Raw genomic sequence first — 72,089 nt, forward strand, 5'->3', positions numbered from 1 at the left:
CTCACCAGATGAAAACTGACTGGGAGGTGACTTACCAATTTATGCGTAGATTCAATAGTTACAACAGAGACAGAACAAGCCCACTCGGGATGCCGATTGACAAAGTGATGGTATCGCACCACGTCTGGGGAGATGAGATCTCAGACCTATTTAGGTTATACATGAATTGCAGGACTGAAATGGGGTGGAAAGCTCTAGATCAAAGCTGAAGGGCCTAGGTAGAGCTGTGTGGGAAGCCCAGGACTGAGGGGCATTGGTACAGCTGGGTGGAGAGCCCCATGAGTGGGATAGTTTGGGGGTGCTATTGGTCAGGATTGAAATGCACAGACAGAGCTGTGTGTCAGGAGCTCAAGGACTGGAATTGCTGTAGGGCAGTGGGAAGATAAATTAACATTTGCTGGCCCTCATCCAGTAAGCCCTAGAGAATTCCCATTGGCGAGCCTGTTTGGGATACTTATGTCCTGTAACGTAAACCACAACTAGCTCTCAAACCTCTGGCTTCCATATGATTTCTGTGACTAGGGGTGCTTCCCTCCTTCATCGATTTGAGGGATTTTTTCCACACACATGCTTTTAAATAGTCTCTTTGGCCTTTGTTAGATTGAAAGCGATGGAGTAGGGAGGAAGAGGAGGAGGAAGAAGCAAGAAATAACTCAGAGAGGAAAAAACCCCAAGTGGATATTCTCATACTTCCATGAATCCACCTGAACTCTAGCTGGCCACAGAGCCTGTTACATGGCACTGAGCTTGCACAAGGATGGGCTGCAGGAAGCCACATAGTCACCTCTGCAGTCTGCATGGTCTCCTCACCCCCTTTTCATGGTGTTCTTTCCATACATGTCACATAGTGGAGGAAGCATCTCGTTCAATGAGCCAACTGATGGGCAGTGAGCAAACAGATAAAGAGAAGGACTAGGATCTTTTAGAAGGGAAATTATTAAAACAACATCTCAGGACATATATGCATGAGAAATGCAAACAAGCTATTTGGCAGCATGAGCAGAAGGATGAAGATAGACCTGAACTAGGTGATACTGGACTCTAAAGCATTTATTAGATCCCACTTGGGAACCCATGTGCTAAGCCTTATCCCACATAGAAGTGATCATTGCCCTAGAGATGACAAATATAGGAATCTAAGCTCCAGAGAAATGTAAAAGTAGTTAAACTCATTCTCATTAGAAAAAAAAGAGGGAGACAGAGTCAGGGTGTTCACATAGATAAAGGGGATGTGGAAAGGTGTTGGAAATGCATTTTTCACAAAGGGGGGTGTCGGCAGGAGAAGAGGGGATAGAAACTAGGCCCCCTCATCTCAAAATGAGGAAAACGGGGAATTCAGGCAGAACTACTAACTACACAGGAGGGTGAGGTCAGGGAATGAGTTACTGGAGAAGGAGAGTGAAGCAAAGAGTAGAAGTGAGTGCAAGAGATCCCTGGGTTAGTTTCAGGGGAGGAACTGATCTGGTGAAGGGCAGGATCATGCAGAAACAGGACCTGTATGATGAACTAGATGGGATTTGTGCTTTCAAGTTTGGACCTACTAGACCTTGATGTCTCTACAACGTCTCATGTTCTTGTATCATTGTGGTTGGAGCTGCCTTAAACAGAGGTGGTCAGCTGAGCTGAGCACTGAATTATGCTCTCTGGAGCATTATAACCAACAAAATTAATTTTACAAAAATCTCTTCTACAGTCTGTGATGTCTTGTGTTTGGCTGAGATGTCAGTCTCCAGCCACCCTTCCCCACATCCAGGTGGCTGGGTATATATACTTAGAAAAACACTAGATTAGAATTCTCTCCAGCCAAACTGGGACTGAGGGGTCACGGATGGAGAAATTACAAGTGTACACTTGGAATGAGACAGAGAGAAAGCAAATGGGGCAGGAAATCCAGCCACGGGGAAATGACTGAAACACACATTCACCCTGACTTAGAGGGGAGCAAGTTGCATCGATGGTCTAATGGGATAGGAACACTGACTTGCTTGGCCAACTCAGAAGGTGACCTACTGTGATGTTCCCCGATGTTATCTGGACTGGTGGTCTGCTAGGGCACTCCAATCCTCAACTCTGGGAACCAGCCTTGCCCTCCTCGGCTGTGAGAACCCCCACTCCTGGGCTGTTCACACACAGCCTCTGGCATGTAAGTTGCTCCCAGCTACATGAGTGGGCACTTTTGGCCAGCCGCTGCTTGGATTGTGTAACTGAATGACACTAGCCAATATCTCCAGTCCCAGACACAACCATAGGAACCTCCATCTTGCAGTGTCCAGTTATGCCCGCTGGAGGCTGCAAGCCTATACGAGTTCATCAGTTTAACAAATAAATTGATATGTACCACGCTTGTTATCCCAAGGGGAGTCTCTGACATGCTTCAAACCAAACGCATTGCTTCAGGCAGAATAAACAAACAGATTTATCAACTACATCGATAGATTTTAAGTGATTATAAGTCGAAGCACAACAAGTCAGATTTGATCAAATGAAATAAAAGCAAAACACATTCTAAGCTGATCTTTACACTTTCAGTGCCCTTACAAACTTAGATGCTTCTCACCACAGGCTGGCTGGTTGCCCTTCAGCCGGGCACTCCCCTTTGATCAGCGCTTCAGTCTCTTAGTGGTGATGTCTGTAGATGGAGATGGAAGAGACAGGAAGAGCATGGCAAACGTCTCTCTTTTATCATGTTCTTTCTTCCCTCTTGGTTTTGCTCCACACCCCTTCAGGGTCAGGTGAGCATTACCTCATCTCAGTCCCTGACTGACCAAGGGAAGGGGGATGTCTCACTCGAGAGTCCAACAGGTCCTTTATTCCTGTGAGGCTGGGCTGGGTTTGTCCCATACATGACCCGATGAGGTGTGAACTGTCCCTCTGTACCTGGAGAATTTTGCCTGGGCTTGTTTTAAGCCATAAGGACACATTTTCAGCCTTGTAACTATATACATGAAATTACAACCTATAACATTACTATAACAACAATCCTCAGTGCATCATGATCCTTCCAAAGACACCCAACATGACAAACTTTGCATTGGATACCACACAATCATATTATAAGGATGAAAATGGGGGTGCAGGGTGTTCCTCTGAGGTACAGAACATCACACCTACTATTCAGCTTTTTTTCTGTTCAACAACCCTGTAAATTAGGCATAGGTGCTGGAACTGGGGGTACTGCCACAGCCCCTGGCCTGAAGTGGTTTCCATCATATACAGCAGTGGTGGGCAACCTGCATGTCTGGGGTAATCCGCTGGCAGGCTGCAAGACAATTTGTTTACATTGACTGTCTGCAGGCCCGGCGGCCTGCAGCGCCCACTGGCCGTGTTTCACCGTGCCCGAACAATGGGAGCTGCGGGAAGTGGTGACCAGCATGTCTGGGTAGCAACAGTGCCCACTACAGTGAACGCCTTTGTACGGCAGGGTAATAACCCTGCAAAGGCAAGAGAGTTGGTCTCATAGTGAAAACCTGATTAGTCATATTTTGACAAATACAAGTTCAGAGTTGTTTCCTACTCCTCATGGGCTGTTAATGAGTATTTGTGAGGATTTGTACAACCACAGAGTACTTGTGGGAAAGTCTGTGAATCTCAGAAGCTTCAAGCATGATCCAAAAATTCCTATAAGAGAACGTACATTTTGGGAGGCAGGGCGGGGAAAGATTGTTTGTTATGCTGGCCACATTAAATGTCTGCTTCTAAGGTTTCATTCATCAAGTGAAGGAGTGATAGACAATGCCATGTAAATGAGGTGATCCACCACATGATGCAAATAGCAAATAGTCCAAGTGAACAGTTCCCAAACAATCCATAACCTAATAATTATGTAGTTAAACTATTTGGTGAACATTAGCAATAATGATGATCTAGAAGAAAATCAAAGTCGGTTTGTGTTACAGCATCATGCTAGTCCAGCTGCACCCCAGTCACAGTGACATCGGCTGCAAGGCCTGGCATGGCCTCTCTGCTTTTCACCAGACTCCATGCAAACACAATTAATTTGGTCTGTCTTCATTCTTACAAACGCTATTCCAAAAGGCTATACGGAGCTGAATAATGCAAGTGACAACATTAGTAATAAATGAGAGCCAAAGACGGGTGAAGCCAAGAGGAAGAAGCAAAGGAGATTTGAAATGAAATAGAGCTGCTGAGCCTGAGAGGTGCAGACGAGCTGTTCCAGAAGTTGCAGAGGAGAAGGCTCTCTCACCAAGAGTGACCAGATGGAGAGGAGTGCTCGATAGTTGGGGGGAGATGAGGGCAGGGAGGGAAAGCGGAGGTAGGCATACAAGTTCCATGAGATCAGCTACAGCAAGTCCGTGCAAATTGTAAAACCCAAGGCATCAGTGAAAGTTTTAATTCCCTGTTATTTCCCATAGGACAAATGCAGTCAGATAGGTGAAGCAAGAGCTTCACTATCCTGGGCAAAGAATGATCACAACACTGCTATGTCTGGACTCCACACTTTATAAGGTCTAGAGGGAGTTCTCCTCCCACCACCGCAGTTTCCTATGCAAAGAGATACCAGCCTGACAAGTCTATTATGGGCTGAGCTGAGACCATCAAACTCATTTCACGTAAGACTTCAAGCTGGGCTTGAGCCCTGACTTGCAGGTCTCCAGTCAGAATAGAATTTGATTAATACAGTGCTCTTCATGCTTGAGGTATCTTCATAGCCACAAGCCAGATCCTGGCAGGGCAGTGTCTAACCATGGGGGCAAAGAGTCAGTGGCAGCCATTCAGTGCTCAACCATAACTCACACAGGGACTTGGACATCAGACACTGTTTGACTGAGATCCCTGGAGGACAACAGGATTATCTCTCACGCTGTACAAAAAGTGCCCTATAGATCTTTAACTGGTCCCTGGGCAGCCCTACCGAGGTGCTTCAAAAGGCTCTCAGCTAAGCATCTCCGCGAAGTGCTACCCTATATTGTCAGCATTGGAAAGCAACCCTGGCCCCAGGCAGGGACTTGAATTCATGGCTTTTTGTCCCAGAGGCCAGGATGCTGCCTGTTGACCCAGACACGTTGCTTTATGGGGAATCAAATGCTGCGGATGACTGAGGAATGCAGCTGCCAGATTGCAACACTCTTAACAGTCCTGTGGGCTCTGTTTTCTGTGCACTGACCTGCCCCTTCAATGTCTGTGCTGAGAAGAGATCATTTGAGCATGCAGTGGATCTTTGCTCCCAAGACACTCTGTGCTTCTGGCTCCAAGCCAGCCTGGTCACTGACCTGGAGAGAAAGGTGAAGGCGCAGCTTCCCTGGAGCAGACACACTAAACATTTGATTATTGAAAGAAAACCAAAACCAAACCCCTTCATTACCAGTTGCCTCCAGCTTCCAATTAGGCATTTGCAAATGCTGAGGGCCAGCGTGGCTTAATTATCATTTCTCTTATTCCTTTTGTCACAGGCTTCAAAACAACACATTGTGTATCTACAGGCTTTTCTCTGTTTCTTTTTTTCTTGAACAGACTCACTATCCAGGTATTTTGTTAGCATTTTTAAAGCATTTTTGCTTCACCTGCTGGAGTGTATAATAGACCTTTGGAAACTTGAACCCAAAATGTCTTGTCTCACAGGAATGTTTTTTCTCTATTAGGTATGTACATGTTGGTTTGTTATTGTGGGGTCACTCTTGAGGCATTGGACTATAGTTATTGGTTTGTTATTGTAGGGCTGATTGGCTTGTTATTGTAGGGTTATTCATATGCCCCGGGCTGTGTTCATTGGTTTGTTGTTGCTGGGTCGCTCATAAGTACTGGGCTTCACACTCTGGCGTGTTATTGTGAGGCTGTTGATAAGTTTTGAGGTAGACATGCTGGTCTGTTATTCTAGAGCTGGGCCTAGTGCTCATGCCTGGTGATCAGACCTTCCCCATCTAAGTGGTTTGTTTAAATCTATCCACACACAGGCGTCGACTTTCCCATGTGCCAGGGGCTGCTGGACCTCCAGCTCTGCCTCAGGTCCTGCCCCCATTCTACTCCTTCCCCCAAGTCTCCACCCCCATCCCACCTTTTCCCTGCCCCATTCTGCCATCTCCCCCGAGCACGTCGCATCCTCACTCCTCCCCCTTCCCCCCAGAGACTCCTGAACACCGCAAAACAGCTGACTGTAGTGGGCAGGAGGCACAGGGAGAGAGGGGGAGGCACTGATCGGCGGGGCCCACCAGCAGCGGGAGGTGCTGGGGGAAGAAGTGGGGGGCTGATAGGGGAGCTGCCGGTGGGTGCTCCAGCCCCAGAGCACCTATAGAATCGACACCTATGCATCCACATCTTATACTGACTGGAGTTGATGACTGTTCAGTGGCCCCTATACAAGATAAATTGGCAGTGTCAGTCAGTTCCTAGCAGGATGCCTGTCCACATCACAAAAGCCACCACCACATCCTAAATAAATAAATGGAAATATCCTATCTCCTAGAACTGGAAGGGACCTTGAAAGGTCATCGAGTCCAGCCCCCTGCCTTCACTAGCAGGACCAAGTACTGATTTTGCTCTAGATCCCTATGTGGCCCCCCTCAAGGATTGAACTCACAACCCTAGGTTTACCAGGCCAATGCTCAAACCACTCAGCTATTCCTCCCCTCCTATGCTAATTGTCCCTCTCACTGGGCACCTCAACTAGGAGGCCAGGGACTAAATGCTCTGTGGAGAATAGACTGCTCTCCCAGACCTCGGAGTTCTCCCCTCAGGGCAGGTAAGAAGGCACAATGGTGGGAGAAGCTTACACTGCATTTCCTGTACTGTAGCTATCCAGAGACCTTTGACCTGACCCTCATTTGCCCTAATGCCCCCTTAGGCCTCAAAGTGGGTAAAAACAGCCCCCTGTGAATATTCCCAGAGCAAGGAGGCTCTGTGGCAGGTGTAGAAGGAGCATGAGGGCTTAACATGGCCCTCCTCCCAGCCCCCAAGTAGGGATATCTTAGAGACATGGCTGGAGCATTATGGGCATTCTCTGCTTCCAGAGGCCCCGGGAAGCAGACTGTAAGTTAGCGCAGTCCTGAGGCAGGTAGCATTTGGAGACTACTACCCCTCTCTGTTCCTACCCAAATGCAGAAAGGAAACAAGTGACAGGGCTTTCAATCTTCAGGGCTGCCAATATGGCACCTTTCACCAGCACTAAATATACATTAAACAAACCCATGCATATATTCATGTATAGATTTACCTAGGTGCAGAATATCTTTTATCAGACCAATAACAAAATCTATGGGAAAGAGCAACATTTAATCTCCCAGGCGCAGAGGGCCAGAGCAGTGGGGAAAGCAAAACTTCACCCAACACTGGCAATTACTCCAGGTTTTATCATTCCAAAAGAAAAACAGAGGCTATACATAAAGGAGATTTTAGTCTTAATAGCTTCATTTCAGCTTAGTTTTAATTATCATTTTATGAATGGGTGCATTAGAGTATATTTAAATACAACCCTAACCATGCTGTTAATGAGGTAGGATTGTTATAGGCCACGTCTGGCTATATATTACATTAGTATATACATATGCTCAGACACCACATTTAAAAATTAGCTTTTTCAAGCGTAAAATTATAATTGGTTTGTCTAATAAAAGGATAAATAAATATCTATTTAACTTCATTACTGTCCAAGGCAGGAGGCTTTTCTCCATTCCCCCTTTGGGGTTTTATGGTGGAAAAGCTAATTAGTTTTAATTGGGTGGCTCCAAGGTGAATGAGGCAGCCTCAGAAATGGTGATGGCTGGGAATAGGGTATCTGTGCCTTTCCCTGGCTGTACACCCTCCCTAGGTCTTTACAAAGGAGTTAGCGGGGTAGGCGAGAAAGCTGGGCCCAGCCAGTTGCTTTCCCTTCCTGGGAGGGTGTCTGGGGGAAAGAGAAAGTTTGCCACGTCTGCAAAACCAACTTTTGCCATATCCTCCCCTCACTCACTCACACACACAAAAACTCATCTTTATTTTCCAAACCGGCAGTAATGGGGATTTTATGCCAGGAAGATTTGCTTATAGCACTCGTCGCAATGCGACCGTGTGGCCTGGGGGAAGCCACTTCCTACTCTCTGCACCTCGGTTTTTCTATCAGTAGAAATGGGGACAGTGATCCTGACCCACCCCTGTTCTTTGTTATTTTAGAGTTATATTGTATTTACTCAAGAATCTCAGGAACTGGGACACAACAGTGTCTGTTCTGGCTACACAAGGGAATTCAAGGTCTTTTCTATTTCCTGAGCGAGCTCGTGTGCACGAAATGTCATCGTTTTTTCCACTCTTCTGCAAAGTAAAAAAGACATTTTTTGTTCACACTTCCTGCTTGCAACGTACTCACATCTGCTACTAAACTGTGCAGGCCAAAGGCCAAAGTTGAAGGGACAATACCCCTATTTCCACCTTCTCTAAAATTCAGAGACCTCACTTCATGGCAGCAGACTTTCCCTCTGTATGAAGGAGCAGGTTGCAGACTGCTAGAGAGGACATTAACATTGGTCCTAGAGCTGGCCAAATGGGGATGCTAGAGATTCCCTTTTTGCCTCCTGCAGCATTTCTGGCCCAGGGCAGGGATTGTTCACACACATAATAAATAGTCCAACCGAGCCAGTTTTACTCTCTGTGCAGAACTGTGTAGCACAGCCGTATGGCTGACACTGGGACCCTTCTGTTTCCTTTGCTCCTTTCTCCTTCTGCAGACCTTACTCTCTGCAAAACTCCCTCCTGGTACTGGGGAGATGAAGAAAGACCTATCAAAGAGGCAGAGACGCAGTGTGAGTGTCTATATATATATAATTTCCTTAATATGTGCTGTTTTTCAGGAGCATGAGCTGCCAACAAAATCTCCTTTTTATAAGAAAGGAAGAAAGATGGAATTTTAATAATTGCACAGCAGCCCCTAATAATGAAATCCTGGCTGGTGCGGGCGTGCCTGTGTGATGGGGGAGGCAAAGGGGAAAGAATCATTAGCATGGAAGACGTCGTTTGGGTTTTGCTTATCAGTTCTGCTTGTTGAGCGCATTCCAGGGATGGAAGAAACTCCAACAGACAGCGTGGAAAATTAATTTTTAATGGCTTTTATTAGTGCTTAAGCCATTCTCAGAGGACAAAATAATCCCCGTTTAGATGGCGTGGCAAGGGTCTTGGAGGACTTTCAGAAGGCTGCAAGCCCAGGCCCATTCCTCTTTGCAGTCACTCAGGGATTCATCTTCCCCAATTGCTAACTGCTCCGCAAGCCAAAGCTACTGTAATACACACTCCTCCTTCCTTTATGCAGTGCTGCAAACCTACAGGGCTTGATTCACCACTGCCTTGCATCACATCCTGTTGTTCAGCCATTCAAAGTCAGTGTACACTGCTACCACCAGTGTAAATGAATGGAGTATCCCAATGTGATTGCATTTTACACCCACTGTGCATAGAGGTAAATGAAATATGTTCATGGAGAAGCAGAATCACAGTATTAAATGCACCCACCGTATAAGGAGGTGCAATGCCCTTGGGCTCTGTTTTCTACCCAGAATGAATCTAGCCCCTGGTCTCAAAAATGAGTGCTGGGTCATTTATAACTTTTCATCATAGAATATCAGGGTTAGAAGGGATCTCAGGAAGTCATCTAGTCCAACCCCCTACCCAAAGCAGGACTAATCCCCAAATGGCTCCTTTAAGGCTTGAACTCACAACCCTGGGTTTAGCAGGCCAATACTCAAACCACTGAGCTATCCCTCCTCCTAGAGTGGGATTTTAAGAAAGGCTTAAATGAATTTTAAGTCAATTGAATCCAAAACAGTAGCACCAACGGTACCCCGGCAGCGGCAGATCCAGCTAGTGCAGCCACGTTCCTGGAGGGAAGCCCAGCACCAGAACATTTTGTACGGGTGGTGTGGGGAGCTGGCCATTAGTGAAGTAGCTTTGGAGCAACCAGTGACACCAGTGGGCAGAGGGCTTCTGGGGAACCGGAGCGATTCAGGTGGATATGATGGAATCCTCTCAGCTCAACTCCCAACTGCTAGAGCATAACGTTCTTCTGTGCCCCTAGTAGCTTACCTTTGAATGAAGCACTTGTGACAGCGAGGGACTAACAGCACTGCCATGGAGGGATGGTGGGGGATAATGGGTGCTTTCTCTAAAAGAGGCATACGCTGGGGATGTGGCTCACCTCAGTCACTACCCTGCCATAACTTGCGGGTGACAGTCCTGATATGCCCACACCCTCTCACCCGAGCTTACCAGAAGAGCAAGAGTCCTCCAGCGTTGCAAGGCAGTGTCACAGTTATGAGGAGGTACAATGACTAACCAGCCTGAACCTTCAGCTCAGTTCAAGGTCACAACCTGGCCCTCTGAGTGAGGAAATAGGTGGCTAATAGGGGTTGTTTTTCATTCCCTCTGCAGCTGCATCTATCCTGGGTTACAGCTGAAGTGCTGCTCCCCTCTGGGAAAGGCTGACCATATGATATTTCCAGCCTGGTCACAAATGGACCAGTGTAAAGGAATGAATCTCATGTCCAGGGCCGGCTCCAGGGTTTTGGCCGCCTCAAGCAGCAAAAAAAAAAAAAAAAAAAGCCGCGATCGCGATCTGCGGCAGCAATTTGGCGGGAGGTCCTTTGCTCCCAGTGGGAGTGAGGGACCGTCTGCCGAATTGCCGCCGAATACCTCGACGTGCCGCCCCTCTCCGGAGCGGCCGCCCCAAGCACCTGCTTGCCAGGCTGGTGCCTGGAGCCGGCCCTGCTCATGTCTACCCAGAGCTGATTCCAGCCTCCCAAGGGAAACTGCCTGATACCCTGGAATGATCCTCTTTAGGTTGCTGAGTCTCTGGGAAGTGACGTCCCCTGGCCTCCTGTCAGACAAGGATGTCTCTGGGGGAAGATTTGGAACCCAAGATAGTTGGGTTTGAGGGTTGTTAGCTGGGCGCACATGCTTGCTGCAGCCATAGGGCCCTCCATGGATGTGACATGTACCCAAATGAGGAGAACTCACTAAAAGTAATTTACAGATGCCCCTGGACTGGTCAGCTGCAGGGATGAAACTTGGGGCATCACAAGCCAAAGATCAGCTCTATTAGCTCAGAGGCAGTGACAGACCAAGAAACTTCTGTGTATGGTCTTGCCACATGAGCGGGACAAAGAGGGGTCATAGTAGTAAGGGTTTTAGGTGGGGAATGCTGCCTTTTTAACCCTTAAGACTTCTGTTTCCTGGTGGGAGATGCACCTGGAACTGCTCCAGTGAGAAGGAAGTGGACATGCATCCCTGGCTGGTAGTTTGTATGCCTCTCAGGCTATGGGACTAGAGGGAAACCAGATCTCCTGACTAATACTGTGGGCAAGGGTGGGAACAAGGGCCCAACCAGCAGTCTCATGACAGATGTGAAATCAAAGATGCCAAGCACACTCCTGTGTAGACACCAAATTCACAGGTGGTTTGTACAGTGGTGCAAAGGAGAATAAGGAAACTAGTGTAATGTACACCTTCTTCCAGACTCTCCGAGGAAAAATCTGTCTTTTCTTACACTGGTGAAACCCCAGTGATGTAGTCCTGTACCGTGTGAGAGCTTCTATGCTAGCTTAAACTCTGTAGATCCACTTAGCAATGTGTAACTTACAGCCCTTTTCATTTCACCTCAGAACTTAGCTCTTCCTGCTTAACATGTTTTGCTGTTAAAGATCTTTCCAGTGACACAGTACTGACAGACTGACTGACAGACAGACTGTGCCATGAAATTACTGCCATATGTACTTGCCCTCAGCAGCCCCTATCCCTAGGGCAGGCATGGTGGGGAGTAAATGGGGAGGGTAGCCTTTTCCCTCTGTCAAACAATTCCAGCCAACTAATTATTTCAAACAGGGGCTGTTCTGCATCAGACTTGGTGGTTGAGAAACAAATCCCACCAGTGTTTCTCCATTAATCAGACTGTTAATAGTCTTTTAATAAGGAAAGAAAACAAATATGTCAAGACAGAAAAATGGGAAGGATTCAAAGGAAAGCAGGATAAGCCGTGAATGAATGGTCTGTGGCCCTGTTAAAAATACGTAGGTTTGCCTTAGGCACGGCCCTCATTTGAGCTAATCTTACTAATGCCATCTGGTTTCATGCTTATAATGGCATCCTTGTCAATGTCTGTCACTGGCAGACTAGACTGTGTAGGACTCTGCATGTGTGTTTGTCTCTCTCTTTCCCCTCTCCAAGATGTGTTCAGTATTGCAACCTGTTACATAAGTATATAGGATCTCACATCTTAAATGATCCCAGTACACTTCCCAGACTACTCTGTGTGTGTATATGTGGATTAGAGGTGGCACAGATAGAAATGTCTATAGTTGTGGTTGCCAGATAGTTTCCATTATAAAACTCTGTTTTCAGTTGCTTATACTTTTGCCCAACTTTAGCTGTAAGGTGGAAATTTGACATACTGGGCATCTGCTTCAGGCTGAATTTATTTATTTATTTTAAATTAGGGCTATCAAGAGATTAAAAAAAAATCATGATTCAAAATATGAATCGCGATTAATCACATTGTTAAACAAAAATAGAATTCCACTTATTTAAATATTTTGGATGTTTTCTACATTCTCAGATATAGTGATTTCAATTACAACACGGTATACAAAGTGTGCAGTGCTCACTTTATATTTATTTTTGATTACAAGTACTTGCACTGTAAAAAAACAAAATAAATTGTATTTTTCAATTCATCTAATACAAGTACTGTAATGCAATCTCTTTATCGTGAAAGTTGAATTTACAAATGTAGAATTATGTACAAAAACTGCATTAAAAATAAAACAATGTAAAATTTTAGAGCCTGCAACTCCATTCAGTCCTACTTCTTGTTCAGCCAATCACTCAGACAAACAAGTTTGGTTACATTTGCAGGAGATAATGCTGCCCGCTTCTTGTTCACAATGTCACCTGAAAGTGAGAACAGGCATTCGCACGGCACTGTTGTAGTCAGCATCGCAAGATATTTACGTGCCAGATGCGCTAAAGATTCATATGTCCCTTCATGCTTCAACCACCCATTCCAGAGGACATGCATCCGTGCTGAGGATGTGTTCTGCTCGTTAACAATCCAAAGCAGTGTGGATCAACACATGTTCATTTTTATTATGAGTCAGATGCCACCAGCAGAAGGTTGATTTTCTTTTTTGGTGATTAAGGTTCTGTAGTTTCTGCATCGGAGTGTTGCTCTTTTAAGACTTCTAAAAGCATGCTCCACACCTCATCCCACTCAGATTTTGGAAGGAACTTCAGATTCTTAAAACTTGGGTCAAGTGCTGTAGCTATCTTTAGAAATCTCACATTGGTACCTTCTTTATGTTTTATGAAATCTGCAGTGAAAGTGTTCTTAAAATGAACAACATGTGCTGGGTCATCATCCAAGACTGCTATAACATGAAATATATGGCAGAATGCAGGTAAAGCAGAGCAGGGGACATACAATTCTCCCCCAAGGAGTTTAGTCACAAATTTAATTAACACATTATTTTTTTAACGAGCTTCATCAGCATGGAAGCATGTTCTATGGAATGGTGGCCGAAGCATGAAGGGGTATATGAATGCTTAGCCTATCTGCCACGTAAATACCTTGCAATGCCGGCTACAAAAGTGCCATGCGAATGCCTGTTCTCACTTTCTGGTGACATTGGGCTAGTCTACACTCGCAATACTAAAGTGCTGCCGTGGCAGCACTTTAATGTGGCTTGTGTGGTTGCGGCTCTAAAAAAACCACCTCCATGAGGGGCGTAGCTACCAGCGCTGAGAGTGCAGCTCCCAGCGCTGGGGCACTGTTTACATTGGCGCTTTTCAGCACTGAAACTTGCTGTGTTCAATGGGATGTTTTTTCGACACTCCTGAGCGAGAAAGTTGCAGTGTGGTAAATTGCCGGTGTAGACAAGCCCATTGTAAATAAGAAGAGGGCAGCATTATCTCTTGTAAATGTAAACAAACTTGTTTGTCTTAGCAATTGGCTGAACAAGAAGTAGGACTGAGTGGACTTGTAGGCTCTGAAGTTTTACATTGATTTGTTTTTGAATGTAGTTGTGTAACAAAAAAATCTACATTTGTAAGTTGCACTTTCACGACAAAGAGATGGCACTACGGTACTTGTATGAGGTGAATTGAAAAATACTATTTATTTTATCATTTTTACAGTGCAAATATTTGTAATCAAAAATAATATACGCTTTGATTTCAATTACAACACAGAATACAATATATATGAAAATGTAGAAAAACATCAAAAATATTTAATAAATTTCAATTGATACTCTATTATTTAACAGTGTGATTAAAACTGCGATTAATCGCAGTTAATTTTTTTGAACTAATTGTGTGAGTTAACTGCGATTAATCGACAGCCCTATTTTAAATTTCAGCAAAAATAGTTCAGCTGTTTCTCAGAATGAGATTAGGGGAAAATATATTGTTTTGCTATGTTGACAAAATACCTCCATTCATTTTGCTGAGAGGTTGAGGAGCAGGGATGCTCGCCTTAGTATCAGAGATGTGGTCCTGTAGAAATAATAGTATGTTGTCATCTAAGTAAAGACTGTATGATAATGCATATGTTAAGGGGCTGAATTAAAGTTGCAGAGGAGACCTTAATTCAGGCATTTCCTAACTTTGGAATGCTGGACTTTGCAACCTTGCCATTCTTTAATATATTTTTGTATGCAATATACAAACACAACAGTACACACATGCTGTATGGCTCACTTCCCCTATTGATGAAATGCAGCCACTTCTGGAGTGGAAAGTAACAACTATTTAGCACAATGCAACAGCACTATACAACAGTTGAATACAGGAAGAAGAGAAGAATACTATATCCTGCTGAACATGCAGTGGGGATTTGGGAGGTAGAGTGTACCCAGGCAGGAAATTGACAATATCGCTGTGGCCACACTCCTTTAACCTGTAAAAAGTGCAATGAGATCTGTATTGATCACAGGTGAGCAGGAGCTTGGATTCTTCTCCTCTCCTTGGGGCACAGCAAGGCCTTTTAGCACCATGCTGGGATGCATGTCCACTTCCTTCTCACCGGAACAGTTCCCTGCAGGACTGGGATGGTCCATGAAGGTCTTCCATCTTAGCTGACTCTGCTCCTCTTTTGAGATGCGAAATGACCACACAACCAACTAGTATGAAGCTTGGCAGGACTCCTGAAGGTATGAGACAAACCGCAAGGGGTCACTCACTCCCCTGGGGCACAAGGTTAGTGTTCTGGCTTACAGTAAATGGGACTGCATATGCAGAATTGCTCACAGATGATGTTATCCCTGCACACTCAGCCTGTAATGTCCTTGTGGACCATTTTCTCATGGTCACTAAGACAGGGTTCTTTTGTGCCGGCTGGGCCACACAGCTCCTCCCCACCCCCTCAGAGTTCCACTCATTTCAGCTGGTGCCTGTCATTCTCAGTGCATCTGTGATGGGGTCACAACTCAGTTCGGAACGGTTCCAAGCATTGCCTCCTGTGTGCATCATTTGCTGAACTCTCGACCTTTCCTAACCTGTGCCGAGCATGCATGTTAATCCTGAGAGGATGGAAGCTCTAGAGAGACTCTTCACATGATGCATTTTAAGGTTTCTTGCCACATTCAACCAGAGCAAAATCCCTTCAAAGCCGCAGCCCAATGCAGCAGAACTAATTTGAAATGTCACTGAGGTCAGGCCCGGCTTCCCCAGCCATTACCCTGCTTCTCAGCCTACACCGAGTTTATTTATTTACATAGTCGCACATTTATTTAAGGCCCAGATCTCAGCTAGATGATGGGGTGCAGTGGTCTGCACAGTGAAGGAAGCCCAATGTTTGCAGGGCTCACAGCCCGGTGCAGGGATGCAAAAGGAAGGGGGGGGATAATTCAGAGGGGCTTCTTGTTCAAGGCATTTTATGGGGTAGAAATCTTAGGAAACCTGGCTGTTCCTCTGAAGGATTTTCCTTTTTTGCCCCTAGCTCAGCTTTGTTGTAAATATACTGAAAACAGCCTTTCCTCTCTGTTGGCCAGATCCTCAGCTGGTGTAGAGCCATTCACGTTAATTATGCTGATTTACACCAGCTGAGGAGCTGAGTATTTCTCAGCGTTTGCTTCTGCACCCCATGGAACTCAGAAAGCTCAAAGGTGCAGGGGATTTTTTGTTTTCAGATCATTTGGTCATTCACCTGTTCCGTGCTGATCAACAACTCCTTGAAACCCTGACAACATAGGCAACCAAGTTCATATTGGTAGGGAATCTGAACTCAGTTAGCTAGTGTCAGTTCATTGGAGTTACTCTGGTTTTATTCTGGTGTGACTGAAATCAGAATCTGCTCCGGAATGCCCAAAAGATGCTTGAAAGTATTTCCCACTGGAATCCTTAGATGAAATCCTCCACTCTTAAACCAGTACCCTCTAAAAACATTCCTGAGCAAACAGATGCATCTTGCATTATGTCCAAAAAGTCAAAAGACTGGTTGGGACTATGAGGAAAAAGCTAGTTCCAAAGCTGAGGGCCATCTGCAGAGAACACACAATTCCTACCCCTCAACCTATCAATCAAGGAGTTGTAAATCCCAGTTGACCTCAGATGGTGGTCTACCCCAACCCAAGAAAGACTGCACTTCCTATGTGCAAGTCTTTACAGGTCTCTTGGATAACTCCAAACTCTGAAGGGCTCTACAGATTAAAACCAACACTTGAGTTGCACCTGGGAGTGAGTCAGTACAGTGCTGTCTCTAAAGCACAGGTGTAATATGCTTCCTGAGCGCGCAGCTGCCTTCTCCACCTGCTGATGTTGGTATGTGATTTTGAGGGTAGCTCTAAAATACTTAGCTGAGCTTTCTAGAACTTTTTTGGGCACAGATTATGGACTCAGTTCTTCTGCCCAACCAGTTTTCCTATTCCCTTCTTTGCAGGCCTCATAGGGCAGGGGACAGCATCACTCCTGGTTCCTGGAGGTCTCCAAAGCTCTACCAGGCTGAGCTTTGCCTTTTGTTTCCCCTGCTCACCTATATTTTGCAGCTGGGCAGGAAGGATATAGTGACTCACACATCAGACACTGTGCTCTGGGTCTCTGTGCACTCAGTAGAAAACTCCATGTTCATGGGCAGTGATGGAAATGTGAAAGCAGCCAGCTCTGCACTGCTTGGGGATGCATAAATGCTACAATGAGGGTGAATTAATTCATCTTTGTACTTTGTTGATTTGAGCACTAGGTAGTTATTTTTAAAGTTTTTTTTTTCCTGGGGTGGTGGTGGTTGGAGTGCACCTAGCAAGGTTAGGGTTAAAACTTCCTCTGCACTGACTGCATGGCTTGTGAGAGAGGAGCATAGTTGAGCTCAGCTGAGACCAGTTACAGCTAGGGGCAGTGAAGTGGAACTGAGAGAGGAGGAAGCCAGGGGGTGGATAAATCTAGCCAGTGGGAAGGGTGTGTTGATATTCAGATAATCCCCTGGGGCAGGTTGGGGTAAAAATTCAGACCAGAATTGCTGCAGACTCAACAGACAGAGAAGCCTCTGCCTCTTGTCTTTTGAGTGTTTGTTTCTGACAGGAGCCTCCGAATTTCATTCTCAGCTACTCTCAGCCTAGCCATTTGGGTTCTGTGACCCTGCAGCAGGGGTCTGATAGGCACAGTGCCCCAAAGGGACAGTTTGCTATTTATTCCTAATATATGGGCTGTGGGACCATCCTATTTTGGGGCCTATGGGCAAAAGGGCTGTTTAAACCTCTGGCTTTTGTACCTCAGACCTGCCAATTGTCCTGCACTCTAGGAACATAGGAATTACTGCACTGGATCAGCCCAGGGATCCAACTAGTGAAGTCTCCTGTCTTCAGCAGTAGCAGTGGCTTCAGAGGAAGAACAAGAAACCCCATAGTAGACACTTATGTAGTAACCAGACCCTTGGGGATGTTCCTTCCTTAGCCCCCATCATTTAGGCTTTGCCTTATGGCCTGAAGCATGCAGGTTTAAATCCTGCTTTTTTTCTAGCTAATGTAAATGTGGTTGTTCTCATTAGCCACATACATGTCTAGTCCAAGGCTGTGGAGCTGACTAACCTATGACAGGAATGCTTAAAAGCAACACAACCAGGTCTTAGGAGAGTTCACAGTAACTTTAATTAACAGGATGAGCTGAGATGGATCTTACAGCTTGCAATGCCAACAAGGGAAGCAGAGTTTTGCTAGCAGTGCCTTTTCACTGCTGTTAGTTTAAAGACTTTAATTTGATACATTTTCATGAAAACAACTTATTTATGAGCTAGGCATAGTGTGAGCTGTTTTCTCCATCCGATTAGTCCAGTCCTGGGAATCCCCAGCAAACTCTGTTAGCTCTTCTGATGCACCTCATGCCTGACCTACAGCACCCCACTGTGCACTAAGCACAGAGTTAATCAAAGATCCCAGGACACCTGGCTGTAGCGCTAACTCTATCACTTACTTACCTGCCTTGTCTTCTGGCTCCTCCAGAACATCTTATTGACGTTCTGGCTGCACTTTTCCCCGCACTTGTTTATTTATGCACACCCGATCCGAGGCCCCAAGAAGTCGCGGGACCACCTGGTCAACCTCCTCCTAGCCATGGTCAACGTGGCCATTAGTAACACCAGGGAGAGGAGGTTGGCAGAGGCAGGGGCCTGCATCTGTGGGGCTGTTTTTTGTTCCTTTATCCGTTCACGTATCTGGGCAGAGTTCCTCTGGGCAGTGTCTTCCGGCTCTCTCGATGCCTTAGAGAGGAGCAATGGGCGCTGTCCGGGGTTCTCTGCTCAGTGTCCCCTTCTGGTTCCCTAGTTTTGGCCCTTTGACCCCCATGCCTGTTCCTATTATTGCATTTGTTGTCCCCCGAACTTGGTTGGGTTCTGGGTTTAGTAGCCCCTCCTTAGGCTGGGGGAGGGGATTTTAGCAGTGTCCCGGTGCTCAAAAGGACTACAGTTGCCTCTTTGCTTGTCTTTCCTCTGTGCACAACTACACTCACTAGTCCTGGGCCCTACACAGTTCTGTTAAGGCAGCTTGTTCATGACCAGGTGTGTTTCACAGCCAACACCTATATCATGGAGATCAACTGCACTCTTGTTATTGTAGGGCTGTAATATATAGTAGACAGATCGTTATTAATTTTTGATTTCTGTGTGTTTGGGAGGGAAATAGAAAGAGGGGTTTCAAAGTCAACATTGTATCCTTATTTATGTATAATGCAGAGGGTGAGGGTCCAGGCAGTTAGCACAAGAAACCTGATCACAGCTGTAAATGCTCTCTGTCTGCAATCCTGCAGTGCCAGAGGCTGCCTGCTGCAGGTTTCAGCCATTCACACCCTAAGGGTTGGCCTGGCTTCACAGAGAACATTTTCCACTTTTCAAGCTGTATTAGATCCCTTTCCTAAGGTTCCCAACAATCACAGCCTGGCTTCAGAAGAGCAAAAAGCCACGGGGTGGGGCGGAGAGGTGAGGGGATGATTTTAAAGAAAGAACAAAAGACAAACAGGAAATCTAACAAGGTTAACATTCTGCTGCTGTTCTACTAAGGAGACTGTGACAGGACAGGTGGAGAGGAGCCTGGAGCGGCTGTGACTGCAGTGAGAGAAATATCAAACCACACCAGGAACAAAGACTAGAGAAAAGAACTTGGGGAAAGGCTTCACATCAGCAAGTCTGTTAGTGGGTGAGATTAAAGAGCACCTGCCACATCCCCAAAAGGTTGTATTAAAAATCTGGGAGGAGCTGCTATTAGTGAAAAGAGCTAATGAAGACAGATGGCTATGGGGGAAATCCAGACACTTGCTACTCCGATGTTCAGTCCCAAAATACACACACACATAGCTAATTATAAAATTATTCATTGGAGTGAAATATGCACTTGTCACAGATAACAGGTTTCTTTTCAGGTGGCTACTTAGAGTTAATTATGAAGATAAGATTGGTGGAACACAGGGAAAGTTAGGGGCTTTAGTTAATACAGACAAACGTAACTGAAAAGAGAAAAATCAATATACATAAATATAAGAATTAAATAAGTACAGTAAAGTGGCTTCTTGTATTGTTCATACTTACAATCTTATGTTGTGGAGACTATTAGAAACAAAGATGGAAGGAAAAGTAAGTGTAGCACATTAAAGAGGTGGTCCTGGTTCAGTTTACGTTGTCTCGGGGAACCACTGTACCCAAAAATTAGAGAACTAGACTGGATCTTTTAAACCCCTTCTTTATGTAACTATTTGAATACACAACCATTTTTAATCATCTTCTGTCACCATAACAAGAGTAATACCTACCCATAATCTATATGTGGCATTCTGGATATCCCTAAGCTTCTAATCATTAATATTAATAACTTGCATCAGTCATTTCTTAACTCCTATACATTGTTTTGGTCTAACCACATAGTTATTGCCTAGTTACCATATTGCAAAAAGCCTCCAAGCCCCTTTTAACTTGAGCATCTTGTGGTCATTTGTGTACTTGCACAGAAGGAGAAGGCATAAATGGTGACCTGGGTTATAAATCCTTCAGGCCTATGTCATTTTAACTAAAAAAAATTCCAGCCTTAGTATGGCTACCACCAAACCTCTCACACTAGGCCTCAAGCCAATAAAACAGGCTTACTAACCCAATTATTTATAATCTCCTATTGCCCATTACAGCTTCAATAACTTCCATTATTACCTCTGGAAGCATGATTAGCCGATAAATTATATTGTACACAAAACTTATAGACCTTCATGATCACAGGTCATGGGGTAGTGCGCGCACGCACACACACTCACTCACTCTCTCTGCCAATGAACCTCATTGCTGACCTGTGGTATCCCTGGGCTCCCCATGCATAGTCCTACTGATGCACTTCAATCCCAACCTGGAGAACCCCCTTTGATTCCAGTCCTGGACCCCTCACATAGCAGTTCGTGCTCCCACAGCCCCACCCTGCCACAGCGTCTGCTGTTCCAGTGCTGAGCCTCTCTCTGCAGCAAAGACTGCGACTCGCGCTAGGTGGGCATAATGGTATGTGTTGAATGCGCGCACGTTCCGAAGAGTCTGGTATGAAAACCTATCACAGTCATTCCCATGTATAATATAAAGCATATTGGAATCTGGGCCGCAGAGGAGAAAAGCTAGTGCACTAGCCAAGATCCTCCTGTCTCTTTATGATGCATATTACACAATTCGCCAAGTTTTGTCTGATGCTCTTGAAGCATGAACTCAGAACAATGGGCCAGATGTGCCAGTGTCTAAAGGCATTTTCCCCATTACCTCATAACGTAAAGTGCCATAATGTGTCCAGAAAGGTCATGCCTTAAAGGTACGCCACCAGCTGTGTGCAAATTTTGCCTGGCATCATTAGCACTACAGCTGGCTTCTCCTACAGTCTGTGCCTTGGCTTTTCTACATGTGAAGAGGGGAGCATGTCATGAGGAGAAGCAGCAGTAAATCCTTTAGCAATCCTGAATTCTCCGCTATTCACTCAGTTTAAGGACGGCAGGGCACAGAGAGAGAGAGAAATAGAAGAAGGAATTAAGGACACAGACAGCATATCTGACATTCCACACAGATGCTCACATATGCATCTGGGTTTGGATGCTCCAGTTTAAGTACAGTTCAGATGAGCCTGCATCACTGAATAGCCTAAGCTCTGGTGACATTGCATATTAAGTAAACAGGGGCTGAAGAGCACCCAAGGTCAGAGGCTGGAAATGTGCAGAATATAATCTGAAAAGGCAAGTGTCTGTCAGTCTTTCAGGTGTTAGCAAAAGTTAATGAGAATCTCAGTGTCTGATCTTTTGCACTCAATTCCCTTTCCTATCCCTCTGTAACAGGCTAATATCCATTCTGCTGCAGTGCTGTTAATTCTGGGTGGCGCTCCCGCCTTCAGCTTTAATGCCAAAGGAAATCACTGCATAACATTTTTGCTGCACTTGGGGAAGGTGCTAGACAGGGTTAAGTGGGTGGGATTGTTCTGCTTTATGGCCCAGCTCAATGGGGATAGTACAAAGGCAAAATCATCCAAAAAAGTCTCCCTCACACCTCCAAAAAATCATATCTACTCTTGGTTTGTATGCAAAACTTGGCTGTAACTCTTGGAACGGTTCATCCAGCATTTGCTTCTACCCTGGTTGTTCTAAAATCCTGGTGGGGGAGAAGGAAGGGACTTTTTCCTGGATATTAGAATGTCTCGTTTCTCTCCCAAATTCTTGCTCAAAGGGGAAGCAGCAGGACAAGGAAAGATACATCACTAAGCTTACATGTTGCTTATTTTTAACTAAAACAAACTTTCCAATCATGGCACACATGGGTTTTCATTGCTCAGCATTTGTTATTGTTTTGTCAGCCTTGAAATGGGACCTGCAGGCACTTTGATAAATGGGTCGAAAGCGTGTCAGGTTTCACTGTTGCATCTATCACCTGCTGTTGAAAAGCTCTCCCAGCAAGCTGAAAATCCCTGCAGGTATCCTACCCCTCCTGCGGCGACAGTACACAGCAGTGGGGGGCTATTTTCTCTCTGAGTTTGGTCTCCACACTGTCCCAAAAAGCCAACATCCGCCTGAAACCAATGGACGTTAAAGAACAGCTCTAAAGGGTTTGACTGAATAAGAGCCCGTGTCATCTGCCAGAGAAGTGGAATTAGGGAATGGAACGGCATGGGCACAGAACATCTGAAAAAAACCCAACAGAAACAAAATAACCAAAAAGCCCAGAGCTGGAATGTTGTCTTGCTGTGAACTGTATGCAAATACACTAAGCAGATGAGATGTGCAACATTAAACTTGGCAGGCCTGTTCCTTCTGAAATGTAAATCTAAACAAGAGCCTGTGTAGCGCTCACACAGTAGCAGCAAACATTTCCTAGTACAAGACAGCCGTTCTGTACACAATCCAGCACAGATTTGCTACTGGTTAAGACCGCAGGTGACATTTGTAGCTTTGATCAAGTCTGAGGAGACAGAAACACATAGGAGCTACTTACGCCCTATTACAGCAGCCCCTTCCAATCTGCAGTATTAATAATTATCAACCATCAAACCCCCTAGTCAGTGTTTGCTGCATGGATTATTGCATGGCAGCGAAAGAGTTAAGGGGAGATGCCACCTATGCAGAGAGTGGGAAGACAAGTGAGGATTTCACGAGATGTGAATTAATTTATATATGCAAATTAAGAAGGAAGCCAAGTATCATAATGATCTAACTTATGTTCATCATTGCAATAGAAAATGCTTTGTTTATAAGAACCCCCAAGCCAAATTCACCTCTGAAATCAATGTGGTATCTACCAGAGGCCCTAAAGACACACTGTCTGGAGATGCTTCACGGTGTTGGGTGAGATCACCTCCCTCACTGCCTCCATATCAACAGATAGAGGTCATCTCCCCCATCCATTTGACAAGGACATCAGCCATCTCTGCCGCACTATCCCCCAGCCCCGCCCTTTGGGACCTTGCAGAGGATGGCCTAATGTCCACATGGGGAGGATGTGTACTGAGTAGGAAGGGGAAGCAGGGGGCAGCCCCAGAATGGGGCTGGGAGGAATGCACTCAGGCCGCATAGAGAGTTCCAGCAAATGGCAAGATAGCCTGAGCTTGTATTATTGTTTCCACAATGTTCCCTCCTCACAGGGTGCTAGGGCAGCCACGGACAACAGGCGTCCCCGATAGGGCCCTTGGGAATGCAGGGAGTCACAGCCAGTGTGGCTGCAGAGGCCCTCTGTGAATATGACCCTGACCTCCCATGTATCTATGAGGATCCGGCAGTGAACTATGGAGTGGGGGAGGTCCAGTGCCACCTGTCTGACCAAGTAACTGGCAGGAGCTCTGTCCCTGCCACCGCCCTGGTGACCAGGCCCTCACATTGGAAAAGCTGGGGCTGCGGGGGAAGCGGTTCTTCATACTGGCTCTGGTGATGCGCTGTGGCATGAGATGCTCTGTGTAGGGGGGGATGATGGAGTGTAATTGGCATTTTGGGGATTTTAATGAAACAATAATAATTGTAGTGCAGGGCATTTCCTAGGGACCAGCTAGGTGGAGCTGATGGTGGGACAGAGGGATCTTAGGGACCACAGCAATTGCCCTGTGTTGAGGGTGTTATTACCACCATAAACTGGAAATGGAAGTGAAAAGCAACACTCAAGCATGTGGGTTTGTTAATGGGTGAGGCAGGGCATTTCCAGAGACTTCGTACCTGGCACCTTAGCCAACCATTGCTTCGGTCGCCACTCTACAGGCCAGGCAGTTTATAATTACATTTTTTTAAAAAATGCTTTTTTACTTTAATTCTTACAAGGAGCTGCCTGCAGCAGGCGATTCCAGCCTGAAACCCCAGGTGAAGACGCCTCTTTTGAACGCACGTGAATCAGACCTTTTTGAGTCAATATTAATATTTGAATACTTCATCTAAAGCACCCAAAGTAGTGTATGAAAAATAAATGACTCCTCACAACCATCTAGGAGGCAGGTAGGCAACATTAGTCCTAGTGCACAGATGGAGAAACTAAGGCATGGAGTAGTTAATTGACTGGCCACACAGCAGCAGAGGCAGAGCCAGGAATGTTTTGAGAGGTAGTTCCCCAGCCAATCCCATCTACTGGACTCACAAGCTCTCCTTTTTCCTGTGTGTGCACACAGCATCCCTTCACCTTTCTCAAGTGCTCAGATACCATGGGAGAAATGGTTAGGCAGATTAGGTAGGTAAATGGATACATGGCTAATTCGTAATGTACCACTCATTGCTTGCTAGCAGCAGACTCCCCCAAAGAGTCCTGTCCTGCCATCCTTGACTGGCCAGTGACTGCAGTAAGATGGGACCTTAAGTACGGAAATATGAAGTGAGGAGAATGTGGGTGTGGAAAGCCACCTGGATCCGGAGAATCCTGGAGTGTGGAAAGGAGAGATCTTGAATACAATTTTGTTATCCACGCTGACAGCCTCTTTGGTGGTATCTGACGTGGATCATTGTAATCATGATTGCTGATTTGGAATAGAAAATTCATATCTCTGGAGTCAATGGGCAGAGAAAATCCTGCCAAAGACATAAGGTGTTTCTACACCATGGCTCCGAGCTTGAATACTCTATCCTTCGAATACTCAGCTTCGAAAGTAAGAAAGAAAAAAAACCTCTCTCCAGGCAATACAGATCATGGCCGATACAACCCCATCTCCCCACACACAGCCCCATTCTGGTGGGTGGAAAAGAGGAACTTTGACATACAGAAAGAAGGGGAGGCACGTGGCTTCATTATCTGCCCGCCCTCATGAAGATGTGAGAGGGATCTTGGTTGGCCCTGGATGAAGATTGCTGTTCATTTATATAGGCTGTGGCCTGAACTCCTAACTTCCTGAGACAGGGAATCCTTCAAGGAACCTTGTTCCCTTGTTCACACTTTCTTTGGCAGATATGGGGCAAATTCCAAACTGGTGTAAGCAAGTGCAGCTGCCCAGACTTTGCTGCAGATGTTCCCCAGGCACCAGGCCTGATCTGGCCCACAGAGTGGTGGGTTGCCACCACCTTTTCTCCTCATATAGAATAAACTCTGTAAACACAGTCTGATGTTAGTTGTGGAGGTTGAAGCTTTGGCTCTTATGACTCCCTGGGGCATCTTGGTAGTGCTTGGATTTTCCATATTATGCATAATCCAACAATGAGCTGGTGCTTCCTGGTCTGTTGTCACTGACAGTATACCTAAGCGTGCCATCCATAGATTCAGAATTATTCTCTATTCCTGCAATCCAGACAACAGGCCAGGTTGCTGTCCTTGCAATAGCATCATCTCCTCTTGCTAGTGTAAGAGTTTCTATCAGTGCTAGGAGCACAGTGGGGATGGAACATTTGGAGCCTCTTAGCATTTCCACTGTCCTGCAACAGACAAAGAGTTTCAGTCTCTGGATTGTGTGCACTCCCAGTTAAGGTGGCTCCAGCAGGCCTCTTTAATAGCCAAGCGGAAGGTGTTCCAGATCTACAGGACCACTCATCAGGAGTTGTGTGCAAACTGCATGAGCTGGCAGCACAAAGGAATCTGCTCTTGGACTGTGATAAGCTGGTTCCAGCAGTCCCCAGCGAGATGGTTTCAAGTACATTATGGCCAGAATATTCAGAAGGGCTCATCACTCACAACTGAGGCCAGATCTTCAAAAGAACTCTGCTGGATTATGGGCGCTGCTGGGTGCTGAGCACTTCTGAACATCTGGCCTCACAAGTCCCAGGGTTCAGACCTCAAGACAGAAGAAGCAGGAAGGGGACGCTAAGGCTGCAATGGCAAACGGAATCAGTTTGTGAAGTGAAGCAGAAGGAAGAGGCTGTCTGAGCCATCTGCTACTTTAGTTTATGCTTCTGCCTTCCCAATTTCGCAGGGGCCTGACATCCTGTTATCTATTTTGCCATTGCCCTTTCTCCCACCCATGCCCCAGGCACAGAAGAGTCAATCTTCTAGGAGTCTTGTAGCCCTGCTGTTTTCAAGGGGAGAAGGTTATGCTGATCGTTTAGTTTGCCTGCTCCGGGGAGCATGAGACTTCCTTTCTTTTATTGTAATGTCATTTGCATTTATTTCTGTTAAGGTGCCCAGAGGCCTTTGCACTTTGGTGCTATTGTGGCCTACGTGGCTATATTCTCCTTAAACGAAAACAATGAGATTCCGTATTGAGGTGCATGGCTAGGAGCTGTATTGCACGTGTCTGCACTGGATGGGTATCCTCCCAGCATTCACAGCGTAAGAATTAGTATGGGTTCTCAGGGGGCCATGCTCTTCTTTTGATGTTCCTGGTGAAGAATCCTGAGGGGATCTTTCCCACATGAATACTGCTGTCAACTGATTAAAACTTATGCTTCTAATTTGTCAGATACTGTTTTGATGCCATGAGGAAGGATGGTTCAGTGGTTAGGGCACCAGCCTATAATTCCAGAGACCCGAAGTTATTCCACAGCTTTCCTGGATTTTACCTTGGGCAAATCACTTAGCCTCTCTGTCCCTCTGTTCCCAGTACTTTTCTACCTCCCCGGGTTATAGCAAGGATAAATATATTAAAGATTGGGAGAAGCTTAAATACCATAGTAATGAGGGACAGGTAAGTATCATAGATAGATGTAATGTTTTGTTTGGTTATGTGGCTGTAATCTGTAGGCAGCACCTACATATTAGACAGACATTCAGTCAAGGAATAAAATTTACTAATGTTATGCTCCAACTCTAAAAAGAATTGCACCACACCCAACGCTGAGTATTTCTCCAAGAGCTAACTACCTGTACAGTCAGTTAAGCCAAATTTATAGTGCCATCTAGGAACTTCCAGTAATGTCATATCATGTGTTAAATATAATTGGATATTGTAACATTGCTTTCTGTCTATTGGTTACTGAAGCCGTTCCCCTTCATCTGCCCTGTTGTTAGTTTCATGGTCCATGCCCTCAGCTTTTCCACTGCTGGAGCTGCCCTGTAGACCAAATGGGCACACGTGCCTGTTCTGAACCACTCACCAGGCTCTCTGCCCTCGCTTGGGTTTCCCCAGAACGGGGTGCCATCTGCAGAGCCACCCCTCCACGTGTTTAAAATGGAAGACCGAGACAATCTAGAAAATAAGTAGCACCTTGTGGGTCAGTTATTCCTTTTTGCCCTTACAAGTAAGAGTTCAAATGCGGGCTTGTTATTACATAGTACACGCTGGCCCTTCCCATCAACGATGTGGCTAAACAGCGTCCGAGAGGAGGTGGGAGAAAGAGGGTGGCAGGGGTGGGGATAAGGGGAACGAGGGAAGTGCTGCCAGAGAGGGCTCAAATCTCAGTAATTATACAAGCTCCCCAAAGACTGCGCTCTCTTGAACTATAGCCGTTACCCAATGATTCGTAAAGACTCTTCAGGGACTCTGAGAGGACCATTCAACCATAATTACCTTGGCTGCCTGCCACCACCGGCCTTCCGCTCCGTGCCAGGGGACCTCAAGGCATCACTCCAATTAAGCGACGAAAGCCAGGGAAGTGCACAGAATACATTGTTCTCAGCGAACCAGCCAGTGATTTCCTGCACTAAGAAAGGGAGGGAAATCAGGCCTTGATCAAACGCTGGGCTCAGCAGTGCTAGAAGGAAGCCAGGAGAAGGGAAGGGGGGGAGGACCTGCTGTTTCATTAACGGGGACTGGGCGTGAGTCGTAAAGAAAAGGAAACCTTTCACTTTGCCCCATTTCGGGCCCATAAAGCAGGTGCTGACAGAATTATATGGCAGTTTGTAGCCAGTAGCCCTTTACTTACTAGGTGGCCTCTCTATAAGCAAAACCCGCTTTGCCACAGCTCGCTCTCTCTCCCAACTGGGGTGGGGGTGCAGGTTAGCAGCTGTCCGTTCAGTGTGGGGGGGCGTTCACACAGGCACACCCACTGTACTCTCACTTTATTGGTGTCTTTGCACTTTGCAGGTTAGGGACGTGTGAAGCGGGAGGGGGAGAGTAAAGCGTGCCTTGCTCTGGGGCAGAGGCTTGTTTAGTTTTATCACACTTCACTGAACTTCACCCTGGCAACTTGTCACCCGCTGGGCTGTTAAAGTTCCCTTGAGAAATGGGGAATCTATTGCGAATTACTGGTTACTGGATGTAAAAGGTAATCATGTGACGTATGATACATCACCTAGAAGTTGCAGTGATAAGTGCTCTAGAAACACCAAAGACTGATAGACAGACGGTGCTATAGTAGAGACACAGTACGGGGACAGCTAGACACACGGTGTTAGAGGCTTTTAGAAATACCCCACAAAGACAGGCAGACAGACATCAGATAGTGCAAAATGCCTTAGAAATATGATAGACCGCTAAATACATGGGCAGTGCATTAGAAATCCAACAGATGGATGGACAGAGATAATAGAGAGTCCAAGGCTCCTGATCACTTCTGTGCTGAGTATATGATTTATGCAATAAGCCTGTGGGGTGCTGGGTGCTGCTATCCTGGAACATCCACAGTCACACGTAGGACTGAAGTGACAAAATTGCCAAGAAAGAGAAGGGGTCATCTTGGAAAACAATCCAAAATCAGATCACTATTCAGGCTGTTAGGCAGAAGCAAGGAAGGACTGCAGAACTGCCAGTCTTATGACAGCACAGAGCATGTCCTGGGGCTCCATGTCCAGCCCTCAGTGACCAGGCCAGCAGGACATAGAAGCACTGTGGGGACCTGCAGCATTCTAGTGACAATTCATAGGATCCAAGTTCTGGTCCAGGCCGATTCCTCGCTGCTCCATTTGAGAGGGGTGTGGGAAAGCTGCGGGAATTGTACTGTTTTCACCCAGGCGTGGGCTGCATAAAAAATGGCCATTCTCAGAAATGCCAGCGTCTGTAATCAAACAAAATGGCATCGAAGAGAAGAGTGGAGCTCTTGGAAATGTAAAAATAAATCCGGAATAAAAGGTACTTGTGTATCTTCAATGCGTCATTTCATTTATTTGACCACACCAAACCCTTAACGAAAGAGAACTCGGGCTCATTACATAGAAATATCAAACCAGCCAAGATAATTATCTCTAATTAGTGCTAATTTCTATTGCTGAATTGTTGCATATTTCATTACTTCATTAGATACTGTACAGATAATGTAGATAAGAGAATCAGTTCATTGGGATGATATAAATTGCATCATCACTTCCTGGAAGCAGGAGGGCATCTGTCCTGGTAGCACAAATTGTATGTTTAGCAAAATAACCAAAGCAAACAAAGCCAACTGACTCCACAATTCATCTTCTGGGAAAAGTTCATTTAATATGGTGTTAACATCATTAAAATTAAAAGAGAAAGAAGCAATTCATCAGACAACGGTGTTATCCTGCTATCTCTGCAAATATCAGTCAATTGTATTTCATTCCAGGTTGCTTTCAGTGGCTGGGATGGTGATGCGAATGCAATACATTCTGGATTCACCCCCCTGAAAGGAAAAGGTCATCAAATCAGGCAATGGCCTCCAAATGAGAATGCACGTTGGATAATCATTAAACTTGCTGCAGGCAATTTCCAAACAGCAGGACTGGGGAGCTAGAGATACCCCTGTGGGTAGTACATTCCACTCGTCAGCCTCATGACACCGAGCTCTCTACACATCAAGACCCATAGGGCCAAATTCTCTGATTGTGTCAATGGACACAATGGTGTTTTGCCCATTGACGTGGCAGAGAATTTCTCCCATAGAAATTAGCAAAGAGAAGAATTCGCTAGGACATCTAGTCCATCTTTTCCCTCCTATGGCAGACCAGGATAGTTCCCTAGAGGGGACCCTCCAGTGCTTCGTCTAGCATAGTTTTAATTGACTCAAGGGATGGAGTGTCCACCACTTTCCTTGGGACACTGTTCCTCATCTGAGCACAGTTATTGAGAGGGTCTCTCCTGACCTCATTCTTCTTGAGACATTGGTGAAGAAGAGGTGGGGACAAGCAGCAGCCTTGTCTTAGGCCTGAAATAGATCCAAGGGTATCAGACTTGGCCCTCTTGGGTCTGTAGGTCTCACTCCCAAGGCCCAGCTTCTTTAGTACCTTTTCCATCTCCATCTCCCTCATCCTGCCTGCTCTGAAGATACTGCACAGAGTAGACCTTCCTACCACTACACACAGCCCTTCAGCTTGCCTGATGCCCCAACAGGTGACATCCATGCACCTGGTCCTATCCTAGGAGATTACTGTACCTTGATATAGAAGAGTAGGAAGAAGAGGGCAGGAGAAATGCTAGGTTCTGCCTCTCAATTCCTTACTGAATCCACTCCACTCATTGGTGAAACCGCTTGGGACTCAAAGGAATGATTTGACAGATGGGAACAGGAACTGCCTTTTATCGAATGTTGGGCTTTTGAAGCCCCTTCCCTGTAGCTAAGCGGCATTCAGGTTGGCTGTGATAATGGACATACAGGATTATCAACCATCCCAGAGGGAAAATTCTGGATGGGCAACAAGTGACATTTAAAGTGAAGTGATGGTCAGAAAAATGACCATATAAAAATGGATTAACAGATCTGTTCCTTGTGTGTCCCAGAGTCAGGAGCAGGTACTTGACTGTTTAAAATAAAATTTAAACACTTACTGCCTTCTATTTTGGTTAGCCCTGATGAGCCAATATAACATTGGGAAACTGAGCTGCAATCCTATCCCAGCTCTCACATTAGCTACCAAAGCATCAGCTAACTTCTGATTGCAGAGTCATAGGGCCTGATGCTCACCTCACTTACACCCGTTGCACACCAGTGCAATTCCACCGACTTCAGTGAAGCTATGCCTGATTTCCACTGACGTGCCTGAGATCAGAAATGGGAACTTTTTTGTTACTAGTAATTGATGTGTGCGAAGGAAAAAACCTATCTTAACTTTCAGATCCCATTTTGAGATTGCCAGGCTGTCAGCTAGAAAAATAATCTATTGTAAACTACACATGATCTAAAATCCTTGTGAGACAACAAGTAACATCTTACTACAGTTTTTTCAGCATATAACCACACTTTAAAAAGCTTTTACTTGCTACAGCTGACAGAGTGAGAATCTATTTGATCTGAGACATTCCCTGGGAAAAGGCACAATAATTTCTAATCCTTGAAAAGTTACTAGGTAGAGATGCAGTAACCGAAGAAAGTAACTGGAAGTATTTGAAGCTATAAGCCACTATAATTAATCTTTGAAAGAAGGGGAAAGGTTTGAAGTTCTTTGAAGAAGCAAACTTTGGTGCTTTAACATATTTCAGAAGAGTACCTTGAATGAGAATGAAATATGCAAAGGAAGAAACTGTGCTGTTAACTGCAGTTACAGCAGGTACATTTGTGAAATAGGAAGATGCTGGGTTAAAAGGGGGAAACCCTGTATAAAATCCCAAGCAAATAGGGAAAGAATGGAAGGAGCTTCAACACCATAACATTGAGTCAAACTCATTGAATTATTTGAAACCACTGTACATCAAGATGTTCCACCTACCTCAGAGAAATAGTATCTGAATTTCAGCATTGATTAGCTGTGAGGTTCTTGTTGCTGAAATGCTGTTCATTTGCAGAATTGCTGCTAGAGAAGTTAAATGTGGATAAATAAATAACTGCAAGACAGGAAACATGAGATGGCAAGTGTTTTACTGAAAATGGTAGTTGAATAGGGGCATACTGTACATGGAGGAATCAGCAAATTCTTGTTTTTACAGAAAGACAAGAATCATGAGGATTTAATGAACAGTGATTTAACTTATCGATTAATAACAAGTCTTTCTCCTCTCAATAACGTTCATCTTGTTAAACAGGCACCTTGTTCTTGTTCAGTCAGTGCCTCTCCTTAGAGTGATTAATGCAAACAACAGGGATTTTGGGTGCAGCCCGTGACTAGCTCAGGGAATTGGCAAATTACTAGCATCTTGTACTATCCTTTAATCCACCCCCTCAGTTGCATCACCCAGAGCTCCATCACCCAAGCCGTACTATGGACTTCCTCCATCTTCCCCAAAAGAAGAAACTAGAATGCAACTGTTGCCTACACAAGGCTTTGCTTATAAGGCTCTCTTCTGACATTTGGATATACTTCAGCTCCCAACTCTGCTAAGTCCAGTGTAGAAACATAGAGGTAAAAGGTGGGAAAAACCAAGGCAAACAATGGTCAGTCCTCTTCCCCTTTTGCATGATCCCTGATGAGTGTGGCCTCGAGAAAGCTGGGTAAAGTTCCAAGGTCCCAATCAGCAGGTCAATGGCAAAGCCAGGAATAGAACTCAGGTCTCCTGACTCTCTTTCCACTAGACCACACAGCCTCTCAACCTGCTACTGTAGTACAAATAACACCAATAATAAAGCAAAGATTCATTTGCCCTTTGAGCCAATTTTTATTTTGCCTCAAATGGTTCCCCCACCCTGGGTGTAAACACCTACTGCCCTGTACTCCCTGCCTCTCATCCCCATGTCCTAATTACTCTAGGTTCTCCTGCCTTCCTACAGGTAGCCGATTGGCCCAGTCTAAATCCTCTTTTATCCTTTATTCTATCTCTTCATCAGCTGTCACCAGACACCAGAAATAATGTTTAGATTTCATGCTCAATATTCTTGATGAAAGTCTAACATCAAAACCTCAGCAGGGTGTCAGAGAAAATCTAAGTGAGGGTATCAGAGGAAGCTATTTCTACAGACCAAAAGAAATCAACAAAGGCTGTTTTTTGGTGCTTTTTTCCCCCTGGAGAATAAGTAGGAATAATAAGTTTAGTCTTGGTTTTTTTTATTATTATCTCCCTTCTTGATATCAATCTCTGCCTTTCGTTATAATAAATATTGATTTGCGCTCTTAGAAAACGACTTCTTCTTCTATCTCCTTCTTATCTTTTTTCAGGCGCACCAGCGAGGGGGTTAGATAGTGAGATATTATTATCTCCGGGAACACCTGTTCTGCCACTTTACTATCTCCTACAACAGGATTCACACTGTTGGCGCAGCAGGGGAACTGGCCTTTTTTGTAATATTTCTTTTCCTTTTCTTGATGGTGAAAGGTGCTATATTGACGGAGGCTGAAGTGCTCTGCTTATCCACACAGAGACACAGCAGGTGTAGACACACCAATACTCTTGCTCTTTCCTGGCCTACCCTGACTAATCTGGGACTTAACTGCCATTTTGGTTAACACTACAATGATCTAGGGATGGGTATCAAGTGGCATTGACTAGCTATGCCCCGGCAATTCTTTGTCAGTTTAAGGGTAAGCCATGAGCTGATGTCATTTTTAAGGATATGGCCAGTGTCAATGTCCCAAAGCCTTATGGGAGAAGCCCCATATGTTTGTTGAAGGATTGGCTTAAAGAGGCCCGCAAAGTCTGGCTTCTTCTCTTACCTGTCCTAACCTCCTGGGTCTTAAAAACCAGTCTTATCGTCTCCTGATAATAGGTTTTCTTGTAAGAATCTGACTAGATGGTAAATTCCACAGGGAAGTGAGTTTGTGTTCTGGTGTGTCTGTAATGTGCCACACACAGCTATGGCACTCTGTTAATTGTGATCGTTACTGAACTTGTTCAGTGCTAACAGGAATGTGCTCGGCATTGTACAAGAAGCAAAATGAACACAGCCCTTGCTCCAAAAGAGCTCCCAGCTTACAAGATAGACACAGGAGACAGAACTCCCTGGGAAGTATGGAGGAAGGGGGAATGTCAGAGGGCCTGGTTTGTATTGTCAGCTTGTTGTGGGCATGACAGAAGGAATGAATCTTGAGGACGTTGTTTTGGAGACGGAGGCAGCTTGGGGAGCCAGGAGGGAGAGGGCATTGCATGAAGGAACATCACAGAGATGGGAGTGAAGAGAGATTATTGCAGTATCACTGACTAATGGGCTCAATCCTCAGGCAAGCTGGTTTGCCTGGGAGCAACTGGCTGTATGCCACCCTTCCACCATCAGTTATAAGTGACTCATAAAGGCCCTACAGTCTAGGCACTCCAGCCATGGTCTCTCCTGTCCCAGGCAACTCCCCATTGGCTGGAGGGCAAGAATTCAGGACTGGGGGAGGGTGATGTAGTTGCAGTGATGAGGGTTCAGTACTATGCCAGCTGCCCATTTAGGGGAATTTCCAATCCCCTCTGCTGAAGTATCACGAAGAGGACTCAGCGTGTGCCAGAATCCAGCCAAAATATCTCCAGGACTCGCCCTGGAGACACGATGAGAATGGCCTCTGTCACAGTCTCTCAGTAGAGGATGCAACCTGGAAATACAGAGGCATCAGAAACAGGAAAAAACATGTTAGTGAAGCATCAGTGTTATCTGAATGAATGAGGTGGGACAGCAGTGTCTGACCACCCCACCGCTCTTTAATACATCCAGGCCACTCACCCCAAAACACCTGCCCAACCTCAAGTGTGCCACTGCCAACTCTCCCCTCCCCCCAAAATAAACACTGCTTTCATTCACTGTCCAGGCCCCCAGCCTCTCAAGCTGCACCCCGGCCCCTGCACTCTCCCCACAGCTGGGGGGACAGTAAACCAATCGCATTACTTTGAAAAAGGGCAAATGGCGTTGCCAACTCTCACAATTTCATTGCAACTCTCAAGACGTTTGGTGTTTTTCTTAAAGCCCCAGCTCCCAGAGTCATGGGCGCATGTGAGAATCATAGCTGACAATGAAATAAAAACATACATTTCTAGCCCTCACAGGACAGATTGAAAATGGGACCACTGAAGGCTCAAAACGCCAAATAAAAAGGACCCTGAACGCATTGGTGTTTTTAAACCCATGGCTTTGGGGACCTGGCACATGGTTTATGAATGCTTGGGGTTGGTGTTATGGAAGTTAAGTGACTGGAAGCTTTGCGGTAGCTCTGGGGGCACGTTTGTGCTTCTCTTGTTTTCTCCAGGCCAGGTGATGTGTGATGAACTTGTCTATGTATCTGGTTGTCCTCAGACTTTCTACAGCACCACCCATGCAGTTGCTATTGACGGAGTGATGCACTGGAAGTTTCCAGAGGCCTAAGCAAACTAGGTTGGGCTGCTTGTGACGTTAGTAGAGAAACATCTACTGACAGCGTAATAATAAACGTCCCAACAGGGAGGCAAAAGGCCCCACCTCCCAGTCCCACCTCTCGTCCCGTCCCTGAGACTGAAGCTCATGTGTGAAACAGACGGGAGTGCAGCTGAGCCCCGTTACCCTGAGGGACCAGAGCAGGAGTAGGATTTGTAGGCTGTTGACACGGACATCCTGTGCAGGCAATGGAGGCTTTTCTATTGAGAAGCAGACACCTCCAGCAAACGCTTTCACTAACAGATTGATTATTACTGGTGAGGAAAAGGAATCCATGTGAAGCCCGCGTGCAGAGCCTAAGACTGGAGCAGGCCACTTGGAGGCAGACAGGAATTTCCTGAAAGGTGGATGTAGCAAAGCATTAAAAGACCAATAAATAAAAAACACCTTATATCCCTCTGCCTCAGCCACACTCCAGCTCTCCTCAAGCCTCAAATCACTGAGGAACATAGGAATTGCCACACCAGGACTCCACCCAGACCAGTAGCCTGTTCCTGACAGGGCCCACTAGGACATTGCCTGATGCTGCAGTAGAATGTGCAAGGACCCTTGTCAAGGACAATTATGGAGTAACCTGCCCTGCCCTGCCCTGCGTAACCTACATTTCTTTTTAACCCCAGGGAGCTGGTTTACACTTGAAACAGGAGGGTTTATCTCCCCAGTGTTTTTTCTAACTTGCCTACAGCATTATTATTACTATTCCATCTGTAATAGTACCTCGAATAAGCATAGTTATCATTTTTATTTCTAAAGTGCTCTAGCCTGAAAGCTGCAGAGAAATAAATGCTAATCAGCCCAGACTGGGCAAAGGGCAGCCACACTCCACCCCCCCAGGCAGCAGGGAGAATTCCACACTCCCCACAGGACACAGACCAAAAAGCCTCATCCAGAAGGATGGCTTTACTGCATATTATAGGGCAGAGTACTGCAAAGGCATTGACCCTGGTCAGAGATAAGAGTAGCACACTAAACTCTTACACCTCCATAGGATAGCCCCTTCCAAGTCCTCTGCACAATTCAAGAACTCTGTAGCTCTTCCCCAACAGTCAAGGGCCACTGTCACAATTATAAAATGAACCTTGGAGTTGTTGTATATGACTCCCACAATAGCCCTGCTCCATGCCTTCGGATTGCTTTGTTCTTAAAGGAGCCAGTGATAGAATGTGCCATCGGATGCCAGCACTGAAGTCGAGAGGCACGTGCTCATGTAAAGAAAACTTGAGAGCTGTAAAGACTGCAGTGTGAGCGAGACACAGGAGCCAGGAACTGTCTAAGGAATTCTCCCTAGTTATTTTATTTTTTCTATATATATCTGGGTGATCATCTCTGCTCCTACAGCCTCATCCATGCTGCCACGCTGAGCCCAGATGTCTCCTTTAAAGAGGAACTGAAAAGATTTGTTTATAGGGCTGTCGATTAATCGCAGTTAACTCATGCGATTAACTCAAAAAAATTAATTATGATTAATCGCGGTTTTAATCACAGTTAAACAATAGAATACCAATTGAAATGTATTAAATATTTTGGATGTTTTTCTACATTTTTAAATATGTTGATTTCAGTTGCAACACAGAATACAAAGTGTACAGTGCTCACTTTACATTATTTTTATTACAAATATTTGCACTGTAAAAATGATAAAAGAAATAGTATTTTTCAATTTACCTCATACAAGTATGAAAGTGCAACTTATAAATGTAGAATTTTTTTGTTACATAACTGAACTCAAAAACAAAATGTCAATCTTTAGCCCCTACAAGTCCACTCAGTCCTACTTCTCGTTCAGCCAATCGCTCAATCAAACAAAAAGCAAAAGAGGTCCTGTGGCACCTTTAAGACTAACAGATGTATTGGAGCATAAACTTTCGTGGGCGAATGCCCACTTCGTCAGCTGCGTCTGACGAAGTGGGCATTCACCCACGAAAGCTTATGCTCCAATACATCTGTTAGCCTTAAAGGTGCCAGAGGACCCTCTGTTGCTTTTTACAGATCCAGACTAACACGGCTACCCCTCTGATATAAGACAAACAAGTTTGTTTACATTTACAGGAGATAATGTTACCCGCTTCTTATTTACAATGTCAGCTGAAAGTGAGAAAGGGCATTCTCATGGCACTTTTGTAACCAGCATTGCAAGGCATTTACGTGCCAGATGTGCTAAACATTTGTATGCCCTTTCATTCTTCGGTCACCATTCCAGAGGACATGCTTCCATGCTGATGATGCTCGTTAAAAAAATTATGTGTTAATTACTTAGTGACTGAACTCCTTGGAGGAGCATTGTATGTCTCCTGCTCTGTTTTACCTGCATTCTGCCGTATATTTCATGTTATAGCAGTCTCGGATGATGACCCAGCACATGTTGTTCATTTTAAGAACACTTTCACTGCAGATTTGACAAAGCGCAAAGAAGGTACCAATGTGAGATTTCTGTAGAGAGCTACAGCACTCGAACCAAGGTTTAAGAATCTGAAGTGCCTTCCAAAATCTGAGAGGGATGAGGTATGGAGCATGCTTTCAAAAGTCTTAAAAGAGCAACACTCTGGGGCAGAAGCTACAGAACCCGAACCACCAAAAGAGAAAATCAACCTTCTGCTGGTGGCATCTGACTCAGATGATGAAAATGAACATACGGCAGTCTGCACTGCTTTGGATCATTAGCAAGCAGAACCTATCATCAGCATGGATGCATGTACTCTTGAATGGTGGTTGAAGCATGAAGGGACATATGAATCTTTAGCGCATCTGGCACGTAAATATCTTGCAACACCGGCTACAACAGTGCCATGCAAATGCCTGTGCTCGCTTTCAGGTGACATTGTAAACAAGAAGAGGGCAGCATTCTCTCATGCAAATGTAAACAAACTTGTTTGTCTGAGTGATTGGCTGAACAAGAAGTAGGACTGAGTGGACATGTATGCTTTAAAGTTCTACATTGTTTTGTTTTTGAATGCAGTTTTCTTTGTACATAATTCTACATTTTTAAGTTCAACTTTCATGATAAAGAGATTTCACTACTGTACTTGTGTTAGGTGAATTGAAAAATACTATTTCTTTTGTTTTTTACAGTGCAAATATTTGTAATAAAAATAAATATAAAGTGAGCATTGTACACTTTGTATTCTGTGTTGTAACTCAAATCAATATATTTGAAAATGTAGAAAACATCCAAAATATTTAAATAAACAGTATTCTATTATTGTCTAACAGTGCGATTAATTATGTGATTAATCGCAATTAATTTTTTATCGTGCAATTAATCGTGATTAATTTTTTTAATCGCTTGACAGCCCCATTTGTTTAAAATAAGAGTATTAAAAGGCCCTTTCAAGATCCCCAGCAATTAATCAACCCTACATGCAGAATTCAACTTTGCAAATGCATTTGAAAACAAAATACTTGAAGTTCAGCTTCTCCTTCGTTCACTGGCAAGCTCTGGCTTTATGATGTTGTGTTACCCCTTGTTAGAACTGATTTTATCTCTACCAGAAATGGCGAGTCAGATCCTGTGGTCTTAACTCAGGCGAAACTCCCAATAGCTTTAATGGGGGGGCTGCAGGGCTAGATCCAGTGTCTTTCCCTGCACATAGAAGCATAGAAATGTAGGAGTGGAAGGGACCTCAAAAGTTCAGGCCCTACTAAGGCAGAACTAAGTATTTGTTGCTCTGGGTGCAGAGGAAAGAGAGGGAACTGTACATAGAGATGCTATATACTCTGGAGAAGTTTGGATACAGAATCAACTCTAGGTCCAAATGCTGGAACTTGGACCCATCCCTTTGTCATTCTTAAGTCTATATGTAATGGGCCAAACTCTGCTCTTAATCACACCAGCGTAAATGAGGAACAACTCTGTTGTAACCAATGAAGCTGCTCTGATTAGCTCCATTGTAAATGAGAGGAAAATTTGGCCCAGATTCTCTTATTTGTAGTCTTAAACTGCTTTGCTTGGACGTAATTCTGCTCTCACACCAGTCTTACACCAGTGTGAATCCATTGGCTTCCATGGAGTGACTCCTGATCCATGTGAGTAAGTGTAAGTGAGATCAGAATCAAGTCCTTTGTGTTTGAGCTGTGCGGTTCCTCTTTTAACCCAACACTGTGAGAGCCTTAACTGCAAGTGATGGAGAAGAGTCCATCAGCTCCATAGATGACAAACACACAGAGCAGCTCCTAACTACTGCCGAATGGTTTCCCTTTTGGAATGAGCCACCAGTCACCCATGCAACTGTGAGCCATGCTTGCATCTCATCCTCAGAGCAAAGAGCACAAGTCAAGTCCTAACAACAGCTGCAGCTCCACATAACAGATCTACCACGCTTCTCTAGTGCTGAGATTCCCAAACAACTTCTCCCGTCCCCCCCAAGTTTTAATTTATCAGGAGAATTAGTAAAACACTCATTTCTCAGCTGTCTAACATTTCAAACTCCTGCTCTAATACATCTGATAAATATTTACAGAGCCTGACATAGTTTTCAGCTCACTCGACTTTGTACCAAGCAATTCCAAACATTCATTTCCCTTCTCCCACCCCCCCCTTTGAGGTTTATTTCGGGGGGGATGAGAGTTCCCACTTTTTAAAATGCTGATACAGTATTAGTCATGCCAGATTGACAGCTCTGAAGTCTGCATTCCTCTATTTATCCTTAGGACAGGTACAGCATGGGCAGCTGTGACAACTTCCCCCATACCGAACCTTCCTCAACTCCATGCCAGTGGGACCCAATCAGTCACTATGGGCCAGCTTCCAGCCAAAAAAAGGGAAGTCAATGCCCATGCCCATTCTATTCTTGCTTCACTCCTCTGCTGACACTGCCATCAAAGAGGCCAATCATGAGGGCCAGTTGTTATGCTGGTTTTTGTGAAGCAGGTACATGTCTAAGAGCTGAATTGAGAATCACGGTTCACATATGGCACCAAAAGGCCACCGGATTCTGCTAACGTCTTTGGTCATTAACAAACTCAGCTGGATTCTTACTGCTAAGGCCAAACACGCCATTAACCATTCCCAGCCTTCTGAGCCAGCCCGGCCTACCATGTTTACCTTTTCACCCCTTACACATTAAAAACAATCCCCCCCCCACCCCAGGTTGTGTGCAGTGTGGGTTATCTAGCCCTCCCTCAGTGAGTCTCAGCATAGAGCCATGAGTTCTGCCTGTGCACTAGAGTGAAGCCTGTCAGTGTAGGCTGCTGTAATATTGCCAGATGCATGTCCTAGCTGAGATTCCCCAGCAGCACCCAGATTCTGAATGAACATGTTAAAATCCTATCTCAAGTGTGGCTTATTAGTGCTACATTTTGACTTGGAATATGTTGCGTTTGTATGGGGTTTGGCCAGAGTGCAGCCCAATGTAGACTTGGGTTCTAAAATGCAGCCTGAGGAGATGCCAGGTCACAACCTTCAATGCTCCAGTTGCTTGGCTGCTTGGATCAAAGTGGAGCATCATGCGCTGGGATCTGTTTTCACCATACTAATGATGGAGGTAGCTGCATTCAGCCCACCACAGAATCTTTCCCAGTGAAAATCACCTCCTTATTTTTCACTACCCAGTTCTGTCCCCAGGGGTTTGGGGTTCTCCTTCAGGCATTATGGATTCCAGGGATCCCAAAAACACAGAGGAGATGAGTACAGGGAAAGTCCAAAGAGAAAATTGGCCCCTCCCCTCCAATGCTCTGGATACTTCTGCAGGGTGCTCAAAGGTGAGCAGGTTCGATTCAGGCCATAGCCTCCCGCGTTGTGTGTGCTTCCTGAGAAAGCAGGGCCTCCTTGGTCTTATTCAGCAATCTCAATCTCCGTGACTCACCAGCAATCTCTCCCAGCCTCTTCTCAGCAAGCAGTGACCGATCTGACCCCATCAAACCAAATCAGTGTCACTGTCTTTGCACCATCCACCTGACCCTCCCAGAATCAAATACACTGGCTCACATGTGCCATTTCATTTAATGTGGAGCAAATAACCGAGCACGGCTCAACACCATCGGGTCTGCCGGGGTCACAGGAAAGACAGAGACATTTACTCATAATTGTCCTTTGTCACAGCTGATCCCCTGTGGAGTACAAAATGCCATGAACACTTGCACGCACACACACACACACACACACACATACACATTCCAACCATGCTGAATTTTAGCCTGTGTGCTGTGGGGCTGCCAGTTTGGAGTTCATGCTGTGAAGCCATTGCAAAATAACCGAGGTCACCCGTTTTGGTCCATCTGAGTTTTCATCTCATATTTTTCTTCTCTCACCTAACGTAGGATGTATTCTAATGTCAGCCCTGCCCTGGGACATAGTGGTCCACGAGAACTCAGGTTCAGAGGGAAAGGTAATAGCTCATGCTGAGAATCAGTGACAGCCACAGTGAGGGGACAGAGCTGTGGAAGGAACAGTATCTGGCTAACAGTAGTACAGATTCAGTGAGTCACATCACCAGCATACCATGTTTACACAGGAATGCAAGGGGATACAGACGCAGCTTCTCTGGCTTGTACAGCTGCATTGATTCAGACTCTCTCCACCTGAGGCAATTGTCAGGTTGACTGATATTTATGATAATAAATGATAATAAATATCAGTTATATGCTGGTATAAATCTAAAGTAACCCCTTTGAAGTTAATGGTGTCAGTCTAGATTTCGATGCACATAAGCAAGATATGAATCTGACCCAGGAGCGCCGCCAGCTTTTTTGCCGCCCTAGGTGGTGGAAGGTCCCGCCCCCAAAATGCCACCCCTGACAGAGGCGGTGGAAGGTCCCGCCCCCGAAATACTGCCGACGACCGGGGCAGCCAAAGATCCGGCCGCCGCGGTCGCTGCCCCCCCAAATGTTAGCGCCCTAGGCGACCGCCTAGGTCGCCTAATGGGTTGTGCTGGCCCTGATCTGACCCTCTACATCTGACAGTGGACTCAGATTCACCAAGTCTAAGTGGAATATGAAGAATGACTCAGATTTTCTACATTACCATAAAAAAAGTCATGACGTATGATTCCTGATTGATTGGCCATATATAACTGGCATTTCCTTTTGTTTTGTTTTTTCCATCCAGATATCCAAAGCACTAAACAAACTTTTCAAACAGAATACAAACAGAACCCGCCACCCACAATGATATGCAGCCACCTCTTACAAGGAACATGGCAACTGCAGATGAGGATTTGTTTGTAGAAACTGCCATTTTCACTAGTGCTCATAAATCTGATCCAAGCTGAAATTTCACCTTTCCCTGCCTACTTTTAGCCAAATGAGCTTTTGTGTCACAAAAGGGTCAAAATTCTTCCATACAGAAAAAAGTATGTATCTTGGTGTGGATTTTTCATTAGAATTTTTCACCTGCCCCCACAGCTGTTCCGCCCAGTAAGAAATTGGAGGAGAGAGAGAAAAGTTTTTCACCAGTGTGCAGACATACAAATTAATCACTTGTGCAATTCAATTGACTCTGCAGGTTTTACTCCCAGGGTGACTTTGTGTCCAAATTAGCTCTTTTGCACTTCCTCCCATTTTGTCCCTTTCCATAAAAATCCACAGAGCTACCACGTTCTCCTGCTTCAGATCCCTCCTTAAAACTCTCCTTTGCCATGATGCCTACAAAAAAACTCAACAATTGTTGGCAGCTGGTGAGCTGTGATGGCAGCTTATTGTGTAGACCATAATCATCTTGTTGTAACCTTGTGATGCCCCATCTGTTGCATTCATCTGTTGTCTCTCTCGTCTTAAACTCAGATCATCAGCTCTTTGGGGCAGGGACTTTTTGTTATGTGTGCATAGCACAATGGGGCTAGGGCTTCAAGATATTACCGTGAGACAAGTAAGTAATAATAATCATCTAAATGAGAAGATCTTAGGGACAAGGCTTTGTCTTTCTTACTTTTCCATAGTGTGCCAGGCACACCAGTGATGCTATGTAACAAAGAATAATAATTAGGGCTGGTTGAAACATTTTTGACTACACGTAATTGTGTTGAAATATGTTGTTTCATAAAACCGGAAACATTTTGTGGTGATGTATCAATTCTGATGAAGTTTTTGACAGGATGATTTCTGAGGTACAGGGCTCTATAGTCACTTCTGACCACAGAGAATGAAACAAATCAAACACCTGGCCTTCTCCAGCTGAAATCACATATTTCAACACAATTGTTTTGCAACAACGTTCAAATGATTTTGGTTTCATTCCGATGCAGAATGGAATGACACAAACGGAATTGTTGTCTTCCAACCAGCTCTAATAATAATAATAATAATATAATATAGTGATTGTCACTGGTTTTTGCAGATTGTTAAGCAAATTTCCTTCCTCTTTTTCCTGAAACATCTTAAGATGGTGAATGTGGTGCAGGTGGAAGGTACCAAATGGACCTTCTTGGAGAGTGAAGTCCTTGACTTATTCATAGAGGAGATAGTTCATGGGCAAGGATAATACCAACTTCCCTAAAAATGACTCTACCAATGTCACCAGGGCCCCTTCAGTCCGCAGCTTCTTTGTTGAGTCTGCCAGCATTGGTGTTCTGATAGTGATGTTGGCTTTTGTGATGAGAACACCTGTCCTCTAGGAACTGCATTAAGACCTGTGGAAGTTCTCCTCTGAGCAATATTGTGGATCTCTGTTACAGGTCTAAAAGCAAAAGTTGCATTGAGATCAACCCTACTGCTGATGCCAAAGAAGTCCACCACAGCAATAATTTGGTGAAAGCATAATCAATGTTTTGTGGGATTTCTGTAAGCAAGGCTTGCTGAATTCCATCCGCTCTTTCATTCCAAGGATCATGCAGTGATGTCTTTGTGGAATTAGTAATAAATCATTTACAGCACTGACAAATGGAAGTGCCAGTCTGGAATTGTGCCAGGGGCTGGGAGCTGCCAAGCTGCCAAGATACTAGCAGTTCCAAAGCATGGGAGCCAAGAGAGTCACAAGACAACCTCCAGACTCTAGGCCAGAAGCTTTGCAGTCTTCATCTCCTGCTGAGTATGTGTAAACCTGAGAGAGCGAGAGGAGAGATGCAGGAATGTGAATTGCACTACCACACACACACACACACACATATTCCCCCTTCCAAATGTTCAGTCTGCTGCTGGCTAGCTTTGGGAGTGCCATGCTTGGTCCCCCTATGGAACTTCCCCACGACATACCAGTTGCTCTTCACTGGTGCATTAGGGGGAGGGGACTTAGAGCTGGTGGTGCGGGGGAGGTTGAGGGAGGAAGAGTCCATAGCTTAAGCACAAAACGTATCTGTTTCCTTGTAGCATCCCTCTGGGCTGACATCTAAACAGACCTACTGCATCACCTCTGAGGAGAAGAGACAGCTCACTACTCTTCCATCTCAATCTGCTGAAAGAGTCAGGACTGGATGCCCCATAGTGCTTAGCCACCAGGCATCTATGTGGGACTTTACCATGTTATGGTTCAACTTCTCACAACCCTTTTGTACTGGGGCTATCCTCTGCTCCTGACTCCCAGCCATTGTTAAACCTCCAAGTCCTCTCCTTCTAGGAAATGGTTCCCATCACTCAACTTAGAGAGCATATGAGACTTCCTGAGGCCCACAGCAGATCCACACCCTCTGCAGTGTTCTCCTTCCTCCATTCCAAAATCTCGAGCTCCTCACAAAGCAACTGAGTGCAGTCACCCTTGGGGGTACTGATACTTTTCTTGTGAACACAGATTCCTCCCAGTGGCAGCACCACACACTACTGCCAAACCAACAGACCCATTTGCATGGCCAATTATTTAACTGTATTCATTTCAAATAATATTTTTCCATTAAATAGCAATATTGAGCAAGTTTTTTGTTGTACTTTGTTTTGTACTGAAAGTCTTGGGGTAAGGCCAGGGAAGGATCTGATATTAGAGTGGGAGAGAAAGTTAAGGTCACTGCCATTCATTTGTATGCAGAAGTCTGAATGATGCAGTCTCCGATGCTTCCATACGCCACAGTTCTTTGCTGTATGACATCCCTGGATGCTCACAATTCTCCTGTCCTTTGGCTGCCATGAGACTTAATCAGTGCTGTTCTAGTCTCCGTTGTCTTCTAGCTCAGTCACAAGAATGGATTTTGTTGTGTCAGGGCTGACACAGTCAGCTGCAGACAGAAGACCAGGTATGACCAAACCGTGCCTCCTTCTGCCTACATTTTCTCAATGTGTTTCCTAGATGTCTACAATCATAAATGAGGAAATAGCCATCTGATGGATCACACACATGCGTGCAATAACTTGTGGCTCTTAGGCCAAGAAATCTAGCGATTTAACAAACACCAAAATACATTCTACAGCACTAGGTCTGTGTCAGATATAGATGGTGAACTGGAGTCTGCTAGAACCATAATTCATTTCTATAGTTAATCCTTATCTAGTTTTATTATAGATTTTCTGTGCTATTGAAGCTGCTTTATTTGTGTCCCGTTAGACTTCCATTTATACGGAGCCAACCACTAAAAAGGCACCAATCAGTTGGGTTCCTCAAGAGTCACACACTCAGAGTTTTGCCAAGCACAGGTTTTGCAGGATGCTGGGCAGATCCACACGAATTCCAGGATCCACTCTCCTATCCTCACTTTCCACCCATGCAGCTTTACTGAAGTCAAAGGGGGTGCACAGATGTAAAGCAATAGATAAACCAGGGCAGGTGGCAAAGGATGTAGTGCAATACAATACGTTTTTAGAGACTGCTTTCCCAAAGCACATAAGGGGCTGACTAGGAATGGAAATTATGCTCCTAAATCCACTAGGTGCTTTCAATAGTCTTGCTATTAGTGTTTTGAATGCCTTCTAGCGGTACCCCTAATTATAGTACTTCTGAAAACAGGAAATGCCTATTGGACTACATTTTCCAGACTCCTTAAGAGGAAGTTGGGTTGATGTGTTTTTGAAACCGGGGCCGGGACGGACCGCATAGTGGATTGTTAGCAGCAAATCTTACATTTTCTGCCTTCCCTTACAATAAATAAATAAATCCCATATGTGCACAGTCCACCACAGGCTAGGCATTGTGTATTTATTTATTATAGATTATTTAGCATTTCTAAGCCAGCAAAAGACATGAATGGTTGGGGGACGGATAGGAAGCTAGTGAAGGAGATGGAATGGGCTGGGGGGGAGGATGAGGATGGAAGATAGTACAGAGACTAGAAAGGGTGAATAGGGAGCTTCAGAAGATGACCGAACATGAGGTGATAGGACTAGACCTGGTCAGGGATTTTCCATTGGAATGACTTTCCACTATAAAATGCCCTTTTCACAAACTCAAAATTTTCCATAGGAAAATTTCAATTTTGCCAAAAAAATCAATTTCCTGTTGGGAAAATTGAAATAGTGGCTGTCCAGCTCACTACCTGGAAGGGTCTCATCAGTTTTTTCCAGGGAAAGGATTTCCATTTTCTGGCTGGCTCCAGGTTAGACCCTACCTCCTGGAATGAGGGGAGCGAGGCAGGCACAGGGTCCTGGTGCTATCAAGGTGATGTGCCACATTAGGTTGTTCGGTGACACTTATGACAATGGCAGAAATGCATTTGGCCTATCACCCAACGTGTAGTCACACACGTCAAACACATTCTCATGTCACTGCTCAGGCAGCCTTTCAGCCTGGAGCCAATTCTTCTGGCTGAGTAAGAAAGCCCCCCAAATGCAGCCTACCTATCCCAACCTAACTCCCCACTCCTAGCCTGTTACCAGCAGGCTCTGCTCAGTAATCAACAACATTTCAGATTCAGGTTTCAAACCCCCCAGAGTTTCAGAGAAAATTGTGTTTGCATCTGGGGTTCTGCATGGGCCCCATCTCTGCTTGTAACTTGGCATCCAGGGAAGGAGACGCTCTGTCCCATATTACTTGATTGCTCACTGCCTCTACAGGGTGAGGTTCCCCGAGGGATGGGTAGGGGCTGAGGACTGATCCCTCTCTCTCATCCATATGCTCTTGTTCCTTATGGTAGTGAAATAAACAGTCCTCTTTTGTGTCTGCTTTTGAGCTCTGCCTCCTGAACAGAAACTAACAAGAGCCCAAGCGCTCAGCAACGAAGATGTGCAAGAGGAAAGAAGGAGCTGGCCTGATGACCGAGCAGGGAAGAGAGACAGAAGGAGGGAAAGTCTAGGGAGGGAGAAGCAGTTCCATAATCAGATTAGTCTAACGGGAGTCACAAACCCCCATCCCAAAGGGTGTGGGGGGGAGTTGATGGTGGGAAAACTAAAAGTGAAACATATTTGTTACCGGGAGCGGAGTTCTGACCTTATAATAAAAGGATTATAGGGGTTTCCAAGAGGAAATGAGCATGTGGATGTTTGCTCGGGTGATGGGGGGAGGGGAAGGAGAGAGCTTAATGAAACCACAAGTTCAGGGGGATCTCAATCTCCCTATAAGTCTAAGCATCCTTGAGCCATTCATGAGGTACCACTGCCCCCACGTGGCTCCATTCTGCAACCTCGTTGAGCAAGTGAGCCAAGACGGTGCTTTCAAAGAGGCCTGCAATGAACGCTGAAGCCTTTCTATTCTGGGTGTCCCAGAGGTGAGCAGCAGACAGTCCCCTCTTCCTTTGACACTCTGAAAACTGCAGGAAGGACAGTTGAGGTGATTAGACAAAGACCCTGGGTTCTTCTGAGCGCCACTCTTGCAGAATCCAAGAAGATAAGAAAGAGACTGTGGTAAGCTTCAGTGCCGCAGTTTGCAAACAGGGGAATGTAGGACTAACACTACTGGAGGGAGATCACTGTTTTTTTGTGATCAATCTGGATTAATTTTCTAGGGAATTTATTAAAAGCTTCCACTGCACCCCTAACTGGCATTGAAACAGGACATGTTAGTGAGAGTAATGCATTGAACAACCTTGCACCGTGCCTCTAACAATGAGACTTGTTCCCCTCGTACAGGCAGCCAATGGGCAAGAGGAGCTGATGGGGGGAGGGGTTGGGGAGTGTCAGAGACAGAGTGATTCATTTTTCAATTGGTCTTTTCTGGTCCCATGAACTCCTGGTAAACTCCATGCCCACTTCAGAGGTACCTTTAGTAAATAGGATGACAGCTGTTGCCTGTCAGCACACAAGTACTTTTAGTCAGGTCTGCCCAGGCCAGGAACCATAGAGTCATGGAATATCCAGTTTTAGGACTAGAGAGACTGTAAAAGCAAGAGTAAGGAACTGAAGCCCTTCAGCGGGGTTGTCCTGCCTCCTACATTCCTGCTTGGTTGCCATCAGATTCCCTCGGTCATCTTCTTCTCCAGTAATCACTGAAAGTGTCCCTGAGACTCAACAGTACTCTGTTCCAATGTAACAGGCACAGAAAAAATAAACCTACTTACTGATGTTTCATTGTAATCTCCGTCTCTCCCACAGGGCCCCAGCTTCACATGGCCCAAAGTCATCCGTGTAGTTCCAGAAAACTTTGCTGTGGGTTTCCCTATGACATCTTCTGTAATGCCCTTAGTTCTTCCTCCCATCATTCCCAGAGTCCATTTGCCCTCACCCTCTTCTTCATGAAACAACACCTGGACTATCACGTTTTCACTTAACTTGCAAGGTATCCTTCAGGTTCCTTTTGTTCTCTCCCCCTGTGTGTCCCCAATTGCTGGGGGCCAGAGGACTTATTCAGTAAGACTCAGAGCTAAGGTCAGGCACCAGCGGGTTTATTCAGCCCATCTATCCAAGTTGGACACCACAAAGAACTCATCATAACTCCCCAAATCCCTACCCAGTATGCACTGTCTTGTCTAAAATGTGAGTTGGAATCTCTGCTTTGGTTGTTCCTAAATCCTGGTCAGGATCCAAACCAATGCATTATTCTTACATACCTGTTTGTTTGGTTTCCTGTCTTTCCAGCGGGCTTCACTTCACCGGGCTTCAGTGTCCAGCATTCAGCTTCTGTTGTTTCTTACTCTGTAATTAACTCAAAATAACATACATAACCCACTCACTCACACTTACATCCTTCACAGTTCTAGCTCTCTGTTTGAAAGGCTTGCTTAGCCATGTGATTGACATATAACAAGACAACTGTGGAAACAAAGCCATCAATCCACACACACACCTTTTAACTGCAGATTGGTAGTTGCTGCTCTAAAGTGATGTCTCATTACTTTACTTTAGTGATCTTGTTAAATGCCAATTTAAAGCCCGATCACAAAAGAATTGTGCACAAGAATTTATTCTTCATGGGCAAAGCGTGCAATGCATTGTGGGAAGGGAGAATATGAATTTTTCTCTTCAGTTCCTCACTGGGATGCATAGAGAGAAATGGGAAAGACCTTGTATATCAATTAGTCTATCCCCCTAGGGCCGGTAGGGCTGTCCTCTGTGCTTTAACCTCCAGGACTTTTTCCAGCCTCCATTTAAATGGCTCAGGGTTTCCACCACATCCTTTGGGACACTAATCTGCAATTTAATATATCCAATTGTGCTATGAAGTTTTCCTGGTATTCAGCCTAAATGCTCTATTTCTTTCCCTTCCTTCTAATTAGAGCTGTTCAAATAATGGAAAAATTATTTGCAAATAATTATTCAATGCCAAATGTTGCAGCAAATTTTCAATGAATTATTCAACTGGCCATTGTCCAAATTATATCCTCAGGGACCTCCCAAAACCATTCAATGCCTACACCCTTCCAATGCTTATACAAGGCTTTCCAATACATGTATTAAGCACTTCGGATGCTTGTACAGTGATGTGTGATGCATGATGTCTCTTGTTATTACGGAGAGAGGCATTCCCTAAGCAGCTATTCAGGGTCAGAATACAAAGGTTATTCTATTTGGGCACATACTGTAGGTGTCTCTAAGTTAGTTTGGTCTTGTTGATGAGTGGGTCATTTCCTCTTGCCCACTCTGAGCTTCTGAGGAGAAGTCAGCTGATTCTCCTGAGTCTGTTCAGTTTGATTTATTGGGTCTGTAATCAGGTCAGTTCTACAATACATTGTATTTCCTACCAGCTCACCTAAGTTCAATGTAGAGTCAGGGGTGCTAGGGTTGTGGCAGCACTCCCTGGCTTGAAGTGGTTTCCATCATAAACAGTATCTGTGCACCTCACAATGTGGGATGGGGCAGTGCTATTATCCCCATTGGACAGATGGGAAACTGAGGCACAGAAAGTCTAAGTGACTTGCCCAAGGTCACACAGGAAGCCTGTGACAGAGCAGGGAATTTGAACACAAGTGTCCCAAGTTTTAGGGTAATGCCCTACCCACTAGACCAGCCTTCCCCTCCAGCAGGCTGGTTTGAATGGTGAGCAGGGCAATCCCACTGGATCCGAGGCCAATGAGCACATGAAGTCTAGTGCCTACGAACACTTGTGTTTCTTTTGGAGTGAGGATAGTTATGTTGGCATCAAAAGGCCAATTACAGGTGGGCGTGGAAAGGTTTTGGAGTTCGGAGGCACTAGAATGGGGAAAAAATTGGAATTACTGGAGATATTGCATGTCAGGATCCAGGTACGTTGGCAGAGCTGGGGGAGGAAGGATCAGGGCTGGAATAGCAAGGGCTGCAGCAGGTCAGGACCAAGACATAGGACCAGGACTCGGGACACTGCAGGTCAAGGCTGAAACCAGTATGAAGGCCAGGTCTGGAACAACTTGAGGTTGCGTGTCAGGACTGAGGTTCACTGAAGGGGGGCAAAGGACTAGGAAAGCAGGGCTGGGTGTGGAACTAAATGTAGAGGCACTAGCAGACCTATGACTCTACCGGCACTTACTGCCTTTATGAAGTGTCATCATCCATTGAACAGATGTTTATAACCCTTACTGCCAGTGGGAGACCCACTCCCCAGGCATATGGACAGCACAGTGGACCCCATTATGCTTGCCTGACTGCTGCTTTCCTCAGCCCCTTGTGGTTCACTTCTACAGGTTCCTTTTCCTCCTGTGTTTTCTTAAGCCTTCCCCTTTAAGAGAGGAGCGAGCATGGTGTTTCACAGCAGTTGATCATGACACCTTTTAGCAACAGAGTGTCAGTCAAGTGAGTGCTGTAATGATGCAGGGAACAGTGAGTATGTCTAGAGGTTAATTATGTCCCTGTCATGAAAAAATACCTTCTGGAGAGGACAGTGCAGGCGGGATATGAATGCATTGCAATCCTCCTGTATTATAGCAGTACCATATGCAGCCCTTGAGAGGAGAGGGTCTGTGGAGTCTTCTCCTATAAGCCTCTCTTTCAAAGGGTTTTATTATATACTCAGTCATAAAACTTTGCCTGGGGCTGAATTGGCAAACAGGGCCTTGGCCCAGAAGCCAAACCCTTTTCATTTTTTAATAACATTTCATGAAAATCCATTTGGCCCTTTGTAGCTCGGACAGGTGGGAAAACAATAGCGCTTTCTATTTTCAGCTCCTCGCTCTCTGACAGGCTCCTGGCCTTATGGGAAGTGTTCGCGTGGAGCCGGCTGCTGGCTAGTTTGCATATTGTGAAGTGCTGCAAGATGCTCATTCCAGAGGCGCCCTAGAAATCCCGGGTGATGCCATTGCTATGCTGTGCACTAATGACTGGGGCTGTTTTGCTGAACTTCCGCAATATTAAAGAGCGTAGGAGAAATGAAACACGAAATCACCGAGCCTGACATTTTTTCCTATTGTGGATTGTTTTCTCTGGCTGCATCAGGCAGAGCTGCATTTGCCCAGCCACACCAGCCAGATGCCTCCCCCAGACATATCCCATATGGCGCTGATAGAGGCTCTGCTCAGACATGACCTGTGAACCCAGTAGCACCGGACCCCAGGCCTTCCTTATACCCCGTGTGCCAGCAATGCCACACACTGACCATCTCTAGATAAACCCTCTCTATTTGTTCAACCACACCGGACACTGTGCCCACAAACATGTTTCTAGCTGAGCCCTTCTTTCCAGTGAGTGGGTTTGGGGACTCACATGCATTATAGTTAATGAGTATTATCACTGTGTCTTGCAGTAGCTTCCCTGATGTACTGGTGCCTCCACAGAGGAAGGCACACTCCCTGTCCCAGTGTGAAAGGTCGGAAGACAGATGAAGGGAGGGAGAGCAGGATCCAAGATGGCAGCAAAGTGGCCAGGCAGGTGATAGGCCATGTCTGGTTAGTTCCATGTGTGGTGTCCAGCTTCCCCTCACAACAGCTGTTGTTAGCCTCTGGCCCAGGCAGCCCTCATCTACAAACCCAAATGACTATAATCATTTTGCTATCGTTTCTCAACCACCATTAAAATCCTCGCTATACTATCCCCTGGGCCCTGCCCCCCGACTTCCGGGCCTACCTCAGCCCGCCTCTTACTCTGGGTCCGCTCCGTACTTCCCTGCTGAGAAGCTCCCCCTTTCTCGGCATACTTTCCCTGTCTATAGGGACAAGGGAGACTGGAAAATCACTATTGATGATAAAGGGGCTCTAGGCGTAGTGGAGGTCATTACCCTGGGCCATATTGTTTGCTGGGGCAGCTGCAGACCCAGTCTCTGGGCCCCAACTCTCACTCCTCCCATTGCCATTGATTAAGCCCCTAGCTGTGCTCAGTCCCTGCCCATTCCCCAGCTCCCTTCCGCAGATGTTACCTCCTCTCCCCTCTCCAAAATATCAACCTCCCATCCCCACAAACTCGCACAAGATGCACAACTGCTGACATCAGGGGAGCTCCAGAGGCTCGAGCAGGGGATTTTGGGGGTAGGGTGACTAGACGTCCCGATATTTAGGTGTTTGTCCCACCTCCTGACCGATCTTCGGTCGGGATGCAATTTGTCCCGATATTTCGCTCCGCCGGCAGCACTGGGGTTTTTTTGGTTTTGGTTTTTGCTCTGCCGGCGGACAGCATCCCCCCCATGTGTCCCAATATTTTCTTCCTCTCATCTGGTCACCCTATTTGGGGGGGCTTATGTCTCAGTATTCCTGGTGCCACAGAGTGAGGTGGGGCAGGAGGGCTGAGCTAGCTCTGTCCCAATGCAGCTGCTGAATCACTCCTTCTTGGAGAATGCCGTGGTCTTTAGGAAGAACCCCGGCTCCTGGGAACCTCCATGGAAAGGTCTAGGCCACAGGATGCTCCCGGGTGGGAGTGTAGCTGCAGGGGCTGTGTTCCCCGATTATCCTGGCTCTCTGTGTTACTTCACTTCCACTAGAACCAGAGGATCCTTCATGTCAGTCTGTCCCTCGTTGCTCTGAACTCCCAGGCTGGGATTTGTCAACGAACCATTCTCCTGCCCCAGTCAGATGAGCATTGAAACCGGGAGGTGAAGAGGCAGTTCCAACAGCACAAAGGAGGTGGGGAATGGCTTATTCCATGTCCAGTCTCATTTCTTTTGACATCTCCCAGCTGCTCATCAGGCTGGAGGTGTTTAGACGACCATGCAGCTTCATTGTGTTCCCGATACCATGGCACCAGCAGCAGCAGCCAGTCACATCTTAAACACCTTCCAGCTCAAGGTGTCAGCTCTTTCTCTGGCTTTCCCACCATACCTGCCCTCTTTCATTTTTTCTCACTCTGTGGCTTTCCATAGTCACAAAAGCCGGCTCAGTCACCCGGAGGATTAAGCGGTCCCCGCAAAGCAATGGAGAGAGGCCTACAGCTGCCAGGAGGCTGACATAAAGTTCAAAGACGTGTTAGATGGGTCTTTTGGCATCAGGCTCTATTTTTACAGCTTGCACATTAATGTTACCAAAGTCTGAACAATTGCAAGGGACCAAAAACTTTGAAGGAAAAGAACAAGTCAGGTTTGTTTAGCGAGCATGCTCAGAGCACTGCTTGGGTGGATTTTCTGACAGTCCCAACACAAGAAGAGATTATAGCCACTAGCTGAAAGGCAGGAGATTCAGATGGAGAGCCAGATGCTGTCTGGCCTAAGGCTTGCACAGAATAGTCTTTACTCAGTATGTGTGTGCGAGAGAGTGACTGAGAAGGAGAGAGGCTGGTATAATGGATGTGAGGGGAGGGAGATGGCTCTGACGTATGTTTTTGGTATGTTATGTGGGTGTCTGTGGGTGAGGTGAGTGTATTGTATGTGAGAGGCATGCTGCATGTGGAAGGGGTCTGCAATAGATGAAAGAACGCTCCATAGTAACCTGCCATTGAATGGGGAGCCAGAAATAATACCAAACGGAGAGAGGGGATAAAACCCCAGACTCAGTGCAAAGTCCCACCCTGGACAGCTTGTATCCACCTCCTTCCAACTTTCTGTCTCTTTTGAACATGTCGCCAATGTGACTGCTAATTGTTTGTGAGCTGGGTGTGCAATGTATCCAAGGGCTGCATGAGAAGAGAGAGGTGTGTGAGAGAGTGCAATCTCTTTGGAGCCCAGGAGAGCCACCACAGTATAAAAAGGCATTGTCTGGCTGTAGCAATCTTGTAACTAGCAATAGGAAATGATTTGGACAACTCGTAAATTACACAAGCCTTTGATGGTTCCCAGGGTAATGCTCAGCTGTGGACTGATTCTGACTGTAAAATAAAAGTCTTGCATTCTGGAGCAGGGAAGTCAAAGAACAATGGAGAGGTGGTTGGGGATACAGCAGCTGTCAACTTTCCCACTGCTGCTACCTGCGCTGGGTACCAAAAAGGCAGAGTGGCTGGTCACATCAGGCAAACAAAATTGTTCAAGGGGGATTTGCCTAAGGTCCATCTCATCAGCATTCCGGGCTCATTGCTGTGGCATAGAGGAGAACAAAGACACACAGACACCAACCATGGGGAGAGGACAGATGAGAACTAAATACACTGGGATGGGGCTGTCTTGTGGATGGCCACTCATGCCCCACCGGAAGGAAAGCACAAGGGAGCGAGAAACACACTGGGACATACTGTATCCCTCATGTTACCCTCTTGTCTGTCCCCCTGGGGAAAGCTGCTGGAGCTCTCACCTTACCTCTCAGTGTTCTGGAATCTGGTGGTTTCTCTTGGTGCCTTGCCATCAAGTAGACAGCCCAATACACTGCTGGCTTCTCCTATTCTGCTGGTAAAAGCAGCAAAACTGACTTCCTTGGAGGCTTAACCCCAGAACAAGCAGTGCATGAGGAGAGACAGTACTGACCCCTCACCCTCCATTTCCACCCATTCTCATTGCAATATCACTCCTGACTTGGAGGGATCATCTCTGGGAGTGGGACGATATTTCAGTCTTCTTGGCTCATTCAATCCCTCGACTCACTTGAGACTATCACCTAGGGGACATATGAAAGCCAGCTGTGGCAGTGGTTTTTGTGGTATGGATTAATGTCCATCAGAAACTGGACTGAGACCTATCAGCCCACCAAACAGCTGTTGCATGGTAACAACTTACCATCAGTATTGATCTAGGCTGGATTTGAATTGTTGACCTAGGGGTTCCTGTGCACCGGTGTATCTGGTTTTACCTGATAGTGTGTGTGTGTATGTTGTGCAAAGACCCCTGCATTTCCTCTTTTTTCCTCGCCATCAGGGTCTTTGCAGCCAGCTTTCTAGCTAAGGCCTCTCCCACAGCTAGTAAGAGCCAGTCAGTGTCACTATGGATTCAGTTGGCAGGGGGTCACTCAGAAAAGATAAGGGAAGGAGATTTCCTGGTTTCCTCACTCCTCATGGGTTGTCCATCTCCCTCAGCAGCACTCCCAGCTCCTGTGCCCCCCTGCACAAGGCAGCATGTCAATCACATGTCTGGAAGACTGCCCAGTCATCCCTTTGAAACTGCTCCCTAATATACAGCAATATCCCTCAACCACTACGTGAGCTGCTAACTGTCCCAAGGGATATGAGGCCTTCCTTGTGCCCTTTGCTTTCCACATGGAAGAATCCCTAATTTATTACAACAAAGAACTAATTATAACAGCGTCTGCAGCCCTCGAGTCCCATTATGAAAGAGAGATTTTTCAAATTAATAAGAGAAACCAAATGAAAATGAGCTCCTTGACTTGACAAGTCATTGCCGCGGATCAACATCTCCAAACTGAAAAAGATGCTGTTTCTCTGGTTGATGGAACAGTGTGTGAGGGGGAGGCAGGAGCAGGGTGAGATAAGTGGGAATTAATGTCTTGGATTTTGTGTTGTGCCTGGAACAAAGGAGACCTTCCGATGGATCACTTAATGCCTCGTAGATGGGGGCCTCTGCTCTCAGGTATCACAGGGATGAGTGTGAGAGAGCCAGACTTACTGACTTCCAGCTTGTTCACGCCGTGTATGAAATCTGCAAAATGTGACTCCCAGATACAGCTGGTCAAAAAATGCCAATTATTTTTCACAGGCAATCTTGAAAAAACATGTTTTTCTTAAATTTCCCATAAATATATATTTTGGTTTTCATCTAAAAACTGAAAAAAATTAGGTTTTGAAAACCAATTTTGGTTCACTTTTTACTGAAAACCTAACATTTTTACGGAACAAAAATTGGGTTTCGGTTTCCATTTTTGGTCAGAAACCTGGAAAATCTCAACCAACAGGCTGAAAAAATGCCTTGAGAAACAAATGTTGACCCAGTCTTCTCCTAGCCACAACTAGCTCAGCTCAGACACAACACCAGGGGAATGCTGACAGCAAGAAGCGTGGTGCAAGAATCTTGCAATCCAGTGATCCCCAGCTATATATTTGCCCCTATGGGGCTCTTACCAACCAGGATAAGTTAGAGCAGCCCTGGGACTCCTCTAACTTTTGCTGTGGGCAGTACCAGCTCCCTCTTGGCTCAGGGAAGTGCAAATGGTCCTTAAGGCATCTTTGCCTCCCACCTTCCAAGTCCTGTGCAGAGTAGAACTTACCCAGACCCAAGAATCCTGGCCAAAGTCCAGTTCTCTGTGTTATGCTAGTTCCAGTGTATTATGCTGGCCATGATGCTTGATCCCTATACACCTGCCACAGCCAACAGTCTTTAACAGTTATAATTACCAATTCTACTGCTGCTCCCCAGAAGTTCAGTCAATAAGAACAGGAGAGTTTCAGTTAACTCACAAAGTTGCTTTTCTAAGCAGAACAATGTAAACCCTCCTCCCCATAATGCAAAGCATATTTCTACACTCATTATATAAAGTTGGCGGTAAGCTGCAAGCTGCTGCCAATTAGCCATAACTGGGTGAGCCTGAGATGCGAACTGTGGTTTGTGCCGAGTGTCTGAACCAGACGCTACGTGGAATTGAAATGATACTTCTCCCCCAGACCTCTCTAGCATTTGACTTCACACTGGGAGATCCTGCCAGTATGTTAACTGAACAGACCAGCCCTCTTCCCTGCTTCCTCCCGTCCCAGACTGCCTCATGCGATCTCCAGGAAGCTCCTTACAGCATCTGTTTCATTTTATTGCAGGACCTTGTTTTCACATCCAGGGTTCATCATTTTTTGCTCAATGTTTTGGCATAAAATATTCAGCAGGTCTGAGATGTTGGAACACAAAACCTTATTGTGAGTGGGGAAACAACTAACAATGCATGTGTAGAATAAAAATATGGGTCCCGATTCATTATTGTCCTGTACCTCTTTTATACTAATGGAGATGGGGCATAGGGGCGGCAGGGAAGGTGTGAGGCCCCTGGAGAACACCCGCAGTGCAGGAAACTCCTTCCATACAGATGGTTTTGCCAGCTCTGCACTGCCTCTGCAGCAGCCCTAGGTATAAGTGGCATTCTGGGGAGGAGTGGAGGCAGATCAGAGGAGGGAAGAGGCAGATTGGGAGGGGAGGGGACATGGTCAAGGCTGATTTTTGTCCTGGTCAGTGGTCCATAGAGACAATTGAAACAGGCGCACAAGTTAGGGCAACCCTAATCTGCACCGGGGACCTCGCTGGGCCCTGATTAGAGAAGGCACAAGCTCCCTTCTCTTAAGCCTGGGCCAGCACCAGCCCAGGGATGAACCTGGCTCTGGGAGTCTACACTGAAGAGTCAGCTCCATTTTAAAGAGTGGTTAGGGTCCCAAAAGCAACAGAGAGTCCTGTGGCACCTTTAAGACTAACAGATGTACTGGAGCATAAGCTTTTGTGGGTGAATGCCCACTTCATCAGATGCGTGCGTCTGACGAAGTGGGTATTCACCCACGAAAGCTTATGCTCCAATACATCTGTTAGTCTTAAAGGTGCCACAGGACTCTCTGTTGCTTTTTACAGATCCAGATTAACACAGCTCCCCTCTGATACTAGAGTCCCAAAAGTGACTTTGCAAATGGGGCTCCTCCTTCCTCAACACCTCTGCTGACTTTGAGTCCCATTTCACTCCTGTGAGCCCTGCGGGGCCCACACAGCTGGGGGAGTGAAATGGGTACTCCTGTGCCTCATGCACTGCTGACGGAATTGGCTACCTTTGATGCTACTCAGTAGCGTCCCAGAGCCTGTGACGTGCAGTCTGGGGAAGGCTCAGTCTCAAGTATTTTTTAGCTGGACCGAATGGTGTTGTGAAATTTCACTCCAATTTCTGCCACACAGTCATCCCCCTTGCCTCCTGACACCCCTATCTCATTGTAGTTACAAACTAAACCCTCCCCTGCCTGGCATCAGGCTCTTCAGGCTGTCAGGGCTGTATCCAGCATCTCAGGTACCTAATGGGTCACGGCTACAGGCTCCACAGCCACGAAATTGACGGGGAACAGACAAGAGATAGGTGCCGTTCAGGGGGCCTGTTATGGGGAAAGAGGTTTTACATTCCAGAGCCTCACTGTCATCCACATTTCACTTACTGCAGAGGAAAGCTTATTTTCCTGGTTTAAATATAATGCCTGTATGTGATGTCAGTTTATTTGTCAAATAGCAGAGAGGAATCGGGTAGGTTGTAGAAGGGGCAGCTGCTTTCCAGCTGTTCATTGTTCAGGCCCATTTTCCAAATTCTCCCCATCGCTTTGGAACTTTGTCATCATTTTGCCAGTTTGGCAACCACTCCCCTGTCTGGGGTGACCAGGTGTCCGGTTTTCAACCAAAACGCCGGTCAAAAAGGGACCTGGTGGCTCTGATCAGCGCCGCCGACCAGGCTATTAAAAGTCCAGTTGGCGGTGCTGTGGCGCTAATGCAGGCTAGTCCCTACCTGTCCTGGGGCACCACGCTGCACCCCAGAAGTGGCCAGGGCTCCGCGTGCTGCCTCTGCCCTGAGCACCAGCTCCGCACTCCAATTGACTGGGAACTGGCCAATGGGAGCTGGGGGAGGTGCCTGCAAGTGAAAGCAACGCACCCTGTGGAGCCTCCTGCCCCACCCGCAGGAGCCGGGCCTGCTGGCCACTTCCGGGGTGCAGCGCGGTGCCCCAGGACAGATAGAGACTAGCCTGCCTTAGTCAACCAGAGCCCTCACTCATCCCACACCCCAACCCCCGCTTCAACCCGCAGCCCCCTCCCACATTTCAAATCCCTCAGCCCCCATGCCCCACCCCAGAGCCCAGAACCCTGACCCCCTCCCGCACCCCAACTCATAGTCCCAGCCCGGAGCCCCTTCCCTCACCCTGAGCCCCTCATTTCTGGCCCCACCCCAGAGCCCACACCCCCAGTGAGAGCCCTCACCCCCTCCCGCAGCCCAACCCTCTGCCCCAGCCCAGTGAAAGTAAGTGAGGGTGGGGGAAAGCGAGCCACTGAGGGACAGGGAATGTAGTGAACTGGGGACAGGGCCTCGGGGAAGGGGCAGGGCTAGGGTGTTCGGTTTTGTGCCAATAGAAAGTTGGCCACCCTACCCCTGTCCCCTTTGGGGCTGATTGAAAACTCTCCAGCCAACATCAGTCACATGGATGCCCCTTTCAGAACCCGGGAAAAACTGGAATGTGCTTGTTTTGCTTTTCAGATGAAGTTTCAAAGGATTCACTCTGTAACTCCCACTCAAATGTATCAGCCAAACCAGAGATACCAAAGACCAATTAGGATGGCTAGTCCATCCCTCTGACTGAAAACATGCAATCATGTACCAAGAGAACTAATTTGGTGGAGTTTGCGATGGAGAGGTGTGCCAGAAGGATATAGCCATCTTACCCGGGCTATGTATCATGGAACGACTACCATAGTCAGAACTAAATGGGGCTACAGTAGAGAATTTCCAGTAAACATTGGCCTGCATCAGAGATTAACCCTGAGTCCCTTTTGTTTTCAATTGTCATGGATGTGGTAAATGAGAAAATACAAAGGGCCTTGGAACATGCTGTTCATGGATGACTTAGTGATATATGCAGGAGATCCTGCCAACCAACTTTGAACAGCATCAACATAGTTTTGAGCTGGCTGGACTTAGAGTGAACAATGGTAAGAACCCAAGGCTATGATAACAGAGGGAGGAGGACTCACATAAAGGATATCTCAGGCAGAGAACTTAGAAGAGTGAAAGAATGTACATACCTAGCATCCATGGTTGCTGATTGAATCCCAGCAGTGTACTAAAGCTGACCCCAGTTTTTTGTGACAGAAAGGTGCCAATAAAGTTAAAAGGTATAGAACCGTAATTCGATGCATTCTAATGTACGGAACAGAGACTTGGCCTGACACAAGAGAGGATGTCAGTATGCTCTCCACCACGGAAACAAAGATGTTGAGACAGCCAAATGGTTGGGTGCCCCGTGATAGGAAACGAAACGAGGTGTAAGGTGCCTAATGCAGGTTGATCCAATTGAAGACAAGTTGAGGGAGGCTAGGCTAGGTTGGTATGGGCATACCTAGTGGAGACCAAAGAGCTATATCAGTAGGATGACTCTTGCAGTGACTGTGGGATGGAAGTCAAGCAAGAGGGAGACCAAACCCTCAGTACATCAACTCAGTACATCAGCTACCCTCAGAGAGACCAATGTGCATGACAGCCTGGCATAGGATCAGACATTTTGGAAGAAGGCGATAAACATCATTAACTCTGAAGAAGGAAGTGGCAAGAAAGAAGAAGAGTCCATCCCTCTGGCTCATTCAGGATTGATCCTTGGTCCATATTCTCTAGTGCTTTGTCCAGCCTGCTTGTAAATATCGCCAGAGATTGGTGGAGGCTGAGCACATCTGATAGGGAGCTTGCAAAACTGACATGTATTGTAAATACAGCTCCAGCCCCAGTCTAGGGCGGAGGTTAAAGCTCAGACTGTATCTGACTCAAACTGGGGAAGGCAAAGCCCAGCCTGAAGGGCTTCTCATTCCAGGGCCAAGGCATCCATCACTTCTCATGGGAGACCATGCTACAGTCTCTGAAACCCACCGTCAGTGTTTTTTTTAATGATGTGCACAAATTTTTCCTTGCTCACTTTCACCCCACTCCTCCTAGCTCCACCCGTCAGACCACATTAACAATTCCTCTTCACCAGGTGCTTATATCCTCAGATAGTTGCAATATCTTATTGAGTCCCTCATTCCCCTCTCTCAAGACAAGCCTTTATCCCATAAGCAATGCTCAAGTGCAAAAGCTCTCTCTGCCTGCAGGAAATACATGGGAACTGAGGGAAGACAGAATCCTTCTCCTCCAGTCAGGGGCTAGGATATGGACCACGCACCTAACCAGGCTGCAGCCACTACTGCAGCCTTTGGGGAGCATCAGCATCCACGGGTCTCTATGAGTCCCCGCAGCAAGGCTTTGGGTCAGTAAATCCACACTGTGTGCCATTGCTTGTGCCCTCACTCCTTCCCCACGCACATAGTCCTGTGCAAAAACAACATGGCCTGCGGGGGTTGTGAGTTCCCGTTCTCCTTCTCCCATCTGTGTGGCTGAAATACAGCATTTCCATTGCATCTCAGGCCTTGTGCACCTACAGATGGGGCCAGGAGCTCCAGCTCTTAGTCCTCCGGCAGCTCCTGTATGGAATGCACACACCATATCAGGTGAGGGATGAAGTGTCACCTTGTATGCATCCTGAATTCACTAGGGCCTCTGGGAGTTGTGTTATGTGCTTTCATGCCATTGTGTGCATGTTTCTGGGCTAATGCTTTTAAAATGATGTCACTCCAATACCACTTCTTAGAGGGCTTTAGCAGCAGCTTAATGCTAGGACTGTGTTTGAAAGATTGGAGTTATGAGTCTGTCAGCATTTCCATTACAAGCCCTAATTAATTTGGGGTGGTGGTGGGGTTAGGGTTAGAAGTTGTCATTCCAGATGTGAATTTTTGTTTTAATTCCTTTAAAAAAAATTAAAAAGGTTTAAATCCTTTAATTTTGAGTTTTGCCTTTCAAAGCAAAGGAAATATATGCTGTCTGGCTCTGTTTTGTTTTTGCTACATAGTTTCAAATGTTGCTTGCCAGACTCCGGACCATAAATGCTTTCATTTGAACTGAGCTTGCTACACGTCCGGGTATTTGTGGGATTATGCTGATTTCAGCCTGGGGATCCAGCCCCTGGTGAGCCAGCATATTAAAGGGTCTGCCAGAGAAGTCTTTGGGGTTGGTCCAACAGTGTCACTTAGGGCCTTGTGCTGCTTGTGGCATTATAATGCAACATCATGACACAGGACAAACTATAACATAGGAGTTGCCAATCTGAATTAGCCCCGTGATCCATCGACTCCAGCATCCTGTCTCTGGCAGTGCCCAGTACCAGACGCCTTAGAGGACATCGCAAGAAATCCCATAATGAACAGTTATGGAATAATCTGTCCATAGAAGTTTCTTCCTAACTCCAAGCAGTTTATGTTTGGCTCATGCCCTGAAGAGGGGGAGGTTGTATATAGAACTGGTTGGAAAATTTCTGTCAAAATTATTTTTGGACATACAATGTAGTTTCCACAAAATCAGAATTTTCTGTGCAAAAATTTTGATTTTGCTGAAACTTTCAATTTCTCATTGGGGAAAATCCAAATGAAATATTTTGTTTTGAGTCGGTTCAACCCAAATCAAAACATTTTGGTTTATCAGACTGAACTGAAATGTTTCATTTTGAGCCAGATCATGATTAAACCACATCTGCTTGTGGCACCACAATGCCTCCTGGGAGTTGTCTCATGGGCTCATTCTCCTTCATGGGAATGGGCTCCTTGGCTGAATCACATCTCCTATGATGCACCATAGTCTCCACACTGAGCAACCCATATGCTGCATCATGGGAGATGTAGTCCAGCCAGCGACCCTGGTCCATAGAGGAGAATGGGGGCAGAAGACACCCAAACTACACCTCCCATGAGGCATAGTACCCACATAGGCAGATGCACTTTAATGGCAAACTGGCTCAAAACTAAACACTTTGATTCAGTTATATAAACGAAAACATTTTGATTTGAGACTGTTAAAATATTTCATTTTGATTAATGTTTTAGATATTTCCTAATAGAAATTTTTCAAGAACTTTTGATTTTGGGATGAAAAACGAATGTGGAAATATCAAAATTTCCCAGGGGAAGAAAATTTCAATTTTCATTCACCTCCATTTATATTCCATATGCTTTACTATGTAATATAATTGTAGATGATTTCATTATTCATATAAATACCTAGTTCCTTTTTTAATCTTACTAGGCTGCTTGCCTCAATCATATCTTGAGACAATGAGTTCACCAGGCTGATCGCATGCTATGTAAAAACAAACATTTCCTTTTAATGTGTATTGCATTTACTCCATTGAATGCCACCCTGTTCTTGTAAATAAGTAGGGGCTCCTGATTTATTTTCTCTATAACATTCTTGATTTGACCTACTTGTATCATATCCCCTCTTAATGCCAACAACTACAGTCATGATAAACTAGCACATTTTGCAGGGAGAATATGTTACTTCTGAAAATACCTAAAAGGTTCTATAAATAGAGAGAGATGAACTGGTTCACATCAAAGAACTGAGCTGAACCATCACCCCAAACCTCAGACCAAACAACCTATATAACCCTTTAGGAGGTTAGGAATGGTGGTTAAGTGTCTCTTCCTCCCTTGTAGTAATGCCTAGGGCATACCTATACACAAAAATTGTACCACTTAAACTATACCAATATAATTAAAGGGGTATTACCTTGCCGTGTGGATACAGTTATACCAATATAAATAATAATAATACCTATTTCTTATTTACTGCTTTTCACCAGAAGATTTCAAATGCTTTACAAAGGGAGGGAAATATCATTATCCCTATTTTACAGATGAGGAAACTGAGGCACAGAGTGGTCAAGGTCAACCAGCAGGCCAGTGATGGGAATAGAACCTAGGACATCTGAGTCCTACTCCAGAGATGTAGACTCCAAAGTCATGTTGTCTATAACTGGTATAACTTATTCTGGTAAGAGAAGGGGAATAAGATATATTGGTGTAAGGCACTTTTGTGTCTATCATAGAGTTTGTATTGATTTTAAGAAAACAGTAACCCCCCAACTGAAAAGTGACCCACACAACATTTTCCTTTACCCCTTGTGCTGTTTCTGCAGGGATCCCAGTTCCTGCCATCCCAGGCAGCTCAGGATCTAAGCATGGGACTCATACTCAGAGTCTAGATGGAAGCAGCACCATAAATTGCCATTAGGTTTCTTCGCCAGCCAAATCAATTAATGAATCTTTGCTCATTTGTAGTTCCATTATCCCAAAAGACCAGTCATCCTGACATAGGACCCGTGTGGAAGGAAGTGGTTAAAAGTGAGGGGGTATACAGTATATGTGAATGTGGGTGCACAAACACAAAGGAGGGAGGGGGTTATTCAGGGTGGAGTGAGGGGGCTCATCTCGGAGAGTTGGGATGCAACTAAGAAGAGAAAGTTTAGGATGAGTATCTGGGGAAATTCCCTAACTGGCCTGTTACACCGTGGTATTATCTTCTAAACAATGGAATGGAAGCCCCATTCCCCATGCTTGAGATGTAAAAGTAGATTTGTCACTTCAAATGCCTATAGGAAAAAAATCCTGCATTTGGGGTGGGATGGACTTAGTGGGACCATTTCTGCTTTTTTGTGATGTGATCTTGACCAAGGGCCTGAGAGCTATGCCTCTTGTGTCCAAATCCTCGCCCTGCTGTCAAGTCAGTTAACCTTTCTGTGCCTCGGGTAGTTTCACCAGAGGTGAGATAGGTATAATCCTGCTCATCTACCTAATGAGCTTAAAGTGCATCCAACTTGGGAAGCGTTTATGTTATCACTACCATTAGCTCTCAGGCAAGGGTTTGTCAGGCTTCGTGAGTTAATTATTGTAAAGAGCTTGATGACCCTTGGGTGAAATGTGCTGCAGAGGTGAAAAGTGTTATTTATTAATAATAAAGCCAGGATAACGGGAGGATTCCCCTCCTCCCCACCCACACCAGCAAAGTTAAAAAAAAAGAAAAAAGAAAAAAGCAATTAGTGCATTTGGTTCCAAGTTGTTCCATTCTCTGTAGCTTTCAGGCACGTCGAATCCTTGCTGGACTCCTGCTTCCCAGCCGCACGCCAAAGGAGAATTGAGAAAAAGAGTCCCAGCTGCATCCCTCCCCACTGCTGTGGCTTTGAAGGGTAATTAAGAGGCGGTGGATTCACAAGACGAGAGATGGGCCCAGCACTCGGCGAAGATAAAAACAAAACACCAGGGTTTGCTGCAGCTGTTTGCTGAGATTTGGGGGGTGGGGGTTCTCCTTTTATTGCTTTCTTTTCACTTGAAAAATATGCCTGGCAGTGTTTCAACCCATCACAGAGAGATTGTTGTTGTTGTTGTTGTTGCCAGGAAAAGAGTTGCAAATAATTCTCCAATTAAAGCCAAGTTGGTATCAAACTTGGGTATCAGCATTTTTCAATCAGGGCTCGTATGCATGTTGAAGTGCCTGGGAGTCAGTTTTTGAGTGGTTGCATCTGTATCTCATAGCACATTGTTCATTTCACTACCATGGACCAAGGAGGATGAGCAGAGACCTGCCGTTTCAGACAGATGCCAACAGAGAACTCTACCATTTCATGTGCTTTTTTAACTCTGTTGGCGTTCAGCCCCCCCTCAGAATTTTGGAAATGGAACTTATTCCCCTTCTAAATCTGTCCTTTTCTTTCAGGGAACTGAGTGCTGGTGAAAGATGCTAAAGCCACAGCTACTGTACATACCCCATTTTCTCCACCATCTGATCTCCATGTTTCTGGCCTCTTTCACTGGGCAAGCCTTAGGTTTACTTTCCCACTGGGTTTCTACTAGATGTATATCCTTGTTCATTACTCCATTTACAGCCTTGGTTGCACACTAGTATCACTGAGGAGATCACCATCATGTTTTTTTGCAGTAGGCTGAGACAAGCAAAGTGATTTTGCTTGTGACTTGAGCAGGGTTTGAGCCCTGGTCTCCATACTTTCTACATTACAGCCATCACTTCATTAAGCCACTGTGCCAGCCAGTCCTTCTCCCTCATGCACCTTCTACATCTGAAGTATTCCGTGCATTTTAACACAGACAGAACACTTTTTGTCTCCTCATAGCTCTCAACATAGGAAACATAATGGACTAAATTAATCCCAGGTGCTACTCCACTGACTTCATTGGATGCATTTGTCTCAGTAATTTCTATCATGATAAAGGAGAAGACATCTTTCCCCACTTCTAAAGATTCTGTAGCCAGACCTCTACAAAACATTTACAAGTGTTGGCTCCTCTGTGACCTGAAATAAATATATGAATGCCACTGGTCAGGGTGAGATAGAAGGGCCAAGATGTTCCGGACTGAGATCCTGGAGGCTAGATAGGGTAGGGCCAGGGTAGGTTAGGTGGGCTTAATTAAAAAGAGGAATGAGGTGTGACATTGGGATGGGGGGGATTAGTTAGCCAAGAGGAAAGACAATAAGATGGGGGATGGATGAGAATAGATAGGATGGAACGGTTTAGGTACAGATGGAATTTTGGGATATAATAGGCTGGAAGACAGACTAGATCGCTAAGAAGCCTTTTCCCACTCTGCTCCTAGGCTGGGATGGGATTGAATGGTATGGGGTCAGGCAGGGCTGGGATGAGATGAGATGGGATAGAGGCCTGACAGTGACTCATCGGTTCCCTTCTGACCCTTTGTAAGATTTCATCTAACGGCAATTTAAAAAAAAAACTCTAAAGAAAACAACAGCTGGGGGTGGCTCAGACTTCACACCAACATTACTCTTCATGGGTATTTTTCTGCAATTGAGATACGCTCAGGAGAAGAGTGCAAATATCTGTCAGTGAATAACCCTGCATGGCAGGTCTGTGTATGGGCGATCAACTTCAATGAATGCAAGTCCCTATAGGGGAAAACAAGCACCAGCAACATGTCAGTGATGGGTGAGTAATTCCATTTGCATCACATCCTTTCTATCTGCTCTTCCCATGCCTCTCTGCATTGAAGGGAGAGACCCAACCTTTGCGAGCAGTGACAAGCCGTCAGGGGTTGATTCATCTGAGTTATTTTTCCATAACTGTATGTGTAGGAGGACTTGGAGCGATGGAAGCTCCCAAAAGAAGCAGATAAACTCTTTGCTGCCTTATTACACTGATGTTTCATTTCAGCTGGTATTCTCAGAGGAAGTCCGGAATGTGTTGGAATTATATGAGGGAAGTCCCATTCATCAGCATTCCAGCAAGCACTTTGTTTCAGCTTCCATAATTCTACCCAGCCTTCAGAGCTCTGTGGGAGGCTGAAATAAGAAAGCAAAAAGTGACCCAGAATGTGCAGGGTGGATTGTATGGGTTGTGGAGGGAGAAAATGGAGACACCAGAGATTTGGGGGAGGTGGGGGGAAAGGGAACACTGGAGGTGGTGTGGGCTCATCTATATGTGCACATTAAATTGGGAGAAGTTATTTGCCATTTGGGGGCATATTCCAAATCCATTGAAGAAAATGGAAAGACTCCTATTCATTTCAGCAGGTTTTGAATCGGGTCCTTAATGTTTATGTTGTTGCTATTATTTGCAGGCCATAAAAATGTTCTGAATGTGGTTTGTAGGTGCATGTGTAACAAATAACGATACAATTACATGTACACCATTGAATCAATGTCTGCCTGTCTGGTGTCTATCTATACATCCCCAGCTGAAACAAAACACAGTCCCACCCTCACATATCACCCTCCCAGGAAAAAAAACAGGACTAGATGTAGGCTTTGCAGTGGTGCTCTGAAATTCAACAAACGTGGGCTCTGTCAGATCCAGTATTACAATATGTTTGGTGCTCAAGTGACCTGAGGGAACCTGAAACTGTTCAAATTATTTTTGAGGATGGTATGAGTCCCTCAATGACTGGCCAGCATCAAGACATAGACACTGCCCATCTCTCCCTTTTTGATGTCAACTTTTACATTCACACATCATTTCCCCGGGCATTTTCCAAAGTTTTCTATTGGCCATATTATGGTAGAATGTCTTGAGATGGGTCAGTACTCTTCCTGCTGAGCTGCAGCCTGGTTTAATTTTGTGGGGTAGCCCACACATATAGGGCAGCGTACACTGTTCTGTTGTTGTAGAGTTGCTCACGAGTAATGAGTTGTTCACACTCAGTGGTGCGGCTGCTCGTGTGCATTGAGCTGTACGTACTGTTTAGTCAGTGCAGGGTGGCCCATGTGTGCTCAGCTGAGAAAAAAAGAGCACTCAAGAACTTGATTTGAAAAACAAAACAAAAAGATAAATATTTACCAGGACTTCACAAACAGACAGAAAAAAAAATGATGATACACACAGAGAGCAGGTCAAATGTTGTGCCCATCAGCTTCGACGGAGTCTTTTCATGTTACTGTTTGTTAATTAATGTTTCATAAAGACAACAGATTTTTTATTAGAAAATTATGAAAAGCCTGGATTTCAATTCCCTTATGCTGATCTGGGCCCCAGATGGGTCTCTTCCAACATCTCTTTGGGGACTCTGACATACCTAGTTTTCCTAACCATGCTTATCCTTATATTAATGGTTGATGGGGGAGCATGCAAGGAAGGGACCTTCTCTCCCCCATCCCAGCTTTGGGGCCATATCCAACCCCTGTGTCGCTCAATCAACATCAATGGACTTGACACCATTGAACTACAGCCTTTGTGTCACGGAATGTTTCGCTGGCAGGGTCTCTGGCCTATCCGATGCTTCGTGTACACCAGTCCAGCCACCGATTGAAATGTGCAGACTGTGTTTCTTCCCAAGGAAATTGGTGCTTCCTCATTAAGAAAAAAAAAGATTAATTACTGACATAAAGAAAAACTATAGGAAAAAGGCAGATAAAAATCAAAGGGTTAGCAAGGAAAAGGAAACTGTTCTCAAACACAGAGTATCTTTGGCAGGGATCTGACCCAAGCCCCTCAGCTTGAGGACTCCCTTTCTGTCTCTGTTTAGTGAAAGTCCCATGGGTTGTAGGCCTCAGATGGCCATTTGACATAAAATACCATTGCTAGATCATCATCACTGGGGAACGGTGGGGAATGTCAGAGGTGGAGGGTGCGGAGAGAAAAAGAAAGGTCCAACATCTGCCCATTCACAACACCAAATGCCTTCAGTTGCACCCACCCTATGTGGCTCTGACAGTGCACCTCATCCCTGACCTGCAGCACTGCTTGCTATTCCACTTCTACCTCCCACCGTTATCCTGATGCACCTCAGTCCTCCAGTCTTGTCACTTTTACTGATGCTCAGTCCTGAACTGCCGCACACCTCTGTTCTTCCAGTCCTGGGCCTCCACACACAGCTCTGGTGAGTTTTGCACGAATTCTCCTACCCACATGACACAAAGTCTAGGTGAGATCTAGCTGACCACAAATTGTCAACTACAGAAGGAATTTACAAAGTAATCTTCATATGCTTTTTAAAAAATAATTGCTTTATGCACTGTTATTGAACATAACACTGTCCCTATAATCTAGAAAATGAAATCATTGCTAATATCAATCTATCCCTAGCTGCTACACACCCAGCCATTGTTGGCTGGTTGACTTCTTGCTGCTGTCACAGCAGAAATGAGTCTTGGAGTGGGATTTGGAGGATTGGTGGGGAGTGGCATTATGGACTAATTGAGGGAGGCAGTTTCCTGCACAAGGGACAGCATGGAAGAAAGTATAGAAAGAGATTTGTGGTAGAAACTTGTTTGTCCTTCATCAAATATGCCTACTGGTTTGTTTTTATAGGGCATACAGGGCTGCACACAAAGCTTTGTTTTTGTAGGGTTGCCCATAAGAGCTGTACTACATGTTAGTGGTGGGCTGTGAGCCCTAACTTTAAAGAAAAGGCAGCCCGAAGAGATTTCTCAGAGGCACAGCTGGCACTTGGGGACTAATTCCAGATGCCTTTTAGTGGGAGTTAAGTGCCTAACTGTTCCTTGTGCCTTGAAGAAATTTCCCTCAGCAGCATTTGTTTAGGGTAAGTACCACATCTGCAGAATTACATGGGTTTTGTGACTAGATGTAAAAAACCATAAATAAAATATGCCAGCCAACCTTGACAGCCTCCCTTTGTTACAACGTCAAGTGAGCTTTGCCAGCTTTTATTGCTAGGGGATTGCAGTCTCTTTGTCAGATAACATGATATCATTGGCGTTAGACTCTGCCACAAGTACGAGCATAGTCCTAATTATATTTTATTGCACTGGTCCTGGCAAATACCTTAGGGGACCAGAGCCAGAAAAGGAAGTCCCATGCCCTAGCACAAGGCACAGCACTCGGAGGAAACACTATGTATTTGTAAATAAAGTCATTTCAGAGCAAAACCTGCGGATCGTCAGAAAGGGACAGAGGTGGGTGCTGGCCAGGTGTGTTCCATTAGGCTCTACTGCGGCTCTAGGACACTGAAGCTGTTAATCCCAGCTTTATAGGGTTGAGCTCACAACACCAAGGTGACAGACCCCAAGACATAAAATGGAATTTCTAACTCCCGTTGCACATTTTTTCCACAGCTTTTGTGCATTTTCCCATCTCTTATTTTTCTATTTTTCCTCCCTTTTGCTAGCTAGGCACAGAATATGGGGAACAGATGTTGGGGGAGGGGGTCCTGAGTGCAGATGAGATTAGTCATGGAAACGCAGAGCAGATGGCATCTGCATTTGCACGTCAAGCTGAACTAAGTGTGCATTTTTACACTTCCCAAATGGGGGTGGGAGGTGGAGAAATGGCTTCATTTTTAAAATTCATTTATGCGTTTATTTCTGATTGTGATCATTTTTGCCCCTCATTTGCCAGTGTGTCAACCTGGAGCCACAACAAGGGTCACTGAAGCCACTGCAGAAAATGCCACATCAGACCTTCATGGTGAATGAAGCCCCATTCCCATGGGCTTTTTTCTGTCCCAACACAAAGTTCTTTCATTTCTTTTCTGAGGGAGGCTGAATGAGCTCCCATCCCTCTCTCACAGCAAGGTGAGTTAGGTTCAAGGATGAAAGGCGGTGCTTTCTGTGAAGAGGAAGGATGTTCTTGTGGTAAAGATACTGAGATGGGACTCGGGAGATTTTGGTTCAATTTCTGCTTTTGCCACAGATTTCTTGATCAACCTTGGGCAATTCACTTTACCCCCTAGTTTCCCATCTGTCAAATGGGGATGATAATTAATGCTAAGATTTTGTCACTGTTATTTTTAATGAAAGTCCCAGACAGATCACCAGCTATAAACAAAAATTCATAGAGCCCGTGACCTGTCCGCGACTTTTATTGAAAATAACTGTACAAGCTGCGGGGCAGGGGCACATGGTGGGCTTCAGCCCTCACTGCAAGCCATGGGGCAGGAGCACATGGCCCCAGTTGCAGCCCCTGGTGGAAGCCACGGGGCAGGGGCGTACGGATGCAGTTGCAGCCCCTGCCATGAGTCAGGGGCACATGGTCCAGGCTGTAAACCCAGCTGCAGGACAGGGGAGCAGAACCCTGGCTCCAGCCCCAGCTGAAGCCGAAGAAGTCACAGAGGTCCAGTAAAGTCACAGAATCCATGACTGCCGTGACCTCCATGACTAAATCGTAGCCTTAATGAGAATCTCTTTTGTTCAACTTCTCTTGTATACTTGTCAGAGCAGACACTGTCTTTTACTCTGGGTCTGTACAGTGCCTAGCAGAATGAGGCCTCCATCTCTGTTGGGGCATTATAATATTAGCAATAGGGGAAGGT

General features: G+C 45.6%; 1 long non-coding RNA gene across 1 annotated transcript; it reads right to left on the reverse strand.

Moving 5' to 3' along the window:
* Window positions 1–14,194: 14,194 nt before the first annotated feature.
* On the reverse strand, window positions 14,195–28,282 carry LOC122174044 (uncharacterized). Its single transcript, XR_006175333.2, has 3 exons — window positions 28,144–28,282; window positions 27,789–27,921; window positions 14,195–15,113 (listed from the first exon to the last, which is right to left on the reverse strand). It is a non-coding gene; the product is annotated as an uncharacterized LOC122174044 (long non-coding RNA).
* Between the last annotated feature and the right edge of the window lie 43,807 nt (window positions 28,283–72,089).

This window comes from Chrysemys picta, chromosome 9, assembly GCF_011386835.1.
Source record: "Chrysemys picta bellii isolate R12L10 chromosome 9, ASM1138683v2, whole genome shotgun sequence".
In the NCBI taxonomy this organism is placed as follows: Eukaryota; Metazoa; Chordata; order Testudines; family Emydidae; genus Chrysemys; species Chrysemys picta.